This window comes from Triturus cristatus, chromosome 10 (genome assembly GCF_964204655.1).
Source record: "Triturus cristatus chromosome 10, aTriCri1.1, whole genome shotgun sequence".
NCBI classification, from domain to species: domain Eukaryota; kingdom Metazoa; phylum Chordata; class Amphibia; order Caudata; family Salamandridae; genus Triturus; species Triturus cristatus.
The window spans coordinates 711523875-711595963 of NC_140593.1; positions in this window are offsets into that span (position 1 = coordinate 711523875).

The window sequence follows — 72089 nt, forward strand, 5'->3', positions numbered from 1 at the left end:
ACGAATCATACATAGGAGTACTTTCTCTCCTCTTTGCATACTCACCTATCCTATGGAGACATTCCCTGTAATTTACAGCCTATCTGCTTGCTGTATTCCCTTTTCTTTGAAGGAACTGATACCATCCATTGTGATCATGTACTACTTTTAGGAGCATTGGTTCAGGACCTTTTTCTAATTAGCTCCTTGTCCCCCCTCTGATCTTTTATTTGGCACCGTAGTAAGAGCCAGGTTGAGACACCAAGGCAACAGAGTACTGCAATGAAAAAAAGTGCACTGTTGAGCCTAACTGAGTTCAATAAGTCACCTGCATCAGCTGCACCAGATAGGAAAATAATAGAGCCTACCATTGTCAGCATGCTTAGGTTGGAGGGGCAATACGAACGCAACCACCCAATGGAACGTTTGTACAATATAAAGCTGGCTAAAATGTTAGCGCTGGACCTTCTCGCTTTTTCTTTTGTGGAAGGGGTGGGTTTCCTTGGGTTTGTGACAGCCATCTGCCCAAAATAGAAGTCCTATTTCACCAAATTTGCTGTTCCAGCACTACATCACGATGTGCTGGAATTGCTTGGACAAGCTTTACAGCAGATCACAATATCCACCTGACATCAGAATATCAACTGACATCAGTCATGTGGAGCAGTTGCCAAGCCACTGATTACATGTGCATCATTGCACACTGGATCTCTTTTGTGAAGGTTAGAGAAACGATATCTGAAGCAGGTGTTGGTGACACTGCTGAGATTTTTAATGATACTCGGAAACATGCAACAGTAGCCATGTTCGCCATGTAGAAATCTCATATTGCTGCAAACATTTTGAAAGAGTTTAAGAGCAAGGTCTTTGAATGGCTGCGTCCAAGAGGGCTTAATATTGGTTTTGTTGCCACGGATAATGGCAGTAATATAGTTAAGGCCATGGAGGATGTTGCCTATTTCAGGGTCCTGTGTTTGGTGCACTGCATTAACATTATTGTTCAAGACTTTCTGAAAAAAGAAGCCCAAGTCAGCAACTTACTGACCACCTGCAGAAGAATATGCATACATTTCAGCCATTCTTTTAAAGCCCGGAAGCACCTGAGGAACATTCAACGTGAGTATGAAATGCCAGTCAAAGCACTCATCCAGGAGGTGTCAATACGTTGGAACTCAACGTATTACATGCTTGAACATGAGCAGTACAGACCAATCAATGAATATGTCATGCAAAGAGGGGTTGCTACAGTGAAAGGCATGACCGTCCAGATGGACCAATGGGGCCTGGTTAAATGCTTGACAGACATGCTACTTCTTTTTGAGCTCTTCACACATGAAGTCAGCAAGGAGGACTGTACTATGGGCCAAGCTATCCCATTGTTGCACAGCTGATAGAGGTGTCTGAAACGTACACAGGTGGGGAGGCAAAAAAATGAAGCATATGAGTTGGTGGAGAGCTTATCCCGTCGCTTAGCTGAAAATAGAAAGGGTGCAAACTCGCATTGTTTCAGAAAAACATTACATTTGTGTCACAATTCTGGATCCACTGTACAAATCGGCACTGAAAAGTAAGACATTAATTCCTTTTTCAGAAGTGGATGTTGCCCAGTACAAAACTTGGAAAGCTGAGTAAGGCAGTAAATTGGAAAATGAACGGCTGGTAATTAAAGGCCCGCTTCTCAAACCCACAACAAGTACTGCAGCAGGGCATCTGGCTTCAAGTTCAACTTCAGAGCCTGAGCGCAGTTCGTTTGGCTCAGAGCTGTCATCAACACTATTGATAACAGCAAGAACCGGATCATCAGCCCCAGTAAAATCGGCACAGGATTGGTATTTACAGCAAGGGCTTGCTAGGTCCAGTGGCGATGCAAATACAAAAGAGGCCCAGCAAAGTGGAGCACCCCTGAACATAGAGCGGATGGTCCAGGCCTTTTCGGGATGACCCAACAGAGATCTACATTGATCAAAACCCTTTGCTGTATTGGAATGGGAAAAGGCGCCAATGGCCAGTGCTCAGCAGGCTGGTGATAAACTATCTGGCTTGCCCTGTTGCTAGTGTCTCTTCTGAGCGTGTTTTCAGTGCTGCTGGTGCCATTGTAACAGTGAGAAGGACGAGTCTCTCACCCAAAAACATGGAGAGGTTAACCATGATTGTGAGAAGTTGGCCTGGCATATGCTAGTCACTAGTTATAGTGGCCACCTTGCACCAGTCTAATTAGACTCTTATGGTAGATAGGTTTAAGACAACCTTTTAAAGAAAGATATCCTAGTGGTAGTTGTGGAGAGCAGCCTTCAGGCTAAGTCTCAGAGGAATGTAAAGCAGCTTGTTTTACCTTATAATCTCTTGAATTACCAAATGAAAGGACACCACACAGGTATATATATCAAATATATATGTATTTATTTCTAGACGCACTCTACTAATCTCTTTATGAGATTAGAAGTCAGGAACACATTCAAATATCAACGTTTCACAATAAGTTAAGCACAAATATAGCTGGGGCCCTAGGGCCTGTAGAATCGCTGGGGCTTCACTAATGCAGCAAAAGCAGGTAAGTAAAAGACCCACGGGAGACGCATGCAGTGTGAGAACACAGCCGCGGGTTCTCTATTGATTTCAATGGAGCAAGTCGCGGTTGGATTTTTAAAGTTGAAGGGTACTTTGAGGAAGTCTACATGCAAGCCACTTACAAGGTAAGTAATTTGAGGGCCAACACACACTAGGTCACCAGAGTGCACGAGTTACCTCACCCAGGGAAGCCAGGTGCATAGGTGTCTTTTGGTGTCCGGTCGCGTCGCTGTTTTCTATGGAGACCACAGAAGATTTGCTGCTTTTGAAGACTGAAGAAGTGTCCGGTGGAATCCAAGGCTGGATTCAAGATGAAGATGACCTGAAAGAAGAAGGGACAGTGTTCACAGTCACTTGTCAGTGACCCGGGACCAGGAATATGGATGCCCACGGAAGTCGGGTGATTTCAGGTGATCAAGGGTGTTTTGACTCTTTGTTCACGAGGCCCAGGAGGCATCGCTGATAACCAGCAGCAGGATTCGGAGTGCACCATGACATCTGCAGCTTACTGAGGTGTTGGCAACCGGATTGAAGCTAACAAGCCTTGGCAACAGCAAATCTCGTGGAACGTGAATAAAGTCAACGGTGCAGACCAGCAAGGTCTGAGGGACTCACCCAGCGAAGGTGAGTGAGGGCAGGACTGTAGCAATCAGGGAAGCCCTTTGGTTTGATCAAAAAGTCTTCAGGGGACCCACAAGCTAACAGGCAAGGGATCGCAAAGACGCCTCATGAGGAAATGCTTCACAGGAGCCCACGGTCACTCGGGACTGGGTAGGCCTCTGATTTTTGCTGCAAAACCTGCTGGAGTCTTGAGCCACAAATGGCCCAATGCACAAGTTCAGAGAAAGTCATGAAGGGGTTGCCCTCGACAATAGTGCACAGTATCAAGGTATTGCTGTTCCTCGTCACTCGTGGGGTCCACTCACCTCAGCTCTGCAGGGGACTCACAATGGCTGTCGAGAAGTCAAGAAATCCACTTCTGGGGCTGCAGGGAGTTCAGACTCCGGCAGGAGTGGGAAAGTTTGCGACCGTTGATTAGAGTTTTTGGTGCATGTCAAACAGGGGAGTCACTGATTCCAAGTTGTTTGACACCAAACACAACATGTTTTGATGCAGTCATTCCAAAATTAGCATTTACCGGTAGGTTATAATGCACTTAAGAGTATATGGTTTAACCGCATCCACAAACATCTACAGATAATTGACTCTGCCAGCTGTAGAGGGGTCCTGCTCATGCAGAGGCATCCCCTCACATTGTAAACCAAGCACCCTGCCCTCAGGATTGATAGGGCCTGTCATAGGGCTGGCTGATAGGTTTATATGTGTGTGTATGGTGAGATATAGGCACCTATACCTCAGTGAGGAGTGCTAACACTACCTCACCCAGGCTGCAGTAGCAGGCCTGTGGTGTCAGATTGAGTCTGCTTCCCAGGGGTGGCATAATACATGCTTCAGCCCCTGGTAGGCCTGTGAAGTGCCTATACCCTAGGTACCTAAGGTACCATATACTAGGGGCTCATAAGGTACCACAGTATCCAATCAGTAGTGCATCTAATATGCACACCAAGTTGTTTAGAGAGAACACAGAGACTGGGGCCCTGATTAGTAGGGACCCAGCCAGACTATAGCCAGAAACCAGTGTATACATCAGAAAAAAATTGGGGGCAACATAAGTGCAGATCCTTCTCTCCTACAATGATCAAAATGAATCAGCACTTTATACCACCAAATTACAAAATACGTGAATCAATGCAGGAAGATGAGGACATCAACTTAGGTGACAGAAGTAGTGTCTTAGATGATTATCTACTTCTGGTTCAACCACCAGAGTTTGAGGACGAGCTATACTTCCCTGACAACTAGGCTTTGAACTTCTTACTTTCTTTCTTCCTTATTTTACTTTTATTTGTTGTGTGTGTTTCTGTTTTTCTGGTTCGAAACTTCGAATCACAACAAATCCATCACCAGTGTCACCTTCTAGCCTTTTTTATTTCCTTACTGGAGTTGCAGCTCTGTGCATTTAATTTAAGTCCACTCCTCTGAGTCCTGCTCTATCCTCGTGACTCGCCCTAAATCCATTTCCCTCAAGCCAGATGATGATTGGATGGAGAAAAGGACAAAAAAATGTTGTCTCATCGAGTCCCTCTAAAAGAAGTGGAACATGATGACTACTATAGCTATCCTCCTTTCAAAGGCAAGAGAGACTGCCCCTTAACTTAAGATGAGAAGAAGGAACAGGTAATAATGATGGCATGCATTTGGACGCTGACTCTGAGTGATTGGTATTTGCGTTTGTATTTTTTTCACTTTTCACCACATTTAGTACAGAGAGGTCCTGAAGAAGGCTCCTTTTAATATGTATTTTTTTAAGAGCTGAAACATGTCAACTAAAGGATAAATCAGACGCAAATAGAAGTTCTGACACATTATCCATCTCATTCGTTTTTAATATACCCTGGGCCACTGGGAATAAAAGTATCGGTTAGTGAGTTTCCCAGAGGTATTTTTATTCTCACATCACCTCCAGCACCACCACATGAAAACAAAAAAAACAGCTCCACTGTAATCAGGTGTCGCAGCACAGCGGGGTAGCATTTGGCTACCCTGCTGGGAACCCTATGATGAAGCATGACACCAACTAGGTTGGTTTGTGAGGGTTCTTTTAAAAAAACCTTGTGGTGCCAGACACTACGGTGTTGACCAAACCACTTTCAAGTGGACCGTCTTATTTGATTAATTCATTAATATACAGGGACAAGGACGGCCCACATACTGTCCTAACTCTCTCCTTTGGTTCATAGGGATAAATTAAATGTACATCAATAATTGATCACACACTTGCTGGGGAGGATATGGTGAAAGCAACACTGATTCAATTTCAAGGCAGGGTGAGGATCTTCTTCTGCTTGCCCACCCATGCTCAGTATATTTGCAAGTCAATTTTTTGTCCAAAGGAACCTTATCCATCATAATTAATTGCCGGCATCAATTGGATTCCTGATCCTCCTTTTACAGCACTAAAGGTTGCTCTTGTGTCGAGTGACTTAACACAACTACAGTTTGTAACTTGCTATTGTACTAGGCTATACCCAATACCATTATGTTTTATTTTACTTTAGCATTGCTAATCAGCATTATTATGGTTTATTGTTTGGCAGTATTCTTGTGTACTGTTCTGTACTTCATTCTACTACTCCTTCCAGAGTCTTTTTCAGGCAACTGACTGTCTCATTTTCTTTTTCTGCAAATGGTACTGCCAGTGTCTACTACTACCACCACAACCATGGCATCTTGGGAAACCAAACCATCATCACCATGCAGCCATCACTGTGCCTAAGTTTAAACATCAATCACAGGTAAGAGAAGAAGTTTGGGGGAGGCATAATTAATAATGGAAAATCACACACACACCCTTGTGTCCAGTTGCAGAATGCATAGACTAGGAGGAGAGACTGACAGTACTAGTAGGACAAGTCACTCAGTGAGGGTACCGAATCTATCTGTTCAGATGTTACAATAAATCGGCAGATTATTTAAATCAAACACTGGCTGTGGCCCTGGAGCAGCAAAGGAAACCGTGTGACATAAAAGAGCAAACCCCCAAAACATTTGCATCATATGTAAAGTTTAAGCATAAATATAATTTAATGCCCTAACAAAAATAAACTATGTAAAAAATAATCCCACAACACCTGACCCACCCCTTTCCCTAACCCCAACCAATGTCCAGAAAGAATAGTCCAACCAATGCCCATTCAAAAATAGAATTGTCCATATAACCCCAACTTTTCCCCAACATGCGGCCAATGCCCACCCACCAAAAAAAGGAATAAAAAAGGGGCAATCCAACAGGATCTCCCTATCAGTGTGCTCGCAGTCGCTGGTTAACCGCCAGGACCTCCCACTTCAGTTCCTTTACCTGCTCCTCTAGGCCCACCCTTTGGATGAGCATGCAGCACTTAAAAGTTCGGCAGTTGCATCCAGGGGGGGGCAGCAGTGCTGGATGTAGTGTGGCGGGCGGCTGCCAGACCGCAGCACCATACAACTTGAGGGGCCTGGCTGGGGCCCGTGGCATTGGAGGAGGCTGCAGCTGCTGCCTCCTCCTCCTTCTCCGCCAGTGCCACCAGCTGCCGATAATCATTTCAGATGGCCTCCAGCTTCTGGTGCCGGGCAATGGCTGCCAACTCCTTCCTCTCCTTAGTTGATTTTCTTGGTTCGGAAGGAGTAGCTATATCAAGAAGAAAAAAGAATATACTCTTAGCAAAACAGTAAGACAAATTAATTCTAAACATAGTGGCACAGTAGCACTGGCAAGCACAGTACATAACCTTTGTGGTATCTATCCTCTCACTACCTCGGCCTCTAACATTTGTGGGAGTTTCAGGCATTATACTAGCACTATGGACTCACTCGAGTAATACACCAGTCTTATGCTCACTTGTTTAGCTTAATTAAGTTACCTTGTTGTAGCCGGCATGCCATCTCAGTCAGCTTGCACCCAAGACACATACTCGTCTTGTGACGCAGACTCAAGTTAGTTTTATTTACTACTGTCTGCATGTCGGGAAGCTGACTACTACACAATCATCTTATCTTACTATTATGGGTGGCACTGGCCATATTCTGTTAAATCAAGGGCAACTGCTCAATTTCACTTTCACCCTGCCCTGACTACTATACTACAACAAGGCAGATGATATCTGATCCAAATGATCATTGCTTATATATGGGCCGACATGATTGATTGTGTAACCATGCAGCCGATAGCCTAAGCCCACCCATTGCAGGCTGACACAGTCAAAAATAAATTACTATAGGTAGGGAGTGGGCCTCGGAGTCAGAGGGAGGGGCTTGATAACAACATACATACACAATATATATGCTGTGCTTGCAAACTGCTGTGAGTCAAGGAAGTATTCTGAAAATACAACTTCTATTCTCCTTGCTTTGCTATTCTGGCGTGGTTTCTTTTTCTTTTTCATTCTCTTCAAAGACTCTTTATCCAATGACAGTCTCCACCTATGCTATCTATGATGAATACCACCCAGGCATCCATCCATTCAAAGTAAACACGTCTATCATTCTTCTTAATCTCTCAAAAAACCTTAGTTTGTACCACCAAAAACAAAAAAAAATGTTAAACTACCACCCATGCACCCTTCCTTCTTTGCTTGCCTTTGAGTTTGACCCATGAAACACCCCAGAGGATAATTGCTATCCACCCATACAGTTTCACCCACCCAGGCAGGCCTCTTTTCTTGCACCTTCCACCCATCATTCAACCACCCATGCATCTGATTCCTATCAGCCACCTATGCATGCATCCCACGCATCCTTCTCTGCCAGTCATATATATTACATCTAGCCCGTCCTTCTTCCTTCCACCCTCATTTACCTTTTCGTTCAACCCATCCATCAAGGTCATCTGATCTGACTCTTAGTCTTCTCCATAAAACTTTCACAGCTGAGTTGAAGTAAGATAGAAGAGGCCATTAGTTACTCAACTACTCCCGCCACTAATGCTATTGCTCTAATTCTTAGTAAAGGGTGTCTTGTCTTCTTCAACCGTTGTTCACAACAACTTAGTCTCTCTCAACTTACACAACACCCTTGCAGCAAATGTGTAACTATTGTCAATAAGTAAGGAATATAAGTATAACTTACCACCGCCCGCCACTGCTGCTGGCTCACCCACCCCAGTGGCAGCTGCCGCATCCACTGCTCCCTCCTGGCTGCCGTCGCCTGCCCCACCGCTGGCCCCGGCAGTAGTGGTCGGTATGCCTTGAAAAAACATTACACATTTTTAAGATGCCATACACACCTCCCCCTATTTTTCACTAGCAAGATTGAGAAAAAAAGTAAAAATACATATATATACCACATACATCACTACAAGTCGGGTACTAGAGTAGAGTAAACACTACTAGTAGTAGTATCTCCTATCCTATCAAAAATAGTAAAATATCTGGTTGGGCATTGTGTTGGTGGGAATTGTCGAAAAGCCTCTCAAGATTAAGAAGACTAGAAGAGGCCAACCCAAAGTGCTGGATTCAGTGGCTAGAGCTATTGGTGAATCTTAGCTTAGCTAAAGACAGATTAATAATGGTAGTTTTACAGAGAGTCATGTCAGAGGCAGTTAGAGGCAGGGATAACATGAATTTAGAAACAGATAGTCTAGATCGAAGAATATTTGGTAAAAAATAGAATTAGGAAACGGAAATGATAGTTCGGAAGAAAATAGGGTGCAGTAAAAGTTAGGGAAATATATTTAATAATATTAACAACAGGAAGACTTATTGGGGCCAGCAGCAGAGCCCTCGGTAGAGGAGCAGTCCGGGTGTTCTCCAGCTGCTTCCGCCCACTCCGACCCTATCTTCTTGCCCGTGGATGCAGATCATGTAAGATATAAAAAATAAAGAGATAAAAATTGATAATTGGTGTGAAACAAATGAAAATATTTTTTAAAACGCTCCAAAAACATTTTTGGAAACAACAATTACAATAAAATTGACCTATCTAATCTGATCGACTGGTAGTATTGTGGAAATCGCGGACCGTCTAGTTATTATATTATGAACACTAATCCAGTGTTCCATTCTGATCCCAGAATACTACGCCTAAGTACCACCTGACCTAGCCCACCTATTCAGATGGGCCAACAATTGTTCACAAAGTCAGCATTTCCATTTATTTTAGTCCTCAAAAATGCATAGATGGCGAACACATGCATACATTTTTGCATACACCAAATTGTTGGTTGGTTGCTTGCTGCTGATGTTCTGCTAAGCCTATTACTCCCTCACTAAACAATCTACAAAAGGTTCTACGAAGAACTGGAGTAAGCAGCACTCAACAGAACGTGACGTGATGGAGGATGCATCATGCAGACCGCTAAAAATGACCAACTAATACTAGGTAACTAAACTACCTATCCACCACTATCAAGTCAAAAAAGTCTTTATTGCGAATATTTCATCATAAAAGACACACAAACATTTCATAATATGACATTAATTAAAAATAGTAAGAATATAGTTTAACACAATAAACTTAGTAACACAAATAAATAAGTAACATACTAAAATCAGTAATAAGAAAATATTAAATATACAATTTTGCAACGACTTGACAATTGATAAAGTTGGTTATAATAAAAAAAATAGTGGAAATCCTCCTGCCTTGACCTTAAAATCAAGTAAAGCCTATACCACATTAGTCTCAGCATTATTTAGGGGCCAGATAATTAGGGACTAATCCTCCAGTACCGTTGGAGCCATGCCCAACTAATAAATTTAGCCACACCAATAACCACAAATTTTGATGCATCAGACTTCAATATTCTGCTAGCTGCCGGCGCAGATCTAACGCCCAGTTCACGGCATACAGGGTGTAACCACAATCATCTTGGTTGGAGATACTTTGGGCAGACAAAGAGAAAATGATCGACTGTTTCGATCTTATCCTTACATAGGGGACATTTATCACTACCAGATGTATTCCAGCTTTTTGTAAAACAACGTAGCGGTAGGGAGCCGAGTCTAAACTGGTGGTAAAGTTTTAGATCCTGCAGCTTTGTTATTATGTCCCAATACTCTTCAAGAAAGGAATCATCCTTGACAGCCAGATATGTTATAGTCAAAGAACTACCAGTCAGGGATGCATGATGCTTAACTTTAATCCATTGCCAATAGGTGTCCCTAAAGATCTTTTTCGGGGGGAAAACAGCCGTCTCGGGGTTGGTCCATAACTCACCCATCCCCATATCAATCAAGATAGTTTTAATTTCAGACAACCAACTGATCCTATGAGAGCCCCCTAGAGCTTTAACTTCTAGTAATGCCTTGGCATACAGGGACAGTTCTGGGGTAATCCACAGGCGCCGCCAAAACGCCAGCGGCCTATACCGCACCATCCACCACTATCTTAGTGACAGGAGGACAAAGCAAGGACTAGAGTCTCTCTAGCATTCCCTAACTTAAGTTCTCTAAAGTAAACTCTTACATAATCAGCCCAAGCAAGCGCAAAGTTGCAAACAACAAATAAGATTAGTAGTGCCGATTACCTGTGTCTAGAAGAATAACAATCACAGAGGACTTTTAAACTTAATTTACCTGCAATGTCAGCAGCAACATTCTTTCTATTAGAAACAAAATTATATTTGCAATAACAGTAACACAGTCTACACAAAACACAATACTATTATTAGCTACTCACCAAGCCCCACGACCTCAACACCTAGCAGGTCCAGCAGGTCCTGCTCCAGGTCCAATATGTCTGTCCACCGGTGGGTCAGCTGGTTATGGGTGCGCCGGACCCCAGAGCAGCGAAACACCGCCCGGCGCACCCTCGCCCACCGGCGGTGATGCTCCTGGGTAGCGTACCCAGAGCCAGGTCTGCTGTCAAGGTCAAGGGGCAGTGGCGCTGCAAAAACAAAAACATGGGCGGCCACCTCCGCCTCGCCGAAAAGGGACCGGGTCTGCACCCCTGCCAGGCGTCTTGCCCTTGGAGCTGGTACCCTTTCCCTTAGGAATTTTTCTGGGGTGGGCGGGAAAAGAAAATTTAGCAGGAAAAAATAACGTTAGGGGAATAAGTAGGAGAGTAGAGAAGGGAGTAATACAAAACAGGAGAAAAGTTTTTAGAAATGCAGTAAAATAAAACGCAAAATATAGACTTCGGGATAGAGAGGGATAGATAACAAATAATAAAGATCAGAAAAACAGGGTAAATACAAAGGATTTAAAAGATTGAAGAGAAATTGGAAAACAGGCCCTAGAACTATGCAAAAGATAGGAAAATAAGATAGCTGCGCCCATTGGCGACTACGTGGTGAAGTTTGCGCGATATTTCTCCCAAACACTTCATCCGCGCTGCCGAACGTCAAAAACATCTCGCGAGCTTATGCGAGCATACGCGAGACAATGCGAAACAATGCGAGCATGTGGAAACAAGCAACTCTGCATGCTCATGTAGCGTCGCAGAGTTTTTGTACATCTTCACGTAGCCTTGCATAGCGTGGCTAAGCAAACTTTGCCCAGGGTTAGAAATAATGCCATGCGTCATACACTGATCAGGTAGTTTGTTATGCAGTAATATTGCAATGCGTAATACCCTCCGGCACTAATCATGGTGCCATAGGCGGTCTCTCCGCCACTCCTTCTGACTAGCAGTCAGCCTCTTCAAAAAGTGAACAAGACCGGTTCAATAGATATGTACTGTGGCCTAATAAATAGGTCCTTGATAGAACACAAGACAAAACTGGAACAGAGTTAGACACGAAAAGATCAAGAATACTCAAAGAATTGTAGGTATAAAGATAAACCTTTCATGTTTATTTTACTTTTTTTTAGAAAAATTCATTTTTCAATTTATACAAATATATATCATCATAAGAAAAACATATATACATATAATACAAACAATCACAATACGTCAATAAATATACATATTTAACACCCAGCTACACCCGAATACCCATTATTTATGGGGTACCCAAGACACACAAAAATATTCTGGACCCGCCATTACGACCCATTGTGTCCACGATTGGTTCAGCCCTTGAACCCCTAGCTAAATATGTGGATTGTTTTTTGAAACCCTTGGTGGGTGAACTGGAATCGTATGTGAGAGATACGGGCCACTTTATCTCCAAGATCGAAAACATCCCCTTTGACCCTGATAGGGAACTGTTGGTCACATTAGACCTTGAAGCCCTATACACTAACATACCGCAGGAGGGGGCATTAGCGGTTGTTCAAGAAATCCTCAACAATGATAATCGAATTACCAACTCGTCCTGTGCGCCCAGCATAGCGTGCCTCTATATGGGCAAATTTGAGCAGTTTAACATCTACAACAACATGGCTCCATTCTATGAGAATGTGCGAGCTTGGTCACGATTCATAGACGATATATTCTTCGTCTGGAGTGGCGACGACAGATCCCTGGAAGAATTTGTAGCCTGGCTAAATGCTGCCGACATCAACCTTAAGTTTACGGTTCACTCGAGCAACTTGAAGGTTGAATTCCTAGATGTGTGGGTTGAACATCAGGATAATAAAATCAGTGTGTCTCTATACACTAAGCCGACTGCCCGGAACACTCTCCTTTTATACGGCAGCTATCATCCTAGGAGCCAGAGGGATAGCATCCCATTCAGTCAATTTCTACGGCTCCGTAGAAACTGCTCACATTTGAAAGACTTCCTTGCTGAAGCTGACATTCTAAAAACCAAATTCCTGAAACGGGGTTACCCTCACAAACTCATCAAAGACTCTTTTAAAAGAGCTCGATACTTTAACAGGGAAGCCATGTTTGAAAGAAGGGAACCTGACCCGGCTGATAAGTTGGTATATGTCACCAAGCATTCCAACATTAATCATAGGGTCAGACAGACTATCAACTCCCTTTGGTACCTGTTAAACATCGGCAACGATGGAAGCAGTATTCCCAAACCTCTTTTTGCGTTCAAGCGCAACAAGAATCTAAAAAATTGCTTGATTAGAGGCAAAATCACGGCTAATACAGCACCCATCCAAACAGCCATTGTTGGATTGAAACCAGTGGAGGGCAACCATCGTTGTGGCACTTGCCAAGCATGTGCACATGCCATGGTTGGCAACACCATTCTGGCCAACAATCGGACGATCACGCTTCATGGAATGACTAACTGTAGGTCCTCCAATGTGATATATATCATCTTTTGCCCTTGTGACCTTCCTTACATCGGTGAAACGAGTCGGGAAATTAGATTGCGAATCTGTGAACACAGGTCAAATATTCGCATCAAAAAAACATCTGCCCCTCTAGTTAATCACTGGTTAAATATGAATCACAAGGACTCCGACTTGAAATGGACGATTTTGGAAAAAATACACTCCCCCCCTGGAAGAAATCCCACCTCCATCAGGAAGAAAAGGGAAACATTCTGGATTTTTTATCTGGATTCTGTGCAGCATGGCCTTAATGAAATTATCTTAAGGGAGAATGCCATCTTATAACTACCCTAAGTAATGGCACCTATTCTCCATTGGGATGTTTAGATAGGGTTCATTCATTCAGCAGCCTGACGATCTGGGCTTCAATGTGTTCCAGTTCTGTACTGGCTTTTCCAATCCTTATCCTAGTTGTATCATCTTTCTATTTCTATATTTTTATTTTTTATTTTTTCTTTATTTTACTCATCTTGGGTTTCATGGATGTTGGGGTAAGTTTACTCTACAGTTTCCATGGCTGGTCTACCCCCAACCTGATTTCCCTCCTAATAAGGTTGCCTCTTGGCTTTGTTGCACCGTCTTGTATTACGGGGTTTATATTTATCACCTTGACAGAATACGGATGCCTTTTCTCTTTACCTCCTTTTTTGATCATTTGTTATTTAGTGGCCTCTGCGGAAACTCTCTCCAATACTTACGGCCTAGCGTTGCCTATCCTGCATCTGTGATTCAAAGATGGCGCCACTATCTCTAACTATGCACTGATAGCCACTACTCTAAGTCCTCTGTCGATATCTAATTTGCTCCCTCCCACCTTTGTTCCCATTGGTGGGCGGTCCATGGGCGAGAGGTATTTGATGAGGGCGGACTTTGTTCTAAACTCACCGTGAAGGAGACAGAGACGCCGTCCCTTCCCCGATCCTGTTACTTGGACGATTTTGGGGATTTCTACCGTTTTTGAACCAGTAAGTGTCTGATACGAATGTTATGCTTAGTGGATATGCGATTTCTCTAGTACCTTGAGTCCGTTCCCTTGGGGATTGTTTCCGTATGTTTATTTACCTGTATTTTGCCGCACAGCAGCGCTCTACAGGTTCTCATTCTTTTACCTTAGCTAACCTAGTGTGGCCATCCACTCTTGTCGCTCCCCCCTAGGTATCATTTAGGTGGGCAATGTTCTGACCATGGTGCCTCCCTCGTTTAAGCCCCGATACCATCCGGTCACTGCCTTATCAGTTCTACCTTCCCTCGGTACTAAAATGTTTGACAGGGATATTTATTGTTCGGGAGTGTTTTCAGCTTAGTCTCAGACATCGTTTACTCGCTTTGAGAGTTTTTTTCCCCCCCTTTTTTTGTTTTACAGAAACTTTATTGATGTATGTCAACATCGTTCTGGATATGGACCACTAGTTATTTATTTGTCACCGTTAAAACTTTGCATTCCGACACGCTTTATCTTTCAAGATCTCTACTGGAGTATCCCGGGCTCGCGCTTAGATTGGATTCCCTCTGAATGCAAGTAGGTTGGTTACGAAGCCTATTCTGATTTATTCTCCTTCATGCAGCCTCCTTGTTTGAATAGTTTGTTGTAAGAGATATCGGTACAGACTCAGTGCTTATTATTCTTTGCTTATTTATTTCTTTTTTAGATTTCTGGCGCACAAGATTTAAGCGCCTTCACTATGCCTGTTCCCCATTAGGAATAAAGAAAACTCTTGTTAACAGTGAGCCTTACCTGACGTTTCTAAAGGACACTGATTCGTGTTGCTATTGTGGCTTGGAGGCGCATTATCCATGGCCCTCCTAAGACGTTTGTTTTAGTATGTATTACTTTTGTTGATCTGGGGTTCATGGTATAGGTATCTATGTCTGTCTAGGGCCCCATTACCTCCATGGATGGGTACCTCCTTCCCTTAATTATCTTTTCTTCGATTATTTCTGTTTTTATTTGATATTTGTTTTTAATTGTCTCATTTTCCTTTCAGCACTGATCTAATTTGATTCTTATTCTCACTACCTTGGTGGTTGGATTCACATTTTCTTACTATGTCACACTATTTACTAGTGGTGATTTGTTCTTCTACGATACTGTCGGACCCATTGGGCCATATATATTAAGCGGTTTATTTGCAAGCTACCTGTGACATAACTGGATATGTTTTTTTGGACATAAAAGACTTTAGAATTGTTATTTAAATTTCAATCTTGTTAATAGATGATTGCATTAGTTTTTGTTACCTTATTACATGTATCTGTTTGAATTTTTAGATCGTGTGTTTGCCCCCCATTATCCTTGGTCTACGCCCTGATGAAGGTGGGGCTCCTCTGTGGGCCCTATACCGAAACGCGCGTTGGCGCTTGATTCGATGACCTTCTCTTTTCTGAAGTACCATCTGGCTTCCTCTGGATGAGACACAATCAATTCATCCATTTGAACACCCAAGGATAACTTGTGTTCACCCACAATGTGTTTTGATGTTATGAATGTGGTTTTGACTGAATGCATGTATGGTTGAGTTGAGTTTCCTAGTGGGGCACTCACTTTGTTTTTGATTAATGTATATTTATTGACGTATTGTGATTGTTTGTATTATATGTATATATGTTTTTCTTATGATGATATATATTTGTATAAATTGAAAAATGAATTTTTCTAAAAAAAAGTAAAATAAACATGAAAGGTTTATCTTTATACCTACAATTCTTTGAGTATTCTTGATCTTTTCGTGTCTAACTCTGTTCCAGTTTTGTCTTGTGTTCTATCAAGGACCTATTTATTAGGCCACAGTACATATCTATTGAACCGGTCTTGTTCACTTTTTGAAGTATTTTGCCTTTTACCCCTTGTTTACCGGTTCTTTATCCCGCCATTGGGGGTCCCCCTTTCTTATTGGTTTTCTCGTCACAGCCTTGTTGCTGTGGGGGTTGAGATTTTCTAGTACAGTAGCTTATTTTCTTTACCTCTTCTTTTCTATTATAGGTTTCCTATCACAGGTGTTGAACTTATTGATCTTGAGAGATATATTGATATATTTTTATTGTTTGGTAGACTACAGGATCTCGGACTATCTGCTGTTTCCTCTCTGGTCTATACTTGATATCCGACAGCTCTGTTTCCTCACTGACAGCATGGAAAGCATCAAAACCTTCGGGTTTTCTGATGATGATTTTGCCCGCATGATAGGTCTGGCGGCTGGCAGTGATGGCCAGTTCTCACTATCTAAGGGCCTGGAAGGTGAATGGACGAAATTACTGAACCTTAAGAAAAAATCTAAACGCACTGAAGCTCATGCCAACTTTATGCTTGAGTACCTTAAGGCTGGAACCATACCCTTCGGGCTACGTGTTCGTAATGTCCCCGGTCTATTTGTGGAAATAAGACTATTTTTGGAGAAATGAGCACTTATTTCTAACAGATGCTCTCGCGACTGGATGATGTTAATCATCGAGACAGCGAGAGAGGTATTAACCATCCTGTCCAAAGAAATAGCAGCCCTTGAGGATAAACTGAAGAAAGACAATTCTATTGAACTGGCAACTAAAAAACTTGATGAAATTGCCCAAGAGCTTGATTCTTTCTCTACTTATCTCCTTAAAAGAAAAACAGATAAATTAAAGAAAGACATTAGACTATTCTCGCAGGAACGCACTTACCCCTATCTCACGTCTAACTTTTACACCATGGTTGAAGGCAGCGGCCCGGGTTCTAGCAATATGAGATGGGGTAACAATAAGAAAGTGGTCACATTTTCGGATACTACGGACTCGGAAGGGGAAGGGTCTGTTGACTATGAGTCAAATTACAACACCAACTATCAACCCCGTCAAGAACAATTCGATAGACCAATGACCCCGGACCATTTTTTAGGCAATCGCAGGGGGAATTTCCGCCCCAGAACTCGAGCATCCCGGATGAGGAATTACCATCAAGCTCGAGGTCAACCCCAGATGTATATACAAACCAGGCACAACCAGTACTGGAAAACACAGTAGACATCCCTGTGTTTAACCTGTCAACTTCTGAGATCGACCAAGAATCTCTGAGCCTTTTATCCAGGGGTCTTACTTTTGTACCTACCACCTCCTTTAATAAATTTGAATTTTTAAAGGACCTACATTCCTTTTTCAGGAAAATTAGATTAAAAAAATTCTTTTCTAATAGACCATCACCTGATACTGAGAATAACTTGTCAGGATTAAAACCCCCCTCTGATTTCACTCCTGGACATGATCTAGTGGGTCCAGAAGTGGGGATCTTCGAGAAAGCAGTCACTTCCAAGATTTTGAAAATCATCAAATATGTGCCAAAACCAGCCAACAATCTACCTCCTGCTGAACAAAAGGCTCTCACATCGCTTCAAAATAACAAATCTCTTACAATCAAGCCATGTGATAAGGGCGGTGGTATTGTTTTATTCAATACCACTAATTACATTGAGAAAATGAATGTTCTGCTATCGTCTACCACACACTACAAAAGGATTAGAAGTAATCCTGAGACCAACCTCAAAGCTCGTATTTTGTCCTTGGTCAAAAAATGCCATAGATCAGGAACTTATCTGTACCAAAGAGGCAGAATATTCAACACCCAGCTACACCCGAATACCCATTATTTATGGGGTACCCAAGACACACAAAAATATTCTGGACCCGCCATTACGAACCATTGTGTCCACGATTGGTTCAGCCCTTGAACCCCTAGCTAAATATGTGGATTGTTTTTTGAAACCCTTGGTGGGTGAACTGGAATCGTATGTGAGAGATACGGGCCACTTTATCTCCAAGATCGAAAACATCCCCTTTGACCCTGATAGGGAACTGTTGGTCACATTAGACCTTGAAGCCCAATACACTAACATACCGCAGGAGGGGGCATTAGCGGTTGTTCAAGAAATCCTCAACAATGATAATCGAATTACCAACTCTTCCTTTATCATTCAGTGTCTTGAGATTGTCTTAAATGACAATTATTTTGAATTCAATGGCGACTTTTTCCATCAAATACAGGGCGTCAGTATGGGGGCGTCCTGTGCGCCCAGCATAGCGTGCCTCTATATGGGCAAATTTGAGCAGTTTAACATCTACAACAACATGGCTCCATTCTATGAGAATGTGCGAGCTTGGTCACGATTCATAGACGATATATTCTTCGTCTGGAGTGGCGACGACAGATCCCTGGAAGAATTTGTAGCCTGGCTAAATGCTGCCGACATCAACCTTAAGTTTACGGTTCACTCGAGCAACTTGAAGGTTGAATTCCTAGATGTGTGGGTTGAACATCAGGATAATAAAATCAGTGTGTCTCTATACACTAAGCCGACTGCCCGGAACACTCTCCTTTTATACGGCAGCTATCATCCTAGGAGCCAGAGGGATAGCATCCCATTCAGTCAATTTCTACGGCTCCGTAGAAACTGCTCACATTTGAAAGACTTCCTTGCTGAAGCTGACATTCTAAAAACCAAATTCCTGAAAAGGGGTTACCCTCACAAACTCATCAAAGACTCTTTTAAAAGAGCTCGATACTTTAACAGGGAAGCCATGTTTGAAAGAAGGGAACCTGACCCGGCTGATAAGTTGGTATATGTCACCAAGCATTCCAACATTAATCATAGGGTCAGACAGACTATCAACTCCCTTTGGTACCTGTTAAACATCGGCAACGATGGAAGCAGTATTCCCAAACCTCTTTTTGCGTTCAAGCGCAACAAGAATCTAAAAAATTGCTTGATTAGAGGCAAAATCACGGCTAATACAGCACCCATCCAAACAGCCATTGTTGGATTGAAACCAGTGGAGGGCAACCATCGTTGTGGCACTTGCCAAGCATGTGCACATGCCATGGTTGGCAACACCATTCTGGCCAACAATCGGACGATCACGCTTCATGGAATGACTAACTGTAGGTCCTCCAATGTGATATATATCATCTTTTGCCCTTGTGACCTTCCTTACATCGGTGAAACGAGTTGGGAAATTAGATTGCGAATCTGTGAACACAGGTCAAATATTCGCATCAAAAAAACATCTGCCCCTCTAGTTAATCACTGGTTAAATATGAATCACAAGGACTCCGACTTGAAATGGACGATTTTGGAAAAAATACACTCCCCCCCTGGAAGAAATCCCACCTCCATCAGGAAAAAAAGGGAAACATTCTGGATTTTTTATCTGGATTCTGTGCAGCATGGCCTTAATGAAATTATCTTATGGGAGAATGCCATCTTATAACTACCCTAAGTAATGGCACCTATTCTCCATTGGGATGTTTAGATAGGGTTCATTCATTCAGCAGCCTGACAATCTGGGCTTCAATGTGTTCCAGTTCTGTACTGGCTTTTCCAATCCTTATCCTAGTTGTATCATCTTTCTATTTCTATATTTTTATTTTTTATTTTTTCTTTATTTTTCTCATCTTGGGTTTCATGGATGTTGGGGTAAGTTTACTCTACAGTTTCCATGGCTGGTCTACCCCCAACCTGATTTCCCTCCTAATAAGGTTGCCTCTTGGCTTTGTTGCACCGTCTTGTATTACGGGGTTTATATTTATCACCTTGACAGAATACGGATGCCTTTTCTCTTTACCTCCTTTTTTGATCATTTGTTATTTAGTGGCCTCTGCGGAAACTCTCTCCAATACTTACGGCCTAGCGTTGCCTATCCTGCATCTGTGATTCAAAGATGGCGCCACTATCTCTAACTATGCACTGATAGCCACTACTCTAAGTCCTCTGTCGATATCTAATTTGCTCCCTCCCACCTTTGTTCCCATTGGTGGGCGGTCCATGGGCGAGAGGTATTTGATGAGGGCGGACTTTGTTCTAAACTCACCGTGAAGGAGACAGAGACGCCGTCCCTTCCCCGATCCTGTTACTTGGACAATTTTGGGGATTTCTACCGTTTTTGAACCAGTAAGTGTCTGATACGAATGTTATGCTTAGTGGATATGCGATTTCTCTAGTACCTTGAGTCCGTTCCCTTGGGGATTGTTTCCGTATGTTTATTTACCTGTATTTTGCCGCACAGCAGCGCTCTACAGGTTCTCATTCTTTTACCTTAGCTAACCTAGTGTGGCCATCCACTCTTGTCGCTCCCCCCTAGGTATCATTTAGGTGGGCAATGTTCTGACCATGGTGCCTCCCTCGTTTAAGCCCCGATACCATCCGGTCACTGCCTTATCAGTTCTACCTTCCCTCGGTACTAAAATGTTTGACAGGGATATTTATTGTTCGGGAGTGTTTTCAGCTTAGTCTCAGACATCGTTTACTCGCTTTGAGAGTTTTTTTCCCCCCCTTTTTTTGTTTTACAGAAACTTTATTGATGTATGTCAACATCGTTCTGGATATGGACCACTAGTTATTTATTTGTCACCGTTAAAACTTTGCATTCCGACACGCTTTATCTTTCAAGATCTCTACTGGAGTATCCCGGGCTCGCGCTTAGATTGGATTCCCTCTGAATGCAAGTAGGTTGGTTACGAAGCCTATTCTGATTTATTCTCCTTCATGCAGCCTCCTTGTTTGAATAGTTTGTTGTAAGAGATATCGGTACAAACTCAGTGCTTATTATTCTTTGCTCATTTATTTCTTTTTTAGATTTCTGGCGCACAAGATTTAAGCGCCTTCACTATGCCTGTTCCCCATTAGGAATAAAGAAAACTCTTGTTAACAGTGAGCCTTACCTGACGTTTCTAAAGGACACTGATTCGTGTTGCTATTGTGGCTTGGAGGCGAATTATCCATGGCCCTCCTAAGACGTTTGTTTTAGTATGTATTACTTTTGTTGATCTGGGGTTCATGGTATAGGTATCTATGTCTGTCTAGGGCCCCATTACCTCCATGGATGGGTACCTCCTTCCCTTAATTATCTTTTCTTCAATTATTTCTGTTTTTATTTGATATTTGTTTTTAATTGTCTCATTTTCCTTTCAGCACTGATCTAATTTGATTCTTATTCTCACTACCTTGGTGGTTGGATTCACATTTTCTTACTATGTCACACTATTTACTAGTGGTGATTTGTTCTTCTACGCTACTGTCGGACCCATTGGGCCATATATATTAAGCGGTTTATTTGCAAGCTACCTGTGACATAACTGGATATGTTTTTTGGACATAAAAGTCTTTAGAATTGTTATTTAAATTTCAATCTTGTTAAGAGATGATTGCATTAGTTTTTGTTACCTTATTACATGTATCTGTTTGAATTTTTAGATCGTGTGTTTGCCCCCCATTATCCTTGGTCTACGCCCTGATGAAGGTGGGGCTCCTCTGTGGGCCCTATACCGAAACGCGCGTTGGCGCTTGATTCGATGACCTTCTCTTTTCTGAAGTACCATCTGGCTTCCTCTGGATGAGACACAATCAATTCATCCATTTGAACACCCAAGGATAACTTGTGTTCACCCACAATGTGTTTTGATGTTATGAATGTGGTTTTGACTGAATGCATGTATGGTTGAGTTGAGTTTCCTAGTGGGGCACTCACTTTGTTTTTGATTAATGTATATTTATTGACGTATTGTGATTGTTTGTATTATATGTATATATGTTTTTCTTATGATGATATATATTTGTATAAATTGAAAAATGATTTTTTCTAAAAAAAAGTAAAATAAACATGAAAGGTTTATCTTTATACCTACAATTCTTTGAGTATTCTTGATCTTTTCGTGTCTAACTCTGTTCCAGTTTTGTCTTGTGTTCTATCAAGGACCTATTTATTAGGCCACAGTACATATCTATTGAACCGGTCTTGTTCACTTTTTGAAGTATTTTGCCTTTTACCCCTTGTTTACCGGTTCTTTATCCCGCCATTGGGGGTCCCCCTTTCTTATTGGTTTAGCAGTCAGCCTCTGTCAACAGTTGCCTCCAACACCGGTATGGTGTAACAAAAGGTGCAGCTCCATACTCCGGCCCCGGTACTGCCACACTCTTGGCAATACGGGCCGCGATATAAGCCGAAGCAGAGGCTCGCACTGACGGAATGAGAGAGAGGCCGAGTGCGTCTCCCTCTGAGCCCGCACCCTGCACCAGGAGTCAACACACGTTACCTGGGGGGGCGACCTCACTCTCTTCTCCTAATCCAGCGGCCTGGGCCTCCGATGCAATCTTTGTGAATTGGCAATGGTGGGCTCGGGCCGGCAGCTCAGCTCCTCCGGGGCTGCTGGTCCTGGCCGCTACTGCTACAAAGATCTCAGGCTGCCACAGGGCACACGCACACAGCATCGCTGAGACTCCCTTGAGCTTCGGGTGCAGGATCACCGGGCACTCCACATGAAGGTCTCAGGCTGCACGAAGAACACAAACACAGCGTCGCTGAGACTCACTTTGACTCCAGGTGCACGTTAACAAAGCAATACTCACGAAGGTCTCAGGCTGCACAAAGCACACGGACACAGCATCGCTGAGACTCACTCAGATTCCGGGTGTGAACGATAACAAGGCAATCCTCACAAAGGTCTCAGGCTGCAACAAGCACATGCACGCAGCGTCGCTGAGACTAACCTGGAAACTTTTGTGTTCCTGAGTTTCCGCAACAGGGAGCTAGCTCACCTCTGGCCTTTGAGGATAAGTTACTTCAGGACACAGCACAGCAAAGTCCTTTCAAGCAGGGGGACACAGCATACAGCAAAGTCCCTTTAGCATTTCCTTGGTTAAAACAGCAAATTGCAGGCCAGCCACAGAACACACAGCAAGGGTCAGTCCTTATCTTCAGTCTCTTCAGTTGTTTGTTCCTTGGCAAAGGTTCCTCTTGACCACAAAGTAGCTCCATTCTTGTTCAATCTTGATCAAGCCATTCTCCAAAGTTCAGGGGCTTCAGCTCTCACAGTTATACCCCCCAATGGTTTTGAAGTCTTTGTGTTCAGGGGGGCACTGACCCCTGTTCAAATCAGTTCTGGGTGCCTCCCTGCCAGTGACACCTTCTTCCTTTGATAAGTGGGGGTCTGGATTCTCAATCACTCAGCAGGAGATGGGACAATTGTTTTATAGCAGTAGCCCAGACCTCTTCACCTCTAGGGGCTATTCTTCCCCCTATACTCCAGATGCAGGTAAGCCTGCTTCTCTCTCACCTCCTCCCCTGGGTCAAGACATTCCCCAGATCCTATCACTTTCAAATCCAGACACTCAATCCACAACCAGGCAGAGACACGCAGAAATGTTAGAGCACAAAAACCTAGTCACTTCTAAAAGAGTGGCTTCTAAACACACAATGCACAAACCACCTTCATAAAAAGATGTGTTATTACATTGTGAGTTCAGGCATACTAAACGTCACCTCTCCATCTTAAGCCTTTGGGAAGATAGGCTGGAAAACATATTACACACCCTTCCTATTCTATCCTATGGGCAAGATGGCCTTTCAACAGTGAAAAACGAAATGGGGATTATTTCACTGTCAGGACATGGTACACACCTTGGTACATGTCCAACCTTTCACATTTACTGCACCCTGCCAAGGGGGTACCCTGGACCTACCATAGGGGTGTCTGATGTGCATAGAAAGGGAAGGGTAAGGTCTGGCAAGTGGGTGCACTTGTCAGAACAACAAGACAGTTTAACAGACTGCATGCAGGCACTGCAATGGAAGGCCTGAGTTCCCGTTTTAAGGCTACTTGTGTGGGTGGCACAATTAGTGCTGCAGGCCCACTAGTAGCATTTGCATTACCCACCCTGGCACACATAGTGCACTTTACTAGGGACTTTACTAGTAAGGCAAACTTACCAATCATGGACAACCAATTACCATTACACTTTATACAGGGAGCACTTGCACTGTTTAGCAGTGGCAAAGTGTCCAAAGCATCTAAGTTAGCTAAACAAAATCTATCACAGCACCAAAAATAGAGGAGGTAGAGGCAATAAGTCTGGGGTAATCGCGCCAAGAAATGCTAGGTCTAACACGTGTCCCCTCTAGCCAAAAAGTGGTGGAAACTACCCACCATCATGGGAGTTCCCATAACTAAGGCGGAAAGATCTGGACAGACAATCAGCATTGGCGTGTTCTGTTCCAGGGTGGTGTTCCACTGTGAAATCCATTCCCTGTAGGGAGATGGACCTCCTCAACAGTTTTGGGTACTTACCTGGGCCTGTGGTCGGTCTGAACCAGGAAGCGAGTCCCAAACAAGTAGAGCCTCAGCTTCTTCAGTGCCCATACCACAGCAAAAGCTTCCCTTTCAATTGCACTCCACCTCTGTTCCCTCGGAAGTAGCCTCTTGCTAATGAAAGCTACAGCTTGATCCAAGCCCTCGTCATTCAATTGTGAGAGTACAGCTCCCACACAATGCTCTGAAGCATCTGTCTGCACTACAAACTCCTTGGAGAAATCCCGCTCCTGACCACGGGTGCCGTGCACATGGCAGTCTTCAGGGCATCAAAAGCGGTCTGGCTGGCATCAGTCCAGATCACCTTCTTGGGCTCTTTCTTTGACATCAGTACTGTCAAGGGGGCAACAATGGTGCCATACCACTTCACAAACCGTCTGTAAGGTCATACCCCTTCACAAACTGTCTGTAAGGCCCTCACTCCTGTCTGGGTCTTGGGGGGATCCCAAGCCAGAAGGGTATCAATCTTTTGCCTGAAGGGGCACCACCCAGCCGTTCCCTACCTGGTTTCCTAAGTATAGTATAGAACCCTGCTCTATCTGGCACTTACTCGCCTTGATAGTCAGGTCTGCCCTCTGCAAGGCCTTCATCACTTCACAGAGGTGTTGCAAATGTTTCTCTCAACTGGAGCTGAACACAGCAATGTCGTCCAGGTAGGAGGCGCTGAATTCTTCCAGCCCACTCAACACCTGGTTAACAATCTCCGGAAGGTGGCAGGGGCGTTCTTCAACCCAAAGGGCATAACTCCGAACTGGTAGTGCCCCTCTGGCATTGAGAATGCTGACCTCTCCTTGGCCCCCTCGGTCAAACCAATCTGCCAGTACCCCAACGTCAAGTCAAATGTACTGAGGTACCGGACAGCTCTCAGCCATTCCACAAGCTCATCAGCTCCGGGGATGGGGTGAGCGTCAGTCTTAGTGACTGCACTGAGCCCACGGTAATCCACACAGAACCGGAGTTCTGGGGTGGCACCAGGTGCAGCAGCTTTTGGCACAAGGAGCACTGGGCTAGCCCAGGGGCTATTGGATGGCTCAATCAACCCTAGCACCAGCATCTTGGAAACCTCCTCCTTGATGCTGGCCCTGAACTTATCAGTTACTCTGTAAAATGTTTGTTTTGCAGGCAGACTGTCTCCAGTTTCCACATCATGGACTCATCAATGGGTGACTCCTGGGGTCAGGGAGAACAGGGAGGCGAACTGACCCAATACCTGGTGACAGTCCCTCTGCTGTTCTGGGGTCAGGGTAGGTGAGAGGTTCACCCCATCCACTGACCCGTCCTTCTCCTTGTCTGACAGGAGGTCAGGAAGAGGTTCACTCTCCACTTCCGCCCCATCATCTGTAGCCAAGAGCATGGTCACCTCTGACCTCTCAAAGTGTGGTTTGAGGTGGTTCACATAGAGGACCCTCAAAGGTTTCCTAGGAGACTGTAAGTCAACCAGGTAGGTCACTTCACTCCTTTGCTCCACCATCTCATAAGGCCCAGTCCACTTGTCCTGGAGCCTGCTAGGCTCCACTGGCACCATCACCCACACGTTTTGCCCAGGTTGAAACTCAACCAGAGTGACATTCAGGTCGTACCACAGTTTCATCTCTTCCTGGCTGGCTTCCAGGTTCACCTGAGCGAGTTGCCTGAAACGCCTAGTTGGTTGGAGGGTAGCCTTGCGCTTCCTTCCATTCTTCCCACTTGCCTGGCAAGTCTGAATGGTCCTGCAATGAGTATCAGAACGCTTGCACTTTTGAGGCCAGTAAAAGTGGGTGACAAGTCTCTCAAAGGTCTTGTCCTGCCTCAAGTTTCCGGCTAAAGGTACATCATGAGCCAATCCCAGTAAGAAGGCTCTAAAGCACTGGTGTACCACCAGAGCACGGGCTGTCCCAGGCTCAGCAAACTTAGGCTCACTGTACAGGAGATCATTCTCCCAGTAAATCAATTGTGATACAGACTGATCACCTGCTGCCTGGTTTGCTGCCTGTTGCCGCAAACCTACAAGAGAAGGGCACTTCTTCTGCTCCTCACGGAATTCCTCCCTGGAGGGCCCTCCCTCCTGCTGCCATTCGGTCAGCTCAGGTAGGTCCCCCAGTTCAGCCACTTGTTCTCCCGTAGGTTCCAGGACATCCCCCTCAAAGGGTGCCTCCTCCTGGAACGTGGGAACTGTGGGGTCCGGTTTCCCATGCCCCCTGCCTCTTCTCTTTACGGCAGGCCCCTGTGCCACTGTTTCTGGCTCCAGGTCCTCTTGAATACCTTTACTGGCTGCCATGGACCGAGTGGTCACACAAGTAACCCTGGGTGTACAACTACGCTACGTTTGCGTAGATTGCGTAGTTTGTGCTACTTCGCGCTACGCAAATTGCACGTAGCACAGTGCAAAAACGTGTTGCATAGCGTAGTTGGCATTTTTTGCTCACTCGCGGTCCTCATCGTCAAGTTGGCGACCGCAAGCGAGCAAAATGACATCCCGGCAAGACTTTTTCCTCGTTCGCGATCAGTAACATCAAGTTGCCGATCGTGAGCGTGGAAAATAAACCTCCCGGTGAGATTCTCAATGCGGGGAAGTCAGGTTTCTCATTGTGAGTGGTCACGTATGCTCACGACCGCTCGCGATGAGAAACTACCAGTCCGCGTTGAGAAAGCTGCCACTCAAGTAAAAATATACACGAGAGGTAGAAAATGACAGCTCACACTGTGCAAGATGCCGTTTTCAATAATTACACAGTGCGGACAAGCATCCGGCACTGTGCAATCATCGTGAACAGCGCACTACACAGTTCGCATAGTGCTACATGTATCACGTGTAGTGCGGAGTGCACTTTGCATAGCTACGCGTAGCGCTACTACACAAACTATGCCCAGGGTTACACACAAGCCCACTCAGGCAGAGCCAACATCTCCAAATACGCCTGGCGCTCCACCTACTTCCAGGGGGAACTCTCAAGAACATTCCCTAGCAGACAGTCTACAGGCATGGACGGACTTACAACGACCTTCAAGGAACCTGAGACCCCCTTCATTCAAAGGGAACCAGTGCCACCTTGCATAGGCACACTGAGTTGTCCGCTGCAACTACAGGGTGAAGCACATTGGGATTTACCTGCTCTTCAGACACCCACTGACACCTGACAGATGTCAAAGTGCTTCCAATGTCCCTCAGAGCCTCCACCCTCCTTCCATTGATGGTCACCCACTGCCTGTATTTCTTAGTATTCTTAGGCAGAGAGAGTTCCCGGACCATCTCTTGATCCCCTAATGAGACCAGGGTCATAACTGCTGGCTCCACCCCATTCCAAGGAATCAATTCCTCCCCCAACTTTCCACTCACTAATCCTGGTGCTGGAGCACCAGTGGGTGCAGATGACTTCTTGGGGCATCTAGGGGAAATATGACCCACATCTTTACAGAAGTAACAAGTAGGAGGACCTTAGTTGTACCACTTGCCCTTATGGGGCCAGGACCTCCTAGCCTTGGGGGACGGGGATCCTTTCACCTGGGAACAAGATTGGAGCCCTTTAGAGAACCCCTTGTGGTTACCCTTGTCCTCCCTCACCTTCTGAGGGGGACCCTGTACACGTTTGGTAGTGGTACCTCCAATCCCCTTGTGGACCCGGGTACTGGTCCTCTTCAGCAAGCTTACTGGGATCAGTCAGCTTACTGTCCAAGAGCTGCTGGCGCAGCTCTGGAACACACAAACTACTCATGTGCTCCCAACTCATTTTTTTTTTCAATTCAATTTGTCTTTATTCGATAATTTTTCAATCATAAAAGACACATATGCAAAATGGAGCCTGCATTAGCAGCCAAACTACTTCTTCTAAGGGCCCATGACCAGCTCAAAAATTTTGCCATAGCTATGACTACAGATTCCCTTGTATCTGTCTTTAGGATACGCAGTGCTATTTGGGATGATCTTGTGCTAATGTTATGGCAGATCGGCTTAATCTGTTTATTACGAGGACTCTTATACACAGGGCATACAAACAATACATGGAGTATGGACTCATACTGCATTTTGTATCTCCATCTCCCCATTTTGCCATAAAGGTTTTAAGGGGGAGGGTACCCACTCTAAATTGGTGATACAGTTTCCTGTCACCAGGTCTCGTAATGACATCCCAATAGGCCTCCAACCTATATTCGTACTTATGATCTAAAAAGAGGCCTGTCAGGGATGCACCATCCACCAGTGACAGGGACTTAAGACAAACCATGTCCCAATAAAGATATTTAAAATCAGTTTTAGATGGAAGCTGATTCCCTTCCGGGTCCTCCCACAAATGCCTAAGCCCCATGTCGACCAGCGTGCTCTTGATTTTTTTCAACCAGGTAATTTTTGAAGACATATCAGCTTCTCTGATATGCTTAACTGCTTTGGCATATGGTACTAGGTATAGGGTTGTCCAAAGTCGTCTCCAATACGCGAGAGGTCTAAAGCCCACTGCCTCCTCAATAGAAATACATCCCATATCTAAAAATAAGGGTTTGAGGGGGGATGATTGGGAAGGCCAGTCAAAGATCTCAAAAACTTATTTTGGGCCCGGACTAACGGGCCTAGGTTATCAAAGCCCCAAAGTTCTACACCATAAATTATGGAAGCCCTGATTTTCCCATTGTATATGGCAAGTGCTGGACCTACCGGTTTAGTATAAGACAGCCGGTACTCTTTTAAAAGGGCCCCTGCTAATTGATTATGCCTAAGGGCTAATAAATCTATCTGTGGCTTCCAATTCATCCTCTTGCCCATCGTTACGCCCAGGTACGTAAAAGTGTCAGTTTGCTCCAACGGTGTACCATTCATTACAACTCTGCCTTTCGCTTTTTTATATTTATGCAACACCATGAACTTAGTCTAATCAACATTAACTATAAGTTCATGGTCATTACAAAATAAAGTGAATCTGTCGAGGGCTCGTTGCAGACCTGATTGTGTTTTAGATAAGATTAGGGTGTCGCCTGCAAACATTAAAAGTGGAACCCTCACGCCAGCAAGAGTAGGAGCATCAGTTGGATATTTAGAGTAGTATGAGATAACATTCTTTTTAAACAAAGAAAAGAGGGTGGGGGCCAAAACACTGCCCTGCCGTACCCGTCACAGAAAACCGATTTGTTATCTCTCCCTGTTGACCCACCGAACCCGGGCATAATTAGACTCATGGAGTTTAATGATAAAATTTAAAATCTCGGGGGGCATCCCTACTTCCTTAAGTGAGTCCCACAGCTTAGAGCAGGGCACCACATCAAATGCTGACTTTAGATCTATAAACACAGTATAGATGGCCCCCCTGTTAAAACCATGGTGTTCCAATAAATCATCATGAATCTAAAAACGTGATCAATAGTACTGACATGAGGACGGAAGCCGGGTTGAAAGGTGGCTAGAATTTCTTGGTCATCTATCCAAGTATTTACCCTTGTCAGCACAAGTCTAGCCACAATCTTTTGCATGGTATCTATGAGACTTATGGGCCTGTAGTTACTTGGGCTGGCACAATCCCCTTTTTTATAAATAGGGATAATCTCTGCCCCGCGCCAGGATTCTGGCAGGGGAGCACCTCTTGCAAGTCCATTGGCCATTTGATGTCTATATTTGAGCCAGTTTTTCTTATCAAATTTAAAAATGTCCGCTGGGGTACAGTCCGGAACCGGAGCCATACCTGCTACCACACTATCCAAGGCTCTCTCTATTTCCCCTATATCAAAAGTTAGCACGGTATCGCACATTACTCAAGGATGATGGCTTGAACTACTATTCACTGAAGCAAACTGGGTCTGATAATGGATGACCCATGCTTCAGGAGGGACATTATTAGTTGGTAACGGCCCTATATCACCACTACCCTATTTCACTGTTTGCCAGAACCGCACCCAGTTTTTCCCATTATTTGCATTTAGTAAATCCTGCCATCTTTTTTCATCGAAGGTCTTCTTTGCCCTTTGCTGGATTTCCTTATATGCAACCCTGGCTTCCCAAACTTCTCGCGGCAAACCTGATCTAACAGCTTCGGAGAGGTGACTAAAAGCAGACCTGCATGCCCCATCATACCATTTTAGAGATTTCTATATGGCCTGCTTGGAGGTCCTATTATTTTTTGTAGAAAAAAAAAACTTTAAACTTTATGAATAGCTCCTCATGAACCTTTGTAAGGGCAGGAAGAGAGGCCTCATGCAGATCAAGCTGTGAGAGGACTGATAAGGTATCTTCATTGGTTAGCTTTATCAGGTCCCTAATACCCTCATCCTCTAAGACCAGTGCCCACTTTAATCTACGGCAATCATTAGACATAGTCACTTCAACTGTGGCTATTTCAGTACCTACCCTTGCCGTAGGTTGCCCAATAGTTCTAAGAGTTAAAGGGGTCATGGTCACTCTCCGGTCTATTCTGGACCTTCATATCCTCTTGCCTTGTACACAGTTCCAAATTGATAATAAGGTAGTCAATTCTGCTACTTCTTATCCCATTATTAAAAGTATGAGTACCCTCATAGTCTGATTTTGACCTTCCATTAACAGCCCTCAGGCCCATTCCCAGAGATAAACTTTTTAGGCTGGAGGACCACCTCTGACCATTTATTAATCGAGGAAAGCCCAAGCGATGGTATACCCCAGGTCGCATCCTCCTTCCTGGACAAGCTTCCATCTTCTATGCCCAGGGGCTCAAATGTACAGTTAAAATCACCCGCTACTACTAGATGGTTTGCCCCTTTCAGTGGTTTAATAAATTAATCAAGTTTAGAAATTGTAGGAGAGGCTTTCCCTCCTCCTAACCCTCTTGCGCAAACGTTGGCAAAAATAAGATCGAGCCCATGTACAAATCGAATTTTGATAACCAGGATGTCAGGGTTATCTATTAATAGCTCTTCCACATGGCAACATGACTGCTGTCTAACCCATATGAGCAAACCCCCAGATAGTCTCTCTTTATGACTTGCAATAGCCGATTTACCAAAAGCCAAATACCCAGGGCGAAAAATCGTATTCAATGACCAGGTCTCCTCGAACATAATGATGTCATGATTCTCTATAAAACACGACCATGCACTAGAGGTAGTTTTTGGTTGAAGACCAGCAATGTTACATGATATTATATTTAATAAGGTGGGAGCAATGCTAACCCTCCTATCTGAAAGAGACCTAATCATACTGCTCTCTGGGGAAGATGGTATAGCTTGCTGGGGTCTCGTATCAATCACAGAAGATGAGTCGGTCCAAACAGCAGTGTTCTCTAACAGGGGCGAGTTTACAGTTGGTAGTCAATCACAGGCATCTAAACCAGAGAGAGGAGCAAATCTTTTAACTAAATTTAAGTCAGATGGTCTATGTGGTATTCTGTGGGGTGCCCTTACATGGTTCACTGGACGCGAAATTGCCCGGCCCATCATAGGAGTATGACGGGGTCTATAAAAGAACCCTAGGGGCAAAAGAGAGATTTTCCTTATATGATACTCTAAATTGGTACTACCTAGATGATCTAAGAGAAATCTGACAACATTCTCATTATTAAAGTTGACAACTATACAGTCCCTTCCCCCATCCTTTGTAGAATAACATATCCATGGAGATCGTCTGACCATAATCACCTGGTTACAGATACCCCAGTCCCTTGCCCCAACCTCCTTCAGTTGAGTTGTAAGCCAGTGCATGGTTTTAGCCATCAACTGATCGGTGGTTTCAATCTGGCCTTCCTGTAATACTGGGACTTTCTTCAGGACCACCACCAAAGGGGCTGTGGCCGGGGAAAGATTATCTGGTCCCTCGCGAATCTGGGGGTACCCTCGGTCATAAGGCCCTGGTATAGAGTTAACCCGATTTACTGATGCACGGGTCATTGGCTGTTGTACATTTTCACCTACTTGACCTATGCATGGTCTGCTATCCTCCCCTACCCGAGCACCCTGATTAACTAGACTAGAGCCACTAGGCACATTCTCTATCTCACCCACTTCACTTCCCACATTTGTTACTCCAACTTCCAGGTTAATAGACACAGTACCATTGTTCCCTGACGACAATGACATTAGCCTGGTTAGCGGTAGATTTGATGTTTTAGAATTAGTTGCTACCGCATTTCTCAGCTCTTTAGATGAAGATAATCAATTGGCTTGTGTCAGTAAACCCTCTATAGTACTATGATTTGTCATGACCTTCAGTTCAAAATTATTGAGTCTCTCCTCGATCTTAGTCAATCTATGGATGATAGGAGTTAAAGATGTTGTAATTAAATCCCCCAGTTTATTCCACATAGCCTCATTAGCTTCAGCAGAGGAAACGCCCGTGGTCACTGAGGTCAAAATTCCAGGCTCACTAAGAGCTGATTCCTCAGTCGCTACCATTGTTGAAATAGTACTTCCTCCATTAGTGTTTGTCCTTTGGGTTTTCACCGGTTTCTGTCTCTGGGGCCCCCTCCCTGCTTCCTCTTAAGCGGTGGATCTGGGATTGGAGCAGGAACTTTGTTTTTGCGTTGGGATGCTGACCTTTTAGCAACACGTGGAGGTGGGGTGCTTTGGGTGGATACTGCATCCGTCTGGACTGACTCCACATGGTAGGATATATTATCAGTGACCAGCGATGAAAAACTTTCCAATGGCCCATTGGAAAACTGACCAGCATCACTTGCCTTATCAGGGGAGTCAGCATCTACAACCAAAGAACGGTCAGGAGTACGTGCAGACCCTATAACGGCCAAAGACGATCGTTTAGACAATTGGGGATCAAGAGATAGATGACGCTCCGTCAATGCTATCTCATGAGCGAGGACCGTGCTGGCTCTGATTAAAAACTGGTCCAAAGTCCCCACCATACTAACTGAAGGCGGCCCAATTCTCCCCATACCCTCTCGCAGATTCATCCTAAGGTGTATATTTAGATGAAATGGGAAGTAAAATTAAAACAAAACACAGCAGGCTTCTTCAGTGTACTCCTCTAGTTAACACCAGTATGCTGACGAGGACTAACCTTATGGGGTGAGCAGTCTCAGAGATTGGGCCCAGCCCGGCCTCGTCCGGTCTCTAACGGGCTCAGACTGGCCCGCCCGGTGCACGCCCGCACGCGTTCCACGGAGCGGCGAGTGATGAAATAGTGTGTAGCAGGCTCAGGTGCGGGCAATCAGCAACAGGCCCCCTGGGACTTGCAGTCCTTGTCTGAGACACAGCAACCTCCTCCAAACACGAAGCGGCTCCCGACTAATTAAATCGGATAAGCTCTTAAAATCAATTGCCTTGCTGCCCTTCATCCAACCATACAGTGCACGCATGTACGCATTCACACACTCAACCCAAGTACTGGATTCCAGTTTCTTGAAGTTCCTGACTTTCTGCCTGTACTGTTCAAGAGTGAGCCCATACCTGAGGCATAAAGCCTCCTTCATATTGGCGTAGGTCAGGGTTCCCGCCCTCTCTAAAAGGGGGTAAGACATCCCTCCCAGGAGCCTCAAAGTGTTTCCATAGGCCCGCCACCCCAATGCTTCTCAGGCACCTCATTCATCCTCAGTGCGATCTCATATGCCGTGAACCACGCATAAATATCATCACCCCTCTGTTAATCTCACACTAAGTCTTTGGGAATGTACACCTTACCCACTGGCACTGGTTGTGTGCTGTTACCACTTTTTGGCTCTATGCCATCCCATGTTTTCATGCCTGCCTTATATCCCGCTCTCTCTGTTCTCCCCCTTCCTTTTTCAATTGGTTGTTGCATCCCCATGTGGTCAGGGTAATCACTATGTAAAGACCACCCTGCCTGGACTCCAGTGCTTAGCTAATTGAAACCTTTTTTACAGAATCCGGGCTAGAGAGTACGCAGGAACGTGTCTCTGACGTCTTGTGTTAGGTGGTGTTCCTGCCATGAAGCGGGAGCAGCGAAGGAAATACGGTCCCAGCAGATTGTCAGCACTGCCCCTGACCTTGGAACCTTCCTGAGTGTGCGGCAGGAGCCGTTAGGGCAGCAGTGTCCTGTAGACCACGAACGCGGTCTCATTCCCATCTGGGTTGGTGCTCACGGCAGGAGCCAAGCACACAGCCTTGTTCCGCTATCAAAGAAAGCGGTGTGTTTTCCTTTTTTTGCGTGTTCTTTTAGTCGTTCGTTAGAGGCGCACGGCAGGAGCTGTCTATTTTGTTTATTGTATTAAAACCAGGAGCCGCCCACGCCAACATTATTTAAATCTGCTTACTTTCATGTGGTGCGTGGCAGGAGCTGCCTGCACCAACATTATTTAAATCTGCTTGTTTTCAATTGGTGCATGGCAGGAGCTGTCCCCGCCAACAATATTCAAATCAGGTAGCTTTCACTTGGTGCACAGCAGAAGCCGTCCGCGCCTACATTGTTTGATTCACCGCAGATGCGGTTATCCCATCTTCATCCCCTCAGGAGCACGGCTGGAGTCGGCGGCATCGCCTCTACTGCCGTCTCATCAGCATAGCAGGGAAAAGAGTTTAACTTCCTGAGCGCACGGCAGGAGCCGTGCACGCTGGGGAATCTGGATACCACAGGCGCGGTCATCATGTTGCATACACCCCTTCTTCTCATTGCTCTATAAGGAACAGAGGTCTGTTTGCCTGGCCCTCCTGACTCTCCTTTCTAATCCTTGTCCTTAAGAAACGCCATTACCCCTGACAAGAAGATAATCCAGTTCAAGGACTTGAACTATTTGCTACCTCTTTTTCGAACAGGGGTGAGTGTTTGCATCTCTGTTGTCTCACATCACTTGTGAATTCAACTAGACCTACTGTGTGCTCCCTGTTTCTTTTTCCCTCCACTTAAGATCTTCTATCCCTTCCTGTCTTACATATTTTGGGCTGTTCCTTAAACCTGCACTGCTACCCTACAGACGCTGTATATGGTTCGCTTGGTAAATAGACATAATATCGAAAAAAAAATGTCGAGTGGACAGAATATCGAGTTTTTAATATAGAATGGACAGAATATCGAATTGCCAAAATATAGTGGTGAAGAATATCGAAAATCAGGTAAGAAATATCGAATTCAATAATATAGAAGTAAGTAATATCGACAGTCATAATATAGTTGTTAAAAATATCGAATTTTTTATAGTGTTTTAAGTGTTAGTATATGTGTTAAAAGTATGTATTAATATTGGAATGTATGTTAGAATATTTTTAAAGAAATGAATTTTATGTTATTTTATTTTTGTGTAATTTAATTCCGTAGCGGGTTGTGGGTTTATAGGGGAGTAGGGTGGGAAGTAATTTAATTATAGTACATTAAATAATAATTTATAGGAATTATTAATTATTTTTAATTAAATTTTACGTTTTACTTCTGTAGCGGGTTGTGGGTGTATAGGGGAATAGGGTGGGAAGTAATTTAATTGTTATTAGTTAATTATTAATTGGTATTGAAAATTAATTGGTTGTTGATTAATTTTTAATTGGTAAATAATTTGTATTAATTGGTAATTAATTTGTATTAATTGTTTGATTGATAATTATGTTAATTGTATTCATTTAATATTTGTAGCGGGTAGTGTGTTTATAGGGGAATATGGTGGGAAGTAATATCATTGTAAATAATTAATTATTTAATTAATTAGTGTATATTGTTAATTAATATATCTTTAATTTAATTTTGTGTTTTACTTCTGTAGCGGGTTATGGGTTTATAGGGGAATAGGGTGGGAAGTCATTTAATTGTTATTAGTTAATTATTAATTGGTATTGAAAATTAATTGGTTGTTGATGAATTATTAATTGGTAAATAATTTGTATTAATTGGTAATTAATTTGTATTAATTGTTTAATTGATAATCATGTTAATTGTATTCATTTAATATTTGTAGCGGGTAGTGTGTTTATAGGGGAATATGGTGGGAAGTAATATAATTGTAAAAAATTAATTATTTAAATAATTTGTGTATATCGTTAATCAATATATTATTAATTAATTATTAATTGGTATTATTTGCATTTATTAATGTTTGTTATTAAAAAACAATTTGTTGTTAATTAATTATTAAAAGGTAATTAATTAAACAAAAATATATTGGTATTTATAAATAATCAATTATTAAATCTTGTGTGATTGGTAATTAATTGTAATACTTGTTTTGGTATTAATAATTAATTAATTTTTAAAAAAATATTAATTTATTATTTTCCCTACTATTGCACTTACTTGAGTGGGAATAGTAATTTTTACCCCTACGCTATCCACTGCTTTCCCTATTATTGCACTCTCTGGAGTGGGAATAGTAATTTTTACCCTCCCGCTATCCAACGCTTTCCCTACTGTTGCATTCTCTGGAGTGGGAATAGTAATTTTTACCCTACCGCTATCCAACGCTTTCCCTACTGTTGCACTCACTGGAGTGGGAATAGTGAATTTGACCCTCCCGCTATCCAACGCTTTCCCTACTGTTGCACTCTCTGGAGTGGGAATAGTAATTTTTATCTCTATGCTTCCCAATGCTTTCCCTACTGTTGCACTCTCTGGAGTGGAAATAGTAATTTTTACCCCTACGCTATCCAACGCTTTCCCTACTGTTGCACTCTCTGGAGTGGGAATAGTAATTTTTATCCCTACGCTATCCAATGCTTTCCCTACTGTTGCACTCTCTGGAGTGGGAATAGTAATTTTTACCCCTACGCTATCCAACGCTTTCCCTACTGTTGCACTCACTGGAGTGGGAATAGTAATTTTTACCCCTACGCTATCCAACGCTTTCCCTACTGTTGCACTCTCTGGAGTGGGAATAGTAATTTTTATCCCTACGCTATCCAATGCTTTCCCTACTGTTGCACTCTCTGGAGTGGGAATAGTAATTTTTACCCCTACGCTATCCAACGCTTCCCTACTGTTGCACTCACTGGAGTGGGAATAGTAAATTTTACCCTCCCGCTATCCAACGCTTTCCCTACTGTTGCACTCTCTGGAGTGGGAATAGTAATTTTTATCACTACGCTATCCAACGCTTTCCCTACTGTTGCACTCTTTGGAGTGGGAATAGTAATTTTGACCCCTACGCCATTTGACGTTTTCTCTACTGTTGTAATCACTGGAGTGGGAATAGTAAATTTTGAACTCCCGCTATCCAAAGCTTTCCCTACTGTTGCACTCTCTGGAGTGGGAATAGTAATTTTTATCCCTAGGCTATCCAACGCTTTCCCTACTGTTGCACTCTCTGGAGTGGGATTAGTAATTTTTATCCCTACTCTATCCAATGCTTTCCCTACTGTTGCACTCTTTGGAGTGGGAATAGTAATTTTTACCCTTCCGCTATCCAACACTTTCCCTACTGTTGCACTCTCTGGAGTGGGAATAGTAATTTTTACCCCTACGCTATCCAATGCTTTCCCTACTGTTGCACTCACTGGAGTGGGAATAGTAATTTTTACCCCTACGCTATCCAACGCTTTCCCTACTGTTGCACTCACTGGAGTGGGAATAGTAAATTTTACTCTCCCGGTATCCAACACTTTCCCTACTGTTGCACTCTCTGGAGTGGGAATAGTAATTTTTACCCCTACGCTATCCAATGCTTTCCCTATTATTGCACTCTCTGGAGTGGGAATAGTAATTTTTTCCCTCCCGCTATCCAACGCTTTCCCTACTGTTGCATTCTCTGGAGTGGGAATAGTAATTTTTACCCTCCCGCTATGCAACGCTTTCCCTACTTGCAGTCACTGGAGTGGGAATAGTAAATTTGACCCTCCCGCTATCCAACGCTTTCCCTACTGTTGCACTCTCTGGAGTGGGAATAGTAATTTTTACCCCTACGCTATCCAATGCTTTCCCTACTGTTGCACTCTCTGGAGTGGGAATAGTAATTTTTACCCCTACACTATCCAACGCTTTCTCTACTGTTGCACTCACTGGAGTGGGAATAGTAAATGTTACCCTCCCGCTATCCAACGCTTTCCCTACTGTTGCACTCTCTGGAGTGGGAATAGGAATTTTTACCCTTACGCTATCCAATGCTTTCCCTATTATTGCACTCTCTTGAGTGGGAATAGTAATTTTTACCCTCCCGCTATCCAACGCTTTCCCTACTGTTTTATTCTCTGGAGTGGGAATAGTAATTTTTACCCTACCGCTATCCAACGCTTTCCCTACTGTTGCACTCACTGGAGTGGGAATAGTAAATTTGACACTCCCGCTATCCAACGCTTTCCCTACTGTTGCACTCACTGGAGTGGGAATAGTAAATTTGACACTCCCGCTATCCAACGCTTTCCCTACTGTTGCACTCTCTGGAGTGGGAATAGTAATGTTTTATCCCTACGCTATCCAACGCTTTCCCTACTGTTGCATTCTCTGGAGTGGGAATAGTAATTTTTACCCTCCCGCTATCCAACGCTTTCCCTACTATTGCACTTACTGGAGTGGTAATAGTAAATTTTACCCGCCCGCTATCCTACGCAGAAAATATTGAATATTTTTAATTAATATTACGTTAATATATGTATTAATTATTTTTTTTAACTTACAATAATTATTTATTAATTTTAATGTTATTTAAGTATTTTTAAGTATGTGTCAGTTAATTATATGTATTATTTCATTAATTTTAGATTACTTTTAAAACATTTAAAAAATTTGATATTTTGATTAACTATATTATTTACAACGCTATTTTGGATTCTATATTTTTGTACTTTCCTGTTTGGAGATAGGGATTCGATATTTTGGTATTCTATATTTTGGCATCGATATTTTTGTAAGTCTATATTTTTGTAGTGGATATTATGTCAGTGATCTGGTTCGCTTCATCCCTACCCTTCCACCTTTGAACATCACATCTATCGCCCGTCTCCCGAATTCCCAGAGCATTAGGTGTGGTGTATCTCAAGTCTCTTACCCCTTGGGATCAATCACCCATACTGCGTTAGTCAGTGTGGAGGATTGGTCTGAAGGTGAGACGGGGACTCTCTTTGTTTCTGCAGTTCCTGGTGTTCAGGTGAGTGGGATCGTGACATGTGCTGCCACTATTTGAACTGGACTCAGCCTGCTTAACCTTCATCTCCAGTTCCCTCATGCGCTAGGACAATCTTTTTCTCTTCCAAGGAGAGAGCGTTCCTGCTCTCCTCTACTCGCTTTTCACTTTCAATGATCAGCCTCTTCTCTTCTTCTGGAGTTTTAAGTTTTAAAACCTCCAACTCATGCTCTCTGACACTTTGGTTTTCCTCCAAATCCTCTGGTGAAAAATTCCTCCCTGAATGACTACTACTATCCCCTGAGGCTGGTCCCTCCACTGTCAAATCATGTGGACCAGATCCATTCCCTGGGTCATCCTCATCCAGCTCAACATCACCCGCGTCCTGAGCCCCTTTGGCTTCCCACCAGGCCATTTGCAGCTCCTCCTTCTTGGTGCTACTTTTCATGGGACATCCCAAAGCTCTGCAGAATTGCCTCAATTGATCAACTTTGTAGGTAAGCAATGCCTCAATGTCGAACTCTAATTCTGCAGCCTCACTGGCTCCTTGAGTCCTCTGAGACATGATGTGTGGCTTAAAGGTTGCTCAAAAATAAAACCAACAAATCAAGAACACAATATGTTGTTGCGTCGTGGTCTGTGCTCAACTTGTGATGTACACCAATCACTGTGAGTGAATTTGCAAATACACATTCAAATCCCACACCGTTGACCACCAAATGTTAGACCCGGGGTCCCTTTTTGGTTGAGGTAGGTACCTTAGGCCAAATAGGGACCCGCGTTTCCACATCAGGAAAAGGAAGGTCTCCTTCTGAGATAGCCCCCGCTCACCCCCTTGGTATTGGCACAAGCAGCCAGGCTTATCTTCAAGGCAAATGTGTAAAGTATTTGCAACCACCCTCACAGCAACCCCATGATGACACCACAAATAGACTCCACACAAGTTTTATTGAAACGAGTATACATTTTATGTAAAAAGATATACGATATGACCACACAATATAAATCCAACATATGAGTATGTGTACTAGTTTTCCTGGCCGGTTGGCTTGTAAGTTCTGGCGATATTAATGAGCACTTCTAAAAATTCCACTGTAATCCTAATACTATGTTATGCAGTTCATAATGCTAGAATCAGGCACTTATGCAATGTAAAAATAATGCAATGCGTAACAGAACAATCAGGCACTTCGCAATGTAAAAATAATGCAATGCTTAACGCAACAGTCAGGTACTTTGCAATGTAAGAATAATGCAATGCGTAATACAACAATCAGGTACTTTACAATGCGAGAATAATGCAATGTGAAATACAACCACCAGGTACGTCGTTATGCAGAAATACGGCAATACGTAATACACTAATCAGGTAGTTACTTATGCAGGAATGATGCACTGCGTAATACGCTAATCAGGTAGTTCCTTATGCAGAAACAATGCAATGCGTCATACGACATTCAGGTAGTTTGTTATGCAGAAATAATGCAATGCTTCATACACTAATCAGGTAGTTCGTTATGCAGGAAAAATGCAATGCGTAATACCCTCCGGCACCGTTCACGGTGCCTTAGGTGGTCTCTCTACCACTCTTTCTGACTCACAGTCAGCCAGTTACCCCCAACACAGGTATGGTGTAACAAAAAGTGCAGCTCCGCACTCCAACCCCGGTACTGCCGCTCCCTTGGCAATACAGGCGACAATACGAGCCAAAGCAGAGGCTTGCGCTGCCGGAATGAGAGAGAGGACGAGAGCGTCTCCCTCCGAGCCCGCACCCTGCTGCAGGAGTCGACACACGTTACCAGGGGGGAAAAAACTCACTCTCCTCTCCTCATCCAGCAGCTTGGGCTGCCGATGCAATCTTTGTGAATTGGCAACAGTGGGCTTGGGCCGGGGGCTCAGCTCTTCCGGGGCTGCCGGAATGGGCCGCTACTGCTACAAAGTTTTCAGGCTTGCTCAGGGAACACACACACAGCGTCTCTGAGACTCCCTTGAGCTTCAGGTGCATGATCACTGGGCACTCCATACGAAGGCTGCCCAAAGCACACGCACACAGCATCGCTGAGACTCATTTGGACATAGGGTGCACAATAACAAGGCAATAATCACGAAGGTCTCATGCCACACAAAGCACACACACGCAGCATTGATAAAACTCACTTGGATTCCGGTGCACATGATAACTGGACAATCCTCACAAAGGGTTCAGGCTGCAGAAAGCACATGCACACAGCGTCGCTGATCCTTGCTTGGACTCCAGGTGCCCATGATTACAGGGCACAGCTTACAAGGGTCTAAGGCTGCAAGAAGCACAGGCACACAGCACTGATGAGACTCTCCTTGAAACTTTTGGGTTCGTGAGGTTCCACAACAGGGAGCAAGCTCACCTTGGGCCCTTGGGGATAAGTTACTTCAGGACACAGCACAGCAAAGTCATTTCATGCAGTGGGACTCAGCACAAAGCAAAGTCCCTTTAGCCTTTCCTTGGTTAACCTCTTCAGTGCCCATGACGAGATAGTCTCATCATGGAGCACGGTCGCGCTGTGCCCATGACGAGACTATCTCGTCATGAACCCCACCCACTAATAAAACGCCCGGCACAGGAGGGGGAAAGGGCGTGGCACAGAAGGGGTTAAAACAGCAAACTGAAGGCCAGCCCCAGAACACACAGCAAGAGTCAGTCCTTTCCTTCAGTCTCTTCAGTTGTTTCTTCCTTGGTAAAGGCTCCTCTTGACAACGAAGTAGCTCCAGTCTTGTTCAATCTTGATCAAGCCATTCTCCAAAGTTCAGGGGCTTCAGCTCTAATAGTTAAACCCCCCAATGGCTTTGAAGCCTTTGTGTTTCAGGGGGGCACTGACCCCTGTTCAAACCAGTTCTGGGTGACTCCCTGCCAGTGACACCTTCTTCCTTTGATTAGAGGGGGTCTGGATTCTCAATCACACAGCAGGAGATGGGACAATTGTTTTATAGCAGCAGCCCAGGCCTCTTCACCTCTAGTGGCTACTCCTCCCCCTAAACTCCAGATGCAGGTCAGCCTTTTGCTGTCTCATCTCCTCCCCTGGGTTAAGACATTACCCAGATCCTATCGCTTTCAAATCCAGACACTCACTCCACAACCAGGCAGAGACACGCAGAAATGTTAGAGCACAAAAACCCAGCCACTTCTAAAAGAGTGGCTTCTAAACACACAATGCACAAACCACCTCCATAAAAAGATGTGTTATTACATTGTGAGTTCAGGCATACTAAACTTCACCTCTCCATCTTAAGCCTTTGGGAAGTTGGCTGGAAAACATATTACACACCCTTCCTATTTTATCCTATGGGAAAGATGGCCTTTCAACAGTGAAAAACGAAATGGAGATTATTTCACTGTCAAGACATGATACACACCTTGGTACATGTCCTACCTTTCACATTTACTGCACCCTGCCAAGGGGGTACCCTGGACCTACCATAGGGGTGTCTGATGTGCATAGAAAGGGAAGGGTTAGGTCTGGCAAGTGGGTGCACTTGTCAGAACAACATGGCAGTTTAACAAACTGCACGCAGGCACTGCAATGGAAGGCCTGAGTTCACTTTTTAAGGTTACCTGTGTGGGTGGCACAATTAGTGCTGCAGGCCCACTAGTAGCATTTGCATTACCCGCCCTGGCACACATAGTGCACTTTACTAGGGACTTTACTAGTAAGGCAAACTTACCAATTATGGAGAACCAATTACCATTACACTTTATACAGGGAGCACTTGTACTTTGACACTGCTTAGCAGTGGCATAGTGTCCAAAGCATCTAAGCTGGCTAAACAAAATCACAGCACCAAAAATAGAGGAGGTAGAGGCAAACAGTCAGGGGTAATCACGCCAAGAAATGCTAGGTCTAACAGGGGCTTATGGTGGCACTGTGAGCTAGCTGATCTACAAACCAATATATTCTGGTGCCGATCACGATCCGGTAAAAAAATTCCCCGTACGACTCGTATCCGGTCTTTTTACGTACGAATCGTACAAGTGCCGTACAAACTGCCAATTACGATTCGCATGGGAAAAAGACCATACGAATCGCATTGGGAATTATCCCCCACACGTCCTCGGGTCAGAAAATGTGTCCGACACATCCTCGGACGATTTACCGTACAAATGTGAAAAGTGAAGTCCGACCGCGGAATCACGATCCATCGCGTGAGTCCGATGTTACAACCGTATGGAAAAAACACCGTCCGCACCGAACTCCCATAGCAACCATGGAGACATGTGCCCGCATACGCGCCCAACACTCCCCCCAGCCCCCGTACGTTCGAGTCGTACCCCCCGTGTATGTACACCCCCACCCGTGTATGTACAGCCGTGTACGTGTCATACCCCCCGTGCATGTACACCCGTGTACGTTATAGTCGTACCCCCCCGTGTATGTACACCCGTGTACGTGTCGTACCCCCCGTGTATGTACACCCGTGTACGTGTCGTACCCCCCATGTACGTTAGTGTCGTACCCCCCGTATTTACACCCGTGTATGTTCGTGTCGTACCCCCCTGTATGTACACCCGTGTACGTGTCGTACCCCCCGTGCATGTACACCCATGTACGTGTCATACCCCCCGTGTATCTACACCCGTGTACGTGTCGTACCCCCGTGTATCTACACCCGTGTACGTGTCGTACCCCCCGTGTATCTACACCCGTGTACGTGTCGTACCCCCCGTGCATGTACACCTGTGTACGTGTCGTACCCCCCGTGTATGTACACCCGTGTACGTGTCGTACCCCCGTGTATCTACACCCGTGTACGTTAGAGTTGTACCCCCACCCGCGTATGCATGGAGCGTACCCCCACCACAAAATTCTAAGTACAGAGCGCACCCCAGGCCCCAACATCACCACCGCATGTACGAGTCGTACTAAGCCACACACAAGGACAGCACTGTACAACAAAATGGCCCATGTACACACCGTACACACACCAAAAACGCACGTACACAACCAGGACAAACCAAAATGACACAAGAATACACCATTCGAATGGCACAAAGCCACAAAACATGTCCAACAACCACTAAACCAACACATTCACTGACCTGCAACTGCCAAAAACAAACAGAGGCCCAAAACACAACCACTCCTTATAACACACCCACCCAAAGTTCAAACACAGCCACACCCACCAATGGACCAATAAAAAGGGCCCACACACACAAACCATGAGCCTTTGCAACAGACTCACTGCTGCCAGACCCCACAGACAACCTACAGCACCATACTAGAAGCTTTACCACACCATACACTTGCACACCTTCACACACACACCTTCACAAACACCCCCTCATCACATTCACACACACACCTGCACAACCACACCCACACACCCACAACCATCCATACACACCCCCCCCAAACATCCACACCCACACCCCTCACCATGCCCACTAACAAGAATCCAAAGTTCACTAGCCGAGAGTTGGAGGTCCTTGTCGATGAAATCCTCAGAGTCGAGCCACACCTCATTGGTCAGACAGACCAGCACTTCAGCAAAGACAGCCATGTGGCAGACCATCGTCGATGCTGTGAATGCTGTTCACCAGAAGGAACAAGCAGGAATGCCAAGCCAGGTGGTACGATCTGCGGAGGAGGGTCCGAGCCAAGATGACGGATTAACACAACCAGGCCAACGTCACTGGAGGAGGGCCATCCCGCAGACCCGTACACTACCATCCCTTGGAGGAGAGGGTGATGGCCATACTGCCGGTGGAGGCAGTGGACGGATTAGAAGGACTCCGAGACCCGGGTGAGTACACCAACAACTCACCTCACATGGGGGGAACGTCATCCACAACCAAACTCACAAACAGGCACGCAACCACCCCAAGCTATCGCATGACCCAACCACACTCCATGAACACGCACATGCCACTGGCGCCACCATGCCCCATGCACCCAGCTGGACAATGTCAAGTCACAGGCCACAGAAGACACCAACACATGACACGGTAAGCCGGATGGCGGGAGGGTGGGCCCCAAAAAATCACATAGTGCAACTCAGATGCAGACAACAATGCCCCCTGCCCATATGGCCTAGGTCACAGCCAGACAAACAGTGTGTCCCAACACAGGAATGACTTGCCAGCAAATGGCGGACGCCTTGCATCAACACATGGGGGTGACGGCACGTTCTTGCACATGACAGCAGCTAATGAACAGCCAACACTGTGAAAGAGTGGCAGCACACACCACCACAGCAGCAGTGCAGACACTACACCCAATGGGTGCCTGGAGATCAGAAACAAACTCACATCAACAATCCAAGGGCCATTCAAAGATCTGCTAACAGTGTGTGCACAGTAAGCTGTGCTGAGGTGACAGAGGGTGACACACAGAGGGAGGGAGAGGGGGACAGAGAGGGAGGGAGACACAGGGAGACGGACAGAGGGAGGAGGCTGACACACAGAGGGAGGGAGAGGGGAAAGAGAGGGAGGGAGACACAGGGAGACGGACAGAGGGAGGAGGCTGACACACAGAGGGAGGGAGAGGGGGACAGAGAGGGAGGGAGACACAGGGAGACGGACAGAGGGAGGAGGCCGACACACAGAGGGAGGGAGAGGGGGACAGAGAGGGAGGGAGACACAGGGAGAGCAAATCAGCCTTGTGGTGTGTGGGAATGTCTGCTCGTCAGCAGGTGGACTGCGTGCATGTAGACAAGGGTGGCCAGTGCCAGCACCCCCCCTCTCCTCCATGGCAAAACACAGGGCCATGTCACAACCTGTGCATGAGCACAACGCCAGCTACCTGCATCATATAAGTGTGTGGAACAACTTCCTGTGCCCACGTACAGTGCTACACGGAAGGCGCCAATGCACGGCTTGCCACACCTGCCCACTCCACTGCTGACTGCAGTCACACTTGACACAGCAAGTAAGACTGTGCCACACATAGGTAAAGTCGCCAAAGCTGTGCCCAAGGGACATACCCATGCACAAGTGCACTGTGAGTGGAATGCAAGACATAACCAAATTCCCAGAGGAAATGTGCCAACTTTGAAACGAATGATACATGGATGTTGCATGGAACAAAATTAACATTGTCTCTCTCACACACAGGTCAACGTCGTGGATCACCCCCCAACACTGGGGGGGAAGACTCACAGGACCCGGCTCGGCGGGATGAAGGAGCCACCGGCAGCGACGACTCTCACCACTCTGTGGACCAACCCGACCCCGACCAACCTGGCCCCTCTGGTGTCCAACGACCTGCAGCACCTGCGTCAGGTACAACGGGGCCAACCACCACCCCCACTCCTGCCACATCCCAGGAGACACCCAGGATCCCTGCCCCACCACCACAAAGCAGCCAGGCTGGCCAGGAGGGACACGGTGTCCCGGGCACCCAGGAGGAGGCAGGCGACAACGCCAATGCCACCCCTCAGGGGTCCCGGAGACCCGATGTGCCCACAAGGGCAGGCCAGGTGCAAGTGGGCAGGTGTGGTGGGAGTGGAGGACAGCGGAGGCGCCAGCCTGACCAGTTGGCTGGGGAACCGGTATATTCCCATGTCCGAAACATCCTGGACACATACCGGCAGGACACCACGGGCATGGCCCAGGTTGTGTCCATCCTCGAGGGGATCAAGACCCAGCAGGCCCAGCAACATGCGGAGCAACATGCCTGTCTACAGCAACACCAACGGCGGATGGAGGACAGACAGGCTGAGCTTGTGACGGTGTTCACGGGAATTCAAAGTACACTCCGTCGGATGGCCAACAACGTGGGCAACCCTCCCTGTGCCAGCAGGCGTAGAACATCACCACCCACAGGGAGGGATCAGGAGGAGGAGGAGGTAACATCCGATGGAGCATCCCAAACATCGTCACGGCCTGCTTCTGAGGGTCCCCGCAGGAGGGCGGGTTGTCCACGTAAAAGACCGTGAGGGTCGGCGCTACAGCACCATCTCCCAGGACACCTGGCCTGGCACCTGGCCCACTGGAGCAACAGGAGCACAGCATCAAAAGACATTCTCTGCCACATGGCCTTGCTGGTCACTGTCTGACCAATGTTGACAAAGACTGTGGCATGGACTCTGAGGATTTCAAATGGCAAGGACACCAACTCCCCTAGTGAACTTTGGATTCCACACACCCGGAAAGCCCCTCATGTCAACCCCCCCCCGAAAATAAAAAGTCACACCATGAAGAGAAGATGCCTGCTGGTTGCATTATTACCTTACATGTGTCTTGTAACGTCTAAACATGCCTGAGTTCTCATTTGACTTCAACCATCCACACCCTGGGGCCTGAGTCTGGCACAGGACACACGGGTCACAGTGTATTAGGCAAGACAGACATGGAGCACCATACACACCTGTGATGGGCTCAACCAGCTGAGGGGGTGGCCGCACAGCCGTGCCGACAGACATATTGAGTACAGCAACAGTCATGCGAAGAGGTCAGGGATCATGTCGAGTATCCTGGGGGGCACCCAGGTATGTGTAGATAGGTGGCCGAACCATGTCCTGCAAGCTTGAGTCAGGTGGATGCAGAGAATGGTGGCCTGGCCAACGTTGGATGCATGGGGATGGCACATGTCAAAATACCCACACAGTCATGGACATCATGCACAATACACAGTCTAATCCCACACAAACAGCTTGCATCTTGCTACTCTACACATAGACACATAGCCACTATCACGGAAAACCATGCCAGACATGTCGGATGCACCGTGGCAACACACCAGCATTGACAGAGAAGAGGCACCTTGGAGGCATAGAGACACCTTTATTAGTCATGTTTTGGGGATTGCAGACGCAAGTCGGAGTACACATGAACGGGTCATGTGGAGTAACATGTGGGTCCAATACTGGCACCCCCCTTCTGCAGCACAATTGCGTGATATCCATGGAACTGGCACACAAGTGTCGGCTAACAGCTAAACACCCCCTGCTGCTCACGGAGAGCCTGCCATACACCATTGAACCGCTGATGTGGAAGTCCCACACCATGTCAAGCCAATGCAAACCGTATGTGTCCGAGGGCAGTGTAACACACATTGATGCCATCATCACATTCCACAATCCCATCACTGATGACTGTCAACAAGTCTGACCATCTATTCAGGTGTACCCAGCAGCATGTCATGTGTACCATGGTGATGCAACATGTCTGCTGAGGAACCAAACATCGACAGGGGCAGTGTGCATACTTCGTGAACAACTGCCACACCCAATACACCCCTGATGCATCCCTTACCCTAAGGAGACTTCCAAACTTGTCCGTGCGTGTAACGCTGAGTCAGCACACGATGACGTGTCCATGAGGAATAGCAGTGCCACAACAATGCAACCAGCAGACGGCATGCGCAAGTACCTGGGGAAGAGAGACACACAAGAAGTCAGCCACAAAAAGCACAGCCACTTGCATGTGCATGTACTCAACACATGTATGGATGACAACATGCCAGGTCACAATTATGACTGGGGAAATACACTCATCACTGGCACCATCACTCCAGTGACACATCCACACACACCTCTGACTCATGTGGCATACATGCAGATGGACACACACATCGCAACACATGCCACACGGGGACCAATGCGTGCACACTCAGACACTGGTACTCACCACTAAGCAAAGAAGTCGCGTATGAGCCGAGTCCAAATGTCCTCTTGCGGCTCCACATCCTCCACATCACTAGCCCCATTGCCAAGCCCTTCGTCCTCCACGGGTGGATGGTCCTGATCATCTTGATCCAGGATGAGTGGCACAGCTTTCTCAACTGCCATGTTGTGCAGCATGCAGCAGACCATGAAGATTTTGCAGACCTTCACCGGGGCATATGGGAGGGCGCCGCCGGTCTTGTGGAGGCATCGGAATCGGCTCTTCAGGAGGCCAAACGTCCTCTCTATCACTCGCCTTGTCCGGCCATGGGCGGTGTTGTAGCGGAGCTGGGCCGGCGTGATGGGGTTGCGGAGAGGTGTGATCAGCCATGGCATGTTGGGATAGCCAGCGTCCCCTACATGGAAAGCACATGGACATAAGTAGGACAGGAGAAGCGGTCGTGCTGGAAGTCTACGCAAAATACAGGACAGACAGACTGTACCCACCAACAACACATGCTCGTTCGTTGCGCAGCTGCGTCATCATTTCAGGCACCCTGCTACGCCTCATGATGTAGGCATCGTGTGCTGATCCTGGAAAACGAGCACAGACATGTGAAATCACCATGTTGGACAGACACACCACAAGGGCATTGATGGAGTGGTAGTGCTTGCGATTCCTGTACGCTACCTCCTGTGCCTGTGGTGGTACCAAAGCCACATGTGTCCCATCTATGGACCCAATGACATGGGGCGTCCCTCCCAGGGCATAGAATCCACACTTGACCCCAGTCAACATTTCAGGGGTTGGGAAATGGATGAAGTCATCCAGGTGAATCAACATGGCCTCTAAGAAATCATGCAGCACACGGCAGAACATGCTCTGGGACATGCCACCAACATGACCTATGGTATTTTGAAAGGTACCCGTGGCAAGAAAATGTAGGGCTGCCATTACCTTCAGCTTGGGTGTCAGTGCCGTAGGATACCTGTGCAGCAGTTGCAGGTGTGGTGCCAGTCTCGCCGTCAACTCCAGAATCAACCGTTGGGGGAAGCGGTAGCACCGGATACAGTCATTCTCCCGCATGGCAGCCAAGTCCGGAATTGGTCGGGGAAGAGGCGGCGCTCTGCAGTAATTTGGAAGTGACAAGGAAGAGTGAGTGCACCACAACAACAATTTATTTGTACTGAGCACATGTTAATCTGTCAAGACACATATGCTACATACGGAGTCAGGTATGTGCCACATGCCCTGGACACGTATGGCTGCCAGGTGACACTCCTACCAAGACCCAGCTACACACGGAGATTGTGACCCTCCACATGCCATGGCATGTGATTAGCTGTGTCCCAGTGTAAGTGAACAGCCAGACGCAAGACAGGAGTGACATACATCCACACATCAGCAGAAGTAGGATGTCGATTGCAGAGACTGGTAGCGGAACACTAGAGCCACAGGTCACATGACATTACACTAGGACAGCCCACACACCTTGCCATGAAGGTGTACATGTGATGACTCACCACACATTCATAGAGAGGATGCAGACATGTCCTTGTTACGCTACTCCGTGTCCCATGCATACATACGCACCTCACATCCGATACCACATGTGGCATGGTGTGCGGAACAGTGTGCAATGTCAATCTACACACAGACACATGTTGGTTGCTGCAACAGCTGCAGCTTTTGAGGGAGCTCCAACATCAAGCTAATGGGAATCCCCACACATACATGACATAGTCACATCGTGCACCGTGGGTAGTGACATGTCAGGTGTGGTAACCCCTGTACCGGCCCTCAGGGGACACTTGCGTGTGTTGTTGTCTGTGCCATGCCAGTGACGCTCATCCCAAGTGTGCAGTACGACATGCACACATGTCAAAGGAGTCAAGGGCATGCCTGGCACACATTGCACTGTCACACATTACATGTGTACACATCTCATCATACATCTGGTGCCTTCTCGACTCAGGAGTAATGTGCCACATCACAGCCTTTCACACCTGTGCCCCACACATGTAGTACTGACCAGACAATGCCTTGATGTCCATCCATGGATAAGTATGTCAGCCCTATTCCTTCCTGTGTGCTGCCTGTCACCGCTGTGATGTGTGAAAACCACCTTACTTTCGCTAAGAGGGCCTGTGTACGTTCCCGTATCACTATGGGAGTGCTGCCGTATACGTACCCATAGTGATGGTGAGCGTACAGGCGTGTGTACGGTCCGTACCACCATGAGTACGCATACGCGAGAACACCCATAGTGGTACGGAGCGTACACGCGTGCGTACGTTCACTATCACTATGGGAGTGCTGCCGTATGCGTACCCATAGTGATGGTGAGCGTACAGGCGTGTGTACGGTCCGTACCACCATGAGTACGCATACGCGAGAACACCCATAGTGGTACGGAGCGTACACGCGTGCGTACGTTCCCGTATCACTATGGGAGTGCTGCCGTATGCGTACCCATAGTGATGGTGAGCGTACAGGCGTGTGTACGGTCCGTACCACCATGAGTACGCATACACAAGAACACCCATAGTGGTACGGAGCGTACACGCCTGCGTACGTTCACTATCACTATGGGAGTGCTGCCGTATGCGTACCCATAGTGATGGTGAGCGTACAGGCGTGTGTACGGTCCGTACCACCATGAGTACGCATACGCGAGAACACCCATAGTGGTACGGAGCGTACACACGTGCGTACGTTCCCGTATCACTATGGGAGTGCTGCCGTATGCGTACCCATAGTGATGGTGAGCGTACAGGCGTGTGTACGGTCCGTACCACCATGAGTACGCATACGCGAGAACACCCATAGTGGTACGGAGCGTACACGCGTGCGTACGTTCACTATCACTATGGGTGTTCTCGCGTATGCGTACTCATGGTGGTACGGACCGTACACACGCCTGTACGCTCGCTTTCACTATGGGTACGCATACGCGAGCACACCCATGGTGGTACGGAGCGTACACACGCCTGTACGGGCCGTTGCTATGCATTTGGGGTGCCCCAGGGCCCCGGAACCCACCGTATCTGTGTGTGAAGCTCAAAATTACATAAGGGACACATGAGGGACAAGTATAAAGGCCTACATGCATGCTGGTTGTCATGGAGACCAAGTTTAAAGTTTGAATTTGTTCTGGAAGGTGCACAGCAGAAGTCAGTTGGAATGAATCTACTTTGTTGCAATGTGTTTGTGGGGTTGACATCATGCTGAAGTAAAAAACACAATAAGAACCCACTGACTGTGCTAGGTTTGAAGGGATTGGAGGAAACATAGGATGCAAATGTGAGTGACCAATCACTCTGTACTCCTGTGCATGAAACAGGCCAGCAAGGCAGATATAAGGCAGCCAGGTCCCATGAGAGAGCACTTGCCTGCACATCTTTGTATTCCATGACCCAGCTGCTGCTACTGATTCCCTGGAACCATGTCAAGGTCTGTGGAGAGGTCACAGCCCTTCACCCTGGAGGAGAACCTGGCTTTGCTGGATGTGATCCTCCCACAGTACCCCATGCTGTATGGCCGACCAGGGTATCAGGTGAGTGCAGAGTCTACCAGCACTGACTGTGTCCCTTTTTTGTGAGTGTGACTTCTGGCATTGTGTCCAGGTGTGGCACACATGCTAATTACTGTAGGGGGGGTCCCGGGGGGGGAATGCCTGATGTCTCCCAGCCAGTGCATGCTGTGGTGCATGTCTGCCGTCCTCACTTGCATTGTGTTTACTGTGACAATCACTGCATGGTGCATGCCACATTCTGCCTGTCTCGTCCTCCTGGGAATGTAGCCTCTACAGTCCTCATGTGACTCTGTGCTCACACCAGTGTGACAGGTGACTGTACCCACAAATGTGTGTTAGTTCTGTGTACCTGTGCTGAGAGTGTCCACATGATGTGTTCGTACCCTGGACATCGGTGTGTGTGTAAGTCCCCTGTCATGTGGGTGGGTGCATATGTGGAGTGGAGCACCCCAGCTGCATGAGGGATGGATATACCCTGGCCATGTGATGTGAGCAGGGAGCAGTGCTGTGTGTCTGACGTGCAGAGCCAGCCCCACACCTGTGAGCCCCACCCAGTCTAGTGGCACATGTGCAGAGTGAGGTATGTCGCTGCATTTGGCAATGGCAGGTGAATGTCCTGTGCCTGTGTGTGTCTGTGTACTCTGCTGCGGTAGCGTCAGTGGCCTGTGGCATGTGACTGCTTAGAGGTGCTGCACATTATCCTGGTGTAGCTTGTGATACACAGTGTGAGCCTGGATCATTGATTGTGTAGTTGCCCTCATTCCACCTGTGTCCTTTCAATGGCACGTACTGCTTTTGCCCTACCACAGAGGATCATGTCCCGATGACAAAGGTGCAATGCGTTGGATGCATACTATGCCTTGTTGTAAACAGCAGATGTGTTCTAATATGTGTCCCTGTGACATGTGCCCGGTGTATTGATGTAGTGTCACTTGTTCATCCTCACAGGTAGGCGCCTCTGCCAAGGAGCAGATATGGCTGACCGCCGTCAGCGCCGTGAGGAGTGCGGATGGTCGGAAGCGGCGCCTGTCCCAGGTGAGGAAACGCTGGCAGGATATCCGGTGCTGGATGCGGAGGATCGCACGGGTCCTGCTGGGGGACTCACCTGAGAGCCATAAGAACCGCGGGCGCCGCCGACTGACCCACATCCACAAGCGTGTGCTGCCGGTGGTATTTCCAGACTTGGAGAGGCGCTTACAGGAGAAGCAGCAGCAGGAAGGGGGTAGGTACATGTGTGCTTGTTGTGTTTCACCAGCATTTGTAAGTGCACAGTTGCATGGATACACTGCCAGGGTTTAAAGGTGCTGTGCAGATCCAGTTACCCACAGTATAGCTGTGCTCTCCTGCCTCCCTTCCCCTCCTTGCAATGTGTTCCCTGGTCTATGTGTAATCACTCCTTCCCAAGGTAATGTAGGCTGGCGCTTTCTCCACGTGAACTATGCCTGTAGCATCATGTGTGGGGATGGTGTGTAACAGGCTTTGGGGCCCTGCCTGTGCCCTGTCCAGTTCAGTACTTGTGGGTTCCATGTCAGTTGGCACTGATGCTGAGTCCAGACATGGGAGTTAGTCTCTCAAGTGTCATGCCTTACAGCATGCATGTCCTATGTTGTGGCCTGTGACATGATGTGCATGAGTGTGTGATACGCATGGTGCAGGGATGGTGGCGTGTGTTGCAGTCATTCCCATTCAGGACCATGGAGTTGTGTTGCCACTACTGTCCCCTGGGGCATATTTTCCTAGGTGTCATGTGTGTCATCACAAAACGTGGACACTCTCAGTGTCTACAGCATAGGTTGTGCTCTGTGCCATTGTCCCCTGGCACCATGTATATTGACGTGAAATGTAGTACAAGTGTCCACTGTATGGCCTGAACTGATTTTCCTTGTTCATAGTCACAGTGGCCAGTGCCTGTGTGTCTTGTTACAATCATCTGATGATGGCCATTTGTACATGATTATGTGGACAGGCGCACCTTGGGTATTTGGCGTCCAATCTTGCATTTATGCATCCCCTGTGTATTTCACCCAGACTAAGAGATGTAAGTGCCACCTGTGTCTCAACAAATTGTCTCATGTAGGGGGTGGTTGGTGCGGGCCAAGCCTACATGTCAAAACCAGAATTCTTGCTAGGTCTGGCCAGTGTGTGATGTTTGTCTGGACATACACTCAAGTTGCAGTGAGCCAGTCATGTTGGGCATGTTTTCAGTCTTACCTATGCAGCATGTGCCTCAAGCTCATGGATTTGGTCCCTCCTCATCCCTATTGTCGGCAACGCTGTGTGGTGCAGATGCAGTGCTGGATTGTCCCCAGGGCCTGGCTCCTATGTCAAACTCCATTTCATGTCATTTGCAATTGTGTCATGCTCTCCATGGATTTTCTGTGGCATGGTGGGTCAACCAACTGTGTGTTGCATGCCCTACATCTGTACCTTGTTTTGTAGATGTTACTGATCTTTCTTTGCAGGCTATGCACTGTGACCTATGTAGATTGGACTCATGTGACATATGTATACAGGTGTGTGATTAATTCCTGTCTGTTCACCTTGCCCACAGCATCGTCGGGGGACATGGAGGGAGACGTGAGCACAGACGGAGCGGAGGGACCGAGCAACAGTGCCAGCGTCGACATCGTGGCTGGCACATTGAGTGGTACAGAGGCGGAAGAGAGTGAGGCCGAGGACCTGTCCACTGGCACCACCGAATATGAAGCCGACGGGTCCGAGGATGATCTCTCCGAGTGGGTGGAGGCTGCACCACCAGCTGACAGCGGAACAACATCGCACCCCGCCCCCTCCATTGCCATCAGCCGCCTCCCACTTGCTCGTGTCCCTTCCCAACGTCCACGGTCACCACATGTCTCCTTCCTGCCAGGCACCGCACCCCCTGCCCCTGTCTCCACTGCTGCCGCCAATGCCGAGTCTGTGGACATCCAGCGGCAGTTGCAGATTGGTCAGGCTGCGATCCTTAATGTCCTCCATGGCCACAACCAGGTCCTCAACAACATGGAGGCATACTTGGAGGGCATTCACTCATCGCAGGCTGACCAACGCAGCTTGCTGAGGTCGATAGACTCGACACTGACTGCAGCAGTGGGTCTCCTGCAGCGCTTCATCCAACCCCCTACCCCTGCCCCATCCACACTTCCCACTCCCATGCCTGTCCCACGTACACCCAGACATCAGCAGGCACCCACCACGACGGACACAGGCACCACACCAGCAGGGAAGGTCACCCGCACACCTCCTGGCACGCACACACAGGGTGAAGTAGGCACACCCACTGGGTCGGGGGGCAAACGTAAGACACGCAGCCAGAGTGGGAGTCCACATTCCACCAAATCCACTCCCTCCAAATCCCCTCCCCTCAGCTCTCCTGGCCACATATCACACAAAGACTCCTTCATGGCCACTCTGTCCCTGAGCCCCACAGTGACACCACCCTGCAAGCGGTCAAGGGAGTCCCCGGTCAGGGTGGTTGAGTCCCCCCCTGTCTACGCCCTCCCCCAGTGGCGCTGCGACCCATCCACTGTGTCCCCCATCCAGCTGTGAGTTCTGGACTGCCCTATGGGCTTTGTAAATATTGAACTTCCTACAAACAAGATTTATTGGATCATGCTGAATAAAGCAATTTATTTTTTTCCCTTGGAACACTACTGCTTTGCTGGTATTGCTGTTGGTCGGCCTGCCCCATTATTTTGGGTGGTGATTATGTGTTGGGTGTGTGGGAATTGTAGTCTTGTGCTGGTCATAGGGTGGATCCTGGTATCTGTGTGCCGTCACAAGCTGTTGGCTACATCGCTTTGTTCATGTAAGCAGTTACTGCATGGTGACATCGTCCCAAGGTGTGTTCCTTCCTCTGTGTAACCTGACATCTTCCCTGCAGGGTCATTCCAATATGTGGTGCTGAGTTGTGTCTACATTGGCTGGGTGTGTGACGGACTCGTTAGACTTGGGCCATGCATGCTGAGCGATGTCTCCAGCTGCATCATTCGTGGCATCCTTGGTAGTCATTGTACTTGTGTATGTGGACCATTGACATGACTTCATGTGGACATGTTTTCTTTTCGGCGCTATGCATCGGTATACTCCCAGCCTCGCACACATGTGGTACATGAACTGCAGGGTCTTTGTGCACCTGACTGACATTTGTGGGCATGGTATCTGTGGCTACTCCACCCTTTGCGTTCCATGGGCACTGCTGGGAGTGTTAGGCACACACCCCTCCTGTCTCTGGGCACTGCTGGGAGGACTCTGCACCCACCTCTCCTGTCTCTGGGCACTGCTGGGAGTGTTAGGCACACAATAAGAACATAAGAGGGTCCCTGAACTAATAAATACAATAGCAGGGAATAAACAGTTCAAAATACAGGGGAAAAAGCCCATATGACAAGATATCTTGAATTGCTATAAGCCCAATACCTTGATTCGTTTTACGACGTTTCTTTTGTTTTTGTATTTATTCTCTGAATACTTTTTTGGGGAATGTATATTCCTGCGGTTAACTTTAACTCTGACCGTTTTTGGTGAACTCACACTCACTATTTTTTTATGTTCCTGTTCAGAGATGGTGGCCGTTACTATACGCTCCATTTATGTCTGAATTCGAGATCCTCGGAGTTCTCCCTTTAAAGATGGCGGCCGTGATTATACGTTTCATTTACGTTAGAATTCTAGACTCTCTGTGTCACCTAATCGCCTTCAGGTGTGATCTGTACTATTTAAATCCTGATTCCATCTGAGATCCTTCTACGCGGTGGTGGGGTAAAAGAGGAATTCTCTATTTGGCGTCCCTTGACTGGTGATCTAATTTTGTTCTAAGCCTAGTAAGTACTTGTTGCTGAGACTCTGTTTTACAATAGTCGTTTAGTTAAGATCTATTCCGAACGTTAGCTTGTACTCCGCTTTTTGGATGCCAGACTTTAATGGCCCTTTTATATTAAAACCTCTTGGCTCCATCTTCTTGGACAGACCATTTTGAAAATAGACCAGCTTTTGGTCCGAATTGCAGTTTGACTTTTGAGACTATTACTGCACCAGTATAGCTAATTTTAGCTTGGGCTTTCTATATAAACCAGACATTTTTGGGTAACGATTTGTTTAAATCACGTTTTCGTATTTTTTCTGTTAGACTGATTTGAATCTACATTGTCTGTGAACCTGAGCCACAGCGAGGTTGTCGTATCTTTGGGGATACATTATTGGACCCTTACAATTTGTTCTTGGCAGCGCCATCGGAAGTATACCTATTAATATCTTGTAAGTCTGAAACAGTTGGTCTTCTACATCTACTGATTACAACTCCTATTAGCCACCTGGATACTAAGAATTTCTGTCTTTTTTCAGAATATTATTATTTGGTGACATAAGGCGACAGGATTAGCGATTTGGCATTTCCTGCATGAACTCTGATGTTGCGAGTTTATGACCATATTTTTATCCAGACAACCCCGGATCATCTTGTAAGTGTGGCGTAATTATTTATGCACTAGTACGTATCCTAGCATTAAGATACCTGTGTGTTTTAACACAGAACCTCCTTGCATTTACTTTTGTATATATGTTCTCTTAACAGACTCCTTACAGTACTGTGAATTATATTTGATATTCCTATACCTGACACCTGATTGCGTCTTCAGTTTTGGGAAGGTCCTTAAATTCTATCCTCCCCAGGCTTCATTGGATTGTGAGTTACATTATTAAAGATAACAAGTGTGTAGTATGTTTTCTTTATTTGTGTTATTCCAGGGATTGCACTTTCTGGGTGATTTGTTATTATTATTTTTTTCTGAACTAGTATTTCTTTGGAACTGCCTTTAATTCCTTTAACACGTTCTTATTTCCTTTTACATTCACATTTGTGGTCTAAATTATTTTTTCACTAAGGGACGTTCATTAATATTTTTTGTATTTTTTGTCCTTTTTCTCTTTTGTATATCCGTCTATTTTATTTGTTTTATTCTTTAACCTCTCCGCGCATTCTAGCAATATTGAAGCATTTAGTGCTCGATAAATGTATACCTTTCGCATATATGAACATTGATAACCTCGTTATTATTTTTTCCACAGACAAAACACTTTTGCTTGTGACGAGGCTTAAAGCCAATTTATGTTTGTTATTGTTTTATTAGTGTTGTTTTAGTGTAGAATATTATTTTTCTTTTTTTTCGCCTTTCCACACTTATACCGCCCTGAAGAAGGAAGATTCCGAAACGCGCGTCGGCATAATTGTGTATCTATTGGCGTAAATTGTATGTTTATATGTTTTGTTTATTGTATTGATCATAACTGTTTATGATTATGATGTAATTTGTATTTCTGTCACTTTTTATATATGTCTTTTGTTAATTGTATTGCTTCGTTCACTTTAGTTTGAATTATTGTCAGTGATGTAAAAAAAATTCTCTTTTATAAAAAATGAAATGATTTATTCAAAAAAAAGAATCTGACTAGTAACAATATATATATATTTTTTAGAAATAAAACAAAAACAGAGTATCATTTATTGTTCATTTTTCTGTGGTTCTTTCAGAGGTTATCTTGTCATATGGGCTTTTCCCCCTGTATTTTGAAGTGTTAGGCACACACCCCTCCTGTCTCTGGGCACTGCTGGGAGGACTCTGCACCCACCCCTCCTGTCTCTGGGCACTGCTGGGAGTGTTAGGCACACACCCCTCCTGTCTCTGGGCACTGCTGGGAGGACTCTGCACCAACCCCTCCTGTCTCTGGGCACTGCTGGGAGTGATAGGCACACACCCCTCCTGTGTCTGGGCACTGCTGGGAGGACTCTGCACCCACCCCTCCTATCTCTGGGCACTGCTGGGAGGACTCTGCACCCACCCCTCCTGTCTCTGGGCACTGCTGGGAGGACTCTGCACACACCCCTCCTGTCTCTGGGCACTGCTGGGAGTGATAAACACACACCCCTCCTATCTCTGGGCACTGCTGGGAGTGATAGGCACCCACCCCTCCTGTCTCTGGGCACTGCTGGGAGGACTCTACACCCACCCCTCCTGTCTCTGGGCACTGCTGGGAGTGATAGGCACACACCCCTCCTGTGTCTGGGCACTGCCAGGAGGACTCTACACCCACCCCTCCTGTCTCTGGGCACTGCTGGGAGTGATAGGCACCCACCCCTCCTGTCTCTGGGCACTGCTGGGAGGACTCTACACCCACCCCTCCTGTCTCTGGGCACTGCTGGGAGTGATAGGCACACACCCCTCCTGTGTCTGGGCACTGCCGGGAGGACTCTACACCCACCCCTCCTGTCTCTGGGCACTGCTGGGAGTGATAGGCACCCACCCCTCCTGTCTCTGGGAACTGCTGGGAGGACTCTACACCCACCCCTCCTGTCTCTGGGCACTGCTGGGAGTGATAGGCACACACCCCTCCTGTCTCTGGGCACTGCTGGGAGGACTCTGCACACACCCCTCCTGTCTCTGGGCACTGCTGGGAGGACTCTGCACACACCCCTCCTGTGTCTGGGCACTGCTGGGAGGACTCTGCACACACCCCTCCTATTTTACAATATGTACGCTTAGAACATACACGTGTGTGGGTTTGCTCCATGCATACGAGGTAGGGGTACGGGTCGTACTTACAATGTTGGGGTGGGGGTACGCTCCATACGTACACGGGTGAGGGTACGGGTCGTACATACACTGTTGGGGTGGGGGTACGCTCCATACGTACGTGGGTGAGGGTACGTGTTGTACATACACGGTTGGGGTGAGGGTATGGGTCGTACTTACACTGTTGTGGGGGGTACGCTCCATACGTCCGCGGGTGAGAGTACGGGTCATACTTACACTGTTGGGGTGGGGGGTACGCTCCATACGTCTGCGGATGAGGGTACGGGTTGTACTTACACTGTTGGGGTGGGGGGTACGCTCCATACGTCCGCGGGTGAGGGTACGGGTCGTACTTACACTGTTGGGGTGGAGGTACGCTCCATACGTCCGCGGGTGAGGGTACGGGTCGTACTTACACTGTTGGGGTGGGGGTACGCTCCATACGTCCGCGGGTGAGGGTACGGGTCGTACTTACACTGTTGGGGTGGGGGGTACGCTCCATACGTCCGCGGGTGAGGGTACAGGTCGTACTTACACTGTTGGGGTGGGGGTACGCTCCATACGTCCACGGGTGAGGGTACGGGTCGTACTTACACTGTTGGGGTGGGGGTACGCACCATACATACGCGGGTGAGGGTACGGGTCGTACTTACACTGTTGGGGTGGGGGTACGCTCCATACGTCCGCGGGTGAGGGTACGGGTCGTACTTACACTGTTGGGGTGGGGGGTACGCTCCATACGTCCGCAGGTGAGGGTACGGGTCGTACTTATACTGTTGGGGTGGGGGGTACGCTCCATACGTCCGCGGGTGAGGGTACGGGTCGTACCTACACTGTTGGGGTGGGGGTACGCTCCATACGTCCGCGGGTGAGGGTACGGGTCGTACTTACACTGTTGGGGTGGGGGTACGCTCCATACGTCCGCGGGTGAGGGTACGGGTCGTACTTACACTGTTGGGGTGGGGGTACGCTCCATACGTCCGCGGGTGAGGGTACGGGTCGTACTTACACTGTTGGGGTGGGGGGTAAGCTCCATACGTCCGCGGGTGAGGGTACGGGTCGTACTTACACTGTTGGGGTGGAGGTACGCTCCATACGTCCGCGGGTGAGGGTACGGGTCGTACTTACACTGTTGGGGTGGGGGTACGCTCCATACGTCCGCGGGTGAGGGTACGGGTCATACTTACACTGTTGGGGTGGGGGGTACGCTCCATACGTCCGCGGGTGAGGGTACAGGTCGTACTTACACTGTTGGGGTGGGGGTACGCTCCATACGTCCGCGGGTGAGGGTACGGGTCGTACTTACACTGTTGGGGTGGGGGTACGCACCATACATACGCGGGTGAGGGTACGGGTCGTACTTACACTGTTGGGGTGGGGGTACGCTCCATACGTCCGCGGGTGAGGGTACGGGTCGTACTTACACTGTTGGGGTGGGGGGTACGCTCCATACGTCCGCGGGTGAGGGTACGGGTCGTACTTACACTGTTGGGGTGGGGGGTACGCTCCATATGTCCGCGGGTGAGGGTACGGGTCGTACTTACACTGTTGGGGTGGGGGTACGCTCCATACGTCCGTGGGTGAGGGTACGGGTCGTACTTACACTGTTGGGGTGGGGGTACGCTCCATACGTCCGCGGGTGAGGGTACGGGTCGTACTTACACTGTTGGGGTGGGGGTACGCTCCATATGTCCGCGGGTGAGGGTACGGGTCGTACTTACACTGTTGGGGTGGGGGTACACTCCATGCATAGGGGGGGTGGGGGTAGGGTCCGTACATATCCGTCCCCACGCTATGTGATGCTTGTGCAGGCCGTACCCAGGCCTTTGCCACATGGGTACAGCCTTCCCGCCATTGTTGGGGTGACGTAGGTGTGGGCGGGGTACAACTCGTACCCACGCTCTTAATGCGTGGGTACGGGATGTACCTGTATTGTTGTGTTGCCGGTTCGCGTCGTCCAGCACTTCCGTTGTGGCGGACGCTGGCTTTGCTGGACACGCCCCCACCCCCTCGTAGTGACCAGGGCCTGGGGGTCAGGTATGTCCAGGGCATGTGTGCTGTGTGACTTTGGTGGGGGTTTTGTGGCCTGCCCCTGGTCCTGCCCCCCCCTCTCCCCCCTCTCTTTGTTGTTCTGACCTTCTGCGGTGTCTGCATCCGAACCTGTAGAGGAGGTCGACTGCTATGAGGGCCGGGATGACACGTAGGTTCGGATCCATGTCTGTCCGTCGCGTGCAGGTACTCCTTGTTCGCGTCGTCCTGATTTCCCGGCAGTTTTTGGCAGCTGGAAAATATTCACCGTGCGGGATGACGTTGGTGCGAATCGTAATTCCTGGTTCGTGAATGGCAGGCTGCGTGCATCCCGACGTCACGTCGGCGCTTTCCCGGATCGCATTTGTATGTTTATTTTCGTCGGTCGGGGTTTTGTACGAATCGTACGGAAATGGAGAATATGCTCCGTCCGACGGTTCGTACCCGGTTTTTACAGGATCGTGATCGGCACCTCTGTGGGGTGTCCAGAATCAGTCTTGTCACCAAGCCCCTAATTTGTGTTGCCCAAACAATGCGCAGATTGTTCAGATTAGTAGGAACTACACAACATGGAGCCGCCAACGTTGGTAAGGCTCTTATTTAACCGTCAAATCTGAGTAGTTCAGTCGCTCTTTCTCAGAGATCCCTACTCACATTTTAACCTGAGACATCCATAGTTCGAAGGGAAATAAATCCACCTCAACTGAGTAGGTATACCCTATATATTGGGTGTAGGGTAATCAAGCTTGGAGGATTAGAAGTTCCAACATTGTGCATACCAAACATCCATAGAATTTATTTAATTTAAATAAACTTTTGTCTTCACATTATGTCCGTAAATGGAGAAGCAGGTAAGGACGTTTTTGAAGAGCAGGTAGCAGGTCTAAATATTTCAGAGAATTGCAGACAAGCAGTCAGTAGAAATTATTACAACATGGCCTCCTGGCAGTGGTGATGATGTTACCTTTGTGGTTGAAGCACACAAAGCATTCCCGCCTGCAGATGCTCACACACAGTTATTTCATGAATACATTGAAGTAGAATGACCTGATGAGTATTTTCCAGACTTGGACTTAGAAGTCCCATTCACTTACCAAGAGCACATTAATTGGTTTAAAAATGCTCTACCTCATACCAAGAAAAATGTGAGACTCAGTCCACTCAGCAGAGAAAAGTGACCTGGCTGGTCTTAGTTTCATATGCACTGCATCCATACATCATTGCTTTTTCAGCCAGATTCATGTAAAAACTGTTTTGCGATTCCCTAATTGTGAATCCTTGCAATTCACAATTAGGCAATCACAAAACGGCATGCATGAAAGTGTGTTGAACACTTTTTGCAATTCCTAGGGGATTGCAAATTACCTACCTTATGAATATTAATGAGGTAGGTCGCAATTTGCGACCCCCTTGTTATCGCAAAAATCACAGAGATGGTGGCCTGCTGGGATCAGCAGACCACCATGCCCGTGATAGCTCATTTTTTAAGAGCAGGCAGTGGTCCTTGATTGCTCATTTTAAAAAAAATGTTTTTACAAACATTCACAAAGGGTAAGGGTTCCCTTAAACTACTTAAAGTAGGTGGTAAAATGTGAATGTTTTGCGACCGCATTTCGGTCACAAACCATTCCCACATACTCACGAGATTTTGTATGAGGAAGGGATGCCCTAAACATGCCCTTTCCATGTTACCGAATCGCAAACCCATTTTGCTATTCGGTGACAGGTTAGCAACTGTCAAAATAGGGATTGCTGCATCTGAAAAGCATTTTTTGCGTTAGCAAACAGGCCGATTCGCAATGTGAATCGGCCCATTTGCAAAGACAAAAATGCTTGGTGCATATGCCCCTTAGTAAAAAATTACAAATATCTTACATAATACATACTGAGGACATTAACAGTTCAACCTGCAATGGTTGCTCAAGCTACACAGTATACAGCCACACAGGGTTACTACAAGTATTAGCCCACAAACACAAAATGCTATTATGTGAAAAATCCCCACCAGACGGGCGCAGCTCCCGTTCTGAATAGCACAGAAAACAGCTCAGCTTGAAGCAGTTTTTCCCCATATGGGTCCACAGGAAAAACAAAGAATACTGACAATTTGTTGTCAATGGTGATGGCTCACCGATAGACCATTGTGTCACTTGGGGTACAATCTTCGCTGCCAAATATATCAGAACAGGTGGTAGCCCCTTCAATAGCAGTCATACCAGATGTACTGAAACAGCTTCAGAATGAGTACGGGCAGAGCCTGCCTTAGATTTGGGAATGAAACTGATGAGCAATTTTGCCCAGGTATCAGCCATTATGTTGAGTAACATAAAAGGGGAGGCAGCAGCGGTGCTATGCACCAACACCTGAGGGAATTCACTCCTGCAGAGCAGGAGTGAGAAATGCCTAAGATTATTGAAGATACATATGCTTTACTTGGCAGAGAAAATGTGGGAGCCTGAACTGGGAAACTAATAGTTAAGAGCAATTCTGAAAAGGATAACTCTAAGCAAGCACCGATTCTTCGAAGAAGAAATGGGATAATAAACAAAAAAATAAACAAAACAAAGCACAGTGACGTGGTGGATCTCCTCAGCAGAAGTACACCGAGAGAAGATACAAAATGAGAAACTGTGACAATATTAGAAAGCCTGACAGGTATCAGGATATTGATACACATTCCTCTTGTTCCTTTCAGGAGTCATCCAAAAAACTTTTGAAGAGAGACAGATGGTCAGAGCACAGATCAGAAAGCGAGTCAAGCCGAATAGTTGGGTCACATCACACTTTGGACTGCATCATTAAACAGGAAAACAAACGAAAGACTCAAAAATCTCAATTTCAAAAGAACAAGGTAGCGAGGATCAAAATTAGAAATGCCAAGGCTACTGAGGACTCTGCTTCTGAACAGGAAATGGGCAGTGATGATGCTGGACAGCACAGCAGAAGACACAATAGCTCACCAGAACCGGATGAATTATCTGGGGGGAGGAGTATTGAATGAGCATATCACAGCGGAAACACCTGATACAAGTGTAAGTGTCCCTCAAAGTTGATACCAAATAATGCTCCGATTGGAGGGGGACATACCCAGGCAAGTAAAAGGTCTCTTTTTTTGGGATAACCTGACATATGGTTATGATATTCTTTTGGCCGAAAAAGATTGTCCATCTGTTTTTGTACAGGATTGCCCAATGGGGGAAGAAGTTATTTGACCTGCTTTCTCCAACCTCAAACCAGAATCAGTTAAAAATTCATACGCACAGGAGGGGGAGTTAGCGTTACCTCCTGCACGTTACTGCAGTTATATTGGGAGAAAAAATGAGTCACCTTATCACGAAATCCCATTAAAATCAATTCCTCAACCACAGAGACAATACTCGATTAAAGATAAGGCAAAGAATCATGTCAGGGAGATCCAAGATCAACTTGAGTATCAGTGTGTGATTGAGAATTGCACCTCACCTATTAATAATCCCTTGTTTCCCGTAATGAAACCCAATAACTTATATCGTCTGGTCTTAGAGTACAGATATTTAAACGCATCAACATAAAATTTGCAGTACAAAAAATACACATAGTGTTGCACTAATGAATAACATTGTGCGGAAAAAAATTAAATCAACACTAGACATCTCAAATTGATTTATCTGCCACAATATAGCACCTGGGAGCAGATATTTGACAGCATTCTCGATGCTAGGCTCTCAGAGCCAATTTTGTTGATTACCCCAGGGGTATAAGAATAGCCCCTGGTTGTTTTCAGCGAGGGTAACAGAGTTACTTCAAAATTTTGATGAGGAGGCATTAACCTGTGTAGATGAAATCTATCTGATGGATGATAAATTAATGGAACACTTGTCTAGGGTGGACCTCATAATTCTTGGGTGCGCCCACCTGGGATACAAATTTAATTTAAAAAAATCTGAAATTGCCCACCTCAGTGTCCTATTTTTATTGTACAAATTTTCAAGTGAAAGGAAAAGCCTGGTGGCACATTTTTTAGAAAAATGTGCACTGCTCCAACCTCCAACGACTCTAAGGAGATTACCATCCATTTTAGGATTTTTTTATTTTGGCAGGACATACATTTTGATCTATGCAGAAAGGGTGAAACCTTTCTATGACTTAATTTGACCTGATATTTTAGTACATCATTGGACACAGGAACATACAGATATCCTACATTCTGTACAAGCTGACATGATAGCTTCCAAATATTTACACACGCATGTTAACAAAACAAACCTGGTGATCTGCCTAGTCGCTGGTCCAACTGGGTACACATATATTACGTTCAATGAAGGTGATGCAGTCCCTTTACCATCCAAATCACATTTCTACACAAATGCTGAAATGTGTTTTGCACCTACTGAAAAGATGCTCCCAGTGGTACAGACTGCTGTAGTGAGAAAGAACGCAGGGGAAACTCATAATTGTTGTGACCCTGGTACCGACCCAAGAGGCCATTACAAAAGCAAGCATCTTGAATGCTAAAGCATTACATCCACTATGGATTCAATGGGCTAACTCTCTCACTGCAACAGGTGTAGATTACAGATTTGTCTCTACTTTACAAACACAAGCATTCTTGTAGTACCGAATGAAATAATGCCGCTAGATTGATATGAATGTATAATTTATACCAAAGGATCTGCCCAGCCGGCCGTAGCAATATTCTGTGGCATGCGCAATTGTAAAAGGGGGCATAAGGGACAGAAAGATCCATCCTGGAAAAAGACACACTCAATCAATAGGTGATTGTACGGCGCAGCTGGCAGAACTAAAAGCACTGATTCTGGCACTAAAAAATACTGATCAGGAATTTCCCACACTAATTGTGTGTGATTCATTTTACTGTGTCCAGTCATATAATGAATATTTACATTATTGGGGCCAGAATGGATTTTGGGATTCCAAAGGTTGCACACTAAAGCACAAGATGCTTTGGAAACAAGTGGCAAAGCTGATAGAAGGCCTGTCACAGGTTTTTGTTATTCATACATTGAGTCATCATCATGTCAGCATTTCAGTTGAAGGGAATTCAATGGTGGATGAAGTCACCAAGGCAACAGTGCGCACTGCTGCCGTTGCTGCAATAACTCGCTCCAGTACGAGGATAGACGGAACATTTATGAAGCAAAAGCTCAGCCCTGCCGAAAGGATTTTCACTCGAGTACTTCTACAAGTTAGATGCACAAAATATTCCGTATGCTCAGATTCCAGGAGTGGGGGATAGAGTAATACAAGACACTGTTTGCATATTGGGATTGATACTAGCTGCACACATGGGTCTGGGTTCAGCACATGCACGGATCACTGCTACAGTTTCATTACTAAAGAAGCGCTATTTGTGGGCAGGTCTTACTAAACAGACCAAGGACTTTGACCTCAAATGAGACATCTGCCAGAAGATGAAGGGCTCCACCATAGCATGTCCACCGGAAACTCATTTATTGATCTCAGACAAACCGCTCGCATGTGTATATTTGGATCACTGCCATCCCTTACACTCAGATGGGGCTTACAAGTACATCTTGGTGGGAGTAGACTCATGCTCCAGATTCCCGTGGGTTTGACCCCAGCGCTTGGCTGACCCTTGAACTGTTACAATGGATTTGTGAGTCTTTATCAGGACATACACAATTGGCATACTACATTCCGACCAAGGACCGGTATTTAGCCCTCAGGCTTACAAACAAGCCATGGGAAGTTTGGGTGTGGCCTTGCAGTACTCCTGCCCTTACCATCCCGAGGGAAATTCGGTTGCTGAGAGGGAGAACCGTGACTTAAAGCAATATTGACAGCGAGTGTATTAGGCTCAGGAGGCAGTTGGGTCAATCTTCTATATGGGGTGGAGGGCACTCAACAAAAGGCCAAGAAACTCCCTGGGGGGTCGTACACCATATGAACTCCTGTTTGGGATATGGATGTGGGTGCCCGCCTTGATAGTGTGTGCAGAGTGGTGGCTGAACCCCCATTTGACATCAATGATCATTTGGGTGTTTTACAGGACCTTAAAGAATACCGAGCTTTAAAACACACTGCCACTGGGAAGTGAAAACAGTACCGGCAAGACCTGCCTGGGTCATGAAGTTTGGGGACCTGGTTAGAGAGAAAATAGTGGACAAAAATAATTTGGGCCATCTCACAGACCCTGTACCTGTCCTGGCTGTTGAAAGAACCTGAACTGCCAACACCACCTCTCCCTTTCAAGCTTCGAATGTATGCTTTCTATCTTTGGCTGAAATAGACTTACTTCATTGTTCCCCGGATACATCTCTGGATTGAAATTGGATTACTGTTCCTGGTCCTTTGGATTGATATAGTGGCTGTCTTTTTCCTACTTCTGAATGGACACTTTCTCCCAGAACGCTCTGCAGTACAACTTGTGAACTTGGTCCTTACACCACATGCATCATTGCACCATCAACTGAGGGATCTGTCCCTGGTGAACATTACAGCAGTTCCAGTTCCTGTAGGAATTATATGAGACAGGGTATCGTATGATGTGCATGGTCCTACTGAACTTTTAAAATTCCTTATTTCTTAAAAATTTCTTTAAATGACATCATCTTTTCTAGTACTTTCTTCGATGATTGGGACATTGAAACTGTGCATAATTTGCTTTCAGATTTAGAGGAATCAGCTGCACTTTCTAATGATGAATTGTATGATGCACAAGTAATTTTGAAGTCATGTTCTGTTACCAGCATTATGGTCACTATTTTTTACATAAAGCTTGTATCCCACACCCTGTTTATAATTACACACATTGGGAACACTGCCCGACACCACTGAAAGTTAGTTCAAAGTCTTTTGCACAGAAATGTGTTCATTTTTCAGGTTTTAAAACATCACACCCAGCCTCATATTACTATAGGCTTGCACCGACACCTGCAAAGAAAAATATGCTGATGTACTCTGCTTACATTATTTCTTAACTGTCTACACATGGTTTCGACTTTTGAAAAGGCACTATAGATACAAAATCTATCTGGAGGACAAAAGATTGGCAGATTCAGGGAATTGGGGCCATATTCAGAGCATGCCTCATTCCATATCAAATGGTTTCCCTGAATAAGACACACTTCGGTGAAAATACACTCGATACCATGATACTTAATGGTTCTTTCAATTTATCAAACCCCAATTGGAAGGTATGGTAAGTTTGGCCTGTGGACACGAACAGATGTCAATTTAAATTCCTGGATATCACCAAAGGGCTTAGGATCAATAGGCCTGATCAGCAATATGTACAAACAGAACCCTCGGGTGGTGATGTCATATAGTGTTGGGAAGTTATGCCAGATTGGCCGCAAACCTCAATGCTCTCCCAAGTGAAACAACACTTTTCCCTTCTTTCTGATGACATGGATCTACGGAATTTATTATTAGGCCTCTGGAATCCACGTTTAAAGTGCTTTTTGTATGGAATAGACAATGGTCTGTGGAAGATTTCTCAACAGGAAGCTGCTGAGATTTGTGTGAGATTGATAGCGATAGGCTTTGGTTGACAGCAGTATGACCACTTTATCATCCAGAATGTAATCTCTGGGCGACATAGTGTCTTCCACAATTGACATAATACAGCAAGACATGTCGATATTACAAAATGGACAGTCACAATTACCATTAATTGTAATACTGAGCTGGACGTTACAAACGTTATGTTCTGGCAACTTGTCATGGCGTTACATCAATAGTACAAATCTGTTTTCAGCATATGATCTAACGGAAAGACAGATAACAATGGCGCATAGGGATGTAAATTATACTGTGTTGCACATTGAAAAATTAGACCAATTACACCACTGACTGGATAATCCATGGTTACAATATCCTACCGGTCACAACTTTCCATTTCCAATAGTGTCTCTAATACCAACAGCTAGGTAGATATGAAGCGCTAGAGGAAGAATATGTGCCCAAGTATTGGGAATTACCGTTCAGGTTTAGATGCAAGAATAGGAACACAGAAGTTTTTCTTAGTGGCCCTGACTGTAAAGATGCTTTAAGCTGCTCCTTAGTTTGCCAGAACATTTCTCTCCACTGGTCATGCAATGCGTCAATGCCAAGCTTGTCTTTTTATCTCATGGTTTCTCAAGCTGCCGTGATTTATCCTGTATTCAGCATGCTCTCGAATGGGAACTATTTGATGCCGAATGATCAAGGTTACCGAAGAATGAAGCCAGGCATCGCTTATCTGGTGACGGTTAATTCCGTAGTCACTTACTGTACACACGTACGGTGTCCTCCAGCCTGCACACTTAGGAAGACAGTGCTATGGCCTTCAATAAATGTTTTCAACATAAAATGTGATTCCTTAAGCAAACTGAAAGCCATGCTATTACAAAAAGATGTGGCCTTAACTTCAGCCAAAAAGAGTTGTTTGATTTCCAGGTTAAAGTTCCTCAGCTGAGATACAGACACTACTCCACACTAACTTCCCGCTGCATTTTGTGGACCTGGTCCATCGTATCTTTAACATGTCTGATACAAAAGGCAGAGTGTACTTTTAAAAATGTATTGGATTTGGTTTGGTTTGGTTAGCACCTTTCAGATGATTTTTGGATTAATACCATCTTTCATACACTCTGGTGCCGATTCCAATCCTGGAGAAACCCGGTACAAATCGTCGGACGGAGCGTTTTCTCCGTCCGACTCGTACACGGGAAAAAGACCCTAGAAACATGCAAGTACGATTCGTACGGAAACACCATTTCCGTACGAATCGGAAAAAACACCGACCGACCGAAAAATACATATGAATGTGATCCTGGACAGTGCATACGCGACATTCGTACGGAGTGAGACAGCCGTTTACGTACCAGCAAGTACAATTCGTACCGACAGCACTCCGGACGGCAATATTTTTACGGCACCCAAAAAGTGCCCGAAAAGCTAAGTACGCCGTGCAGCATGAGGAAAAGGGGGCCCGGTACGCGCCGAACACCCCCTCCAGCCCCCCCATGTACGGTGCATACCCCCACCCGTGTATGTACACCCGTGTATGTACGAGTCGAACCCCCACCCGTGTATGTACGAGTCGTACCCCCACCCGTGCATGTACACCGTGTATGTACGAGTCGAACCCCCACCCGTGTATGTACGAGTCGTACCCCCACCCATGTATGTGCACCCGTGTATGTACGAGTCGTACCCCCACCCGTGTATGTACACCCGTGTATGTACGAGTCGAACCCCCACCCGTGTATGTACGAGTCGTACCCCCACCCGTGCATGTACACCCGTGTATGTACGAGTCGAACCCCCACCCGTGTATGTACGAGTCGTACCCCCACCCATGTATGTACACCTGTGTATGTACGAGTCGTACCCCCACCCGTGTATGTACACCCGTGTATGTACGAGTCGTACCCCCACCCGTGCATGTACACCGTGCATGTACACCCGTGTATGTACGAGTCGAACCCCCACCCGTGTTTTGTACGAGTCGTACCCCCACCCGTGTATGTACACTAGGGGTGGGCGGAATTTGCGGAATTAACCTTCGCAAATTATCGCGAGAATGTTTAAAATTATCGCAAACAAGCAGAAATATCGCGAAGATGCGGAAGTTTTTTTCCGGCATGTTCGCGAGATTTTCTGCATGGTTGCGGGTCGCCAACTTACCCATGTGGTTGCTTGCGGGCGCGGCCATCTTGTTTTGAGTTGTTCTCGCGGTGCATGATCGCGAGAAGAAAGACGTGATCGCGCGACGCATGACGTCACTGCGGGCGCGAACTGTCGCGAGACAGCGCAAATGGCTAAAAACAATACAACATCTCATGGAGAACGCGACCGGATCAAGAAAACTTGTCGGCGAACGCAGGGATTCAGGTAAGGCGATCGCGCGCGCGCAAGAATGTATTATTTTACAGCGCGAGCAAGAAACAAATTATCGCCAAGCTGCGGAAACCGGAATTTTTGACATTTTCGCGCTCTCCGCGGAACGCAAAAATGTCAAATTATCGCAATTTCCGCGAACGGAACGAAATTTTTGCCCAGGCCTAATGTACACCCGTGTATGTACGAGTCGTACCCCACCCGTGTATGTACGGTGCGTACCCCCAGCGCTACGCGCTGGGGGTACGCACCGTACATACACGGGTGGGGGTACGACTCGTACATACACGGGTGTA